This window comes from Phragmites australis, chromosome 1 (genome assembly GCF_958298935.1).
Source record: "Phragmites australis chromosome 1, lpPhrAust1.1, whole genome shotgun sequence".
In the NCBI taxonomy this organism is placed as follows: Eukaryota; Viridiplantae; Streptophyta; class Magnoliopsida; order Poales; family Poaceae; genus Phragmites; species Phragmites australis.
In genome coordinates, this window is record NC_084921.1 from 39671067 (window position 1) to 39742912 (window position 71846).

At 44.7% G+C, this 71846-nt stretch overlaps 4 protein-coding genes and 1 non-coding gene across 9 annotated transcripts; 4 read left to right on the plus strand and 1 right to left on the minus strand.

Annotated features, from left to right (window-relative positions):
- Window positions 1-9396: 9396 nt before the first annotated feature.
- On the minus strand, window positions 9397-10474 carry LOC133918661 (uncharacterized). Its single transcript, XM_062362641.1, has one exon. It carries the CDS (start codon window positions 10459-10461, stop codon window positions 9667-9669), a length of 795 nt encoding a protein of 264 aa, XP_062218625.1. The 5' UTR covers window positions 10462-10474; the 3' UTR covers window positions 9397-9666.
- A 14093-nt stretch (window positions 10475-24567) lies between these two features.
- On the plus strand, window positions 24568-30152 carry LOC133918665 (uncharacterized). 5 transcript variants are annotated; one of them, XM_062362662.1, is made up of 5 exons: window positions 25139-25914; window positions 26038-26180; window positions 26276-26417; window positions 26595-27389; window positions 28597-30152. In XM_062362662.1, the coding sequence occupies exons 3-5, from the start codon at window positions 26391-26393 to the stop codon at window positions 29998-30000; spliced, it is 2226 nt and encodes a 741-aa protein (XP_062218646.1). In that variant the 5' UTR covers window positions 25139-25914; window positions 26038-26180; window positions 26276-26390; the 3' UTR covers window positions 30001-30152. The 5 variants fall into 5 exon arrangements, with proteins under 5 accessions (XP_062218638.1, XP_062218646.1, XP_062218660.1 ...); XM_062362676.1 differs by having other exon boundaries at window positions 26285-26417; XM_062362686.1 differs by having other exon boundaries at window positions 26338-26417.
- Window positions 27989-28052, plus strand: LOC133891507 (small nucleolar RNA snoR101). The gene has a single exon (XR_009904234.1). It is a non-coding gene; the product is annotated as a small nucleolar RNA snoR101 (small nucleolar RNA).
- Window positions 30153-31540: 1388 nt separating the features above from the next.
- Window positions 31541-36245, plus strand: LOC133918695 (zinc finger BED domain-containing protein RICESLEEPER 2-like). Its single transcript, XM_062362697.1, has 4 exons — window positions 31541-31817; window positions 32530-34581; window positions 34665-34735; window positions 35977-36245. Exons 2-3 carry the CDS (start codon window positions 32553-32555, stop codon window positions 34733-34735), a joined length of 2100 nt encoding a protein of 699 aa, XP_062218681.1. The 5' UTR covers window positions 31541-31817; window positions 32530-32552; the 3' UTR covers window positions 35977-36245.
- A 33376-nt stretch (window positions 36246-69621) lies between these two features.
- LOC133884763 (mitogen-activated protein kinase kinase kinase 18-like) lies at window positions 69622-71167 on the plus strand. Its single transcript, XM_062324314.1, has one exon. The coding sequence runs from the start codon at window positions 69776-69778 to the stop codon at window positions 71165-71167; it is 1392 nt and encodes a 463-aa protein (XP_062180298.1). The 5' UTR covers window positions 69622-69775.
- Window positions 71168-71846: the final 679 nt, after the last annotated feature.

Genomic DNA, 71846 nt, shown 5'->3' on the forward strand with positions numbered 1-71846 from the left:
CCAGAACCGAGAGAATTGAACCCAGTGACCCTCTCACCGAGCTGTCGCTCAATTTCTATTCGATGCCAAAACCCATCGCTCCCATCCAAACCACATTCTTTTTCGATCATTGTCCGCCGCCCGTTCAGGCGATACCCGTTGTAATAATTGTGGAGACGAGACAACTGGGTATCGAGGTTCAAAATAGCCTCCAAAATAAATAAATAGCCTGCATTGATGGGTCACGCTCTGAAATACACCTACCAGTTTTTGGTTACGCGCAATGAACACGTTTAAAATTTGACTATTAATATCTTTTTAAATATTTTGATTGAAATTTGAAAATAGCACATCTAGATTAGTCTAAAAAATAGTTTTATAATATTATATATTTTTATATTTTACATATATTTTATACTAGTAAAAAGTAGCCAATATTTAACATAAGTTTCGGTTTTTTATTGAAGGAAAGAATAAACATAAGTAGTAGGTTAATGGGACCGCCTTTCTGTCGGGTGTCCGATTTTGTAGCTTCGGCACAGGTCCGCCCATGTGGCCCGTGCTCACCAACAAGGTAAGTTTTTTATTTTCGTTTCTTGGTTTTGTTTTTCTAATATTTCTTACTAATTTATTTTTTGTTGATTTGTGATTTGTGCTTATTATATGCATTCAACATTTTTAAAACCTTGGTTCAGCATTTTGAATGCACTAGTTCAACATTTTTAAAAACTTGATTCAATATTTTGTAAAACTTGATTCAACATTTTAAAAATCTTGGTTCAACATTTTGAATGCAATAGTTCTACATTTTGAAAGACTTGATTTGACAATTGTTAAAACCTAGTTCACCAATTTTGAAACAATAGTTCAACATTTTATGTAAAAATTTTGAAATGGTATATTCAAAATGTTGAAGTAGTAAGTTCAAAATGGTGAATTAAAATAACAAAAAACAAAAAAATATTTATATTAGATCTCATTGTGCTGCATTAATTTTAAACAACGTGGTGGTCCAAATGGATTAAAAACAGACCCACGTTTTGAGAGAGAAACACATTTAAAGTTTGAAAATCATTTCAACATCTCATCCTACCCATCCCAGCCAACTAGCGACCAAGTACCTTAACCCGCTCTGCCTCCACAAGACCACAACCGCACCTGCTATCGTGCGCGCCCGCTCCGCTCCGCTCCCGCAGCCCATCCTTACTGCTGGCTTGTTCTCTGCACAAATCTAAAAGTGGCCTACGCCGAAACTGAGTCCAGTGAATCGAGCCTACCTGACACAGTGGCACATCATGAATTAGCAGCCCATATGCTAGGCCGGATTCACGGTTGGCGAGCTTTTTATAGTCTTATATTTAAAAAATTAAATTATTGTAAAATTAGGCATGTGCTTGAAAAAATTGCAAAAAAATAGAGTATTGCCACCCGTTGGAATAGCGACATGTTCATGTCACCCTTCCAATAGACGATAGGTTTAAAAAATATAAAACAATGTGTTCCATTACTCTAAAATTCAAAACAATATTGAAATGATTATGAAAAATTCTGAAAAAATTGGTGGTGTATAGATACTATGATCTACCTATCAAACAAATTCAGCCAAAATATAATATGTACAATGAGAAGCATTTTGAGAGCTAGATTATAGCATCATCTAAATGTACTTTTTAAAAAAAATTAGTGACCATTTCAATATTGTTTTTAATTTTGAGAGCAATGGACATTATGTTTTTTATTTTTTAATATGTTGCCCATTGGGCGGGTGACATGTTTATTTTTTAAATCTGCCGCCCGTTAGAAGGGTGATAGTACTTATTTTTACAATTTTTTCAAACAGATGCATAGTTTTGCAAATTTTTTATTTTCGAAATCTAAAAATAAGAAATTCCACGGTTGGCAACGGCACAGCCCGGACGTCGGGGGTGGATAGCCTCTCGGCCCGACAACAGTATGATTACTATTCAGCCCACCATAGGAGCCACATTGCGTTGCATGCGTTTCTGTTTCCCACTTCACATTCATCAGAGGATAAGCGTTTGGAGCATCTGTAGTTCTGCGGACCAACAAGCAAATTAAAAGGTGCCACTGATATTTGTTCAAAAGGAAATTAATTGCACCAACAGAGTGACGCAAGGAAAAATAATCCAATGAGATCTGACCTTATATATTTAAAGTCTGGATCTAATTCATGGCATGAGTCGTGAGACGTGAGACGTCAATTTATTTTCTTTCTTATTTCCCCATATATTTCTTTTAACACCATAAATTTTATAATAATTTTTATCATATATTACACTATAAATTGGGATTATATCTCACAGGATTATTTTCCATAACTCAAGTACCGAGCACTCAAAACACACCGAATATACTTTTTTGCAAACACAAAATACACAAAATAATTTTGAAAACACAAAAGGTATAATATAATAGCAAGGCCGACCACAATAGCAAATTCATGAAACATCAACAACCAAGAGCCTGCAATGTATCGTACAAGGAACTGGAAGGACAAGGATAAAAGGAAGATCACACTGAGTTTCTCTGGTCAGCAATTATCATGTCCAACGTAAGCATCAAAATAAGCTTACAAGAAGATGAGCAAATGCATGATGAACTTAAGAACAAACAGTGGTTAAACGAAAATCACATTTCCCAAGGTCATCACAACTTCCTCAAAGCTACATTTTCTATGAACGGAGTACGCATGTCAACAACTATCGTGTACGTCTCAAATGACCATATCAGCAGCAGACCGTGTATCAACAAACACGACGATCAGCAGATGAACTTAACGAAACAGCGATCAAACGAATTGGAAACAACATTTCTCAGGGTCCTGTATTGCTTTCATAGGCCAAATCACCCAGCACCGGGACCCCGAAGAGGAAACACAGCACCAGGACGGAGATCCTCAGGAGGCTCGCGCACCTGGCACCACGGTGCCCCCCGACGCGGCGTACGCGATCACGTACGCGGAGGCGGCTGTGAGGAGCACGCCGGGGAAGAGATGGGCGCGGGCCACGGCGAAGGCGGTGGCCCGTGCCAGGACGAGGAACGCGAGGGCCTGGAACAGAAGCAGGTCGTGCTGCCGGACGCGCTCCAAGTGGACCGCGACCTCCAGGTAGACTGCCGCGCGCGCGGCCACCTCCGGATCCTCCAGCACCTCCAACTCCTCCAACTCCGCGAGGCGCCTGCGAGCCTGCGCGAGCTGGGTCGCCGCCTCGGCGTACATCGCGGCGTTCTCGGCGATTGCGGTGCGGACGAGGTCGAGGAGGCCCTGGATGGCGTCGATGTCGTCGAGGCGGTCGTGGAGCTCGTCGATCACCGCCACAATTATGGGGTTATCGTGGATGGGGTTCGCCGTGGGAGCGGCGGCACTGCGCTCTAGGCTGGAGTGTATGCTGGGTTTTTTGTGGGTTTTTGCCTTTTAGGATGGGAAAGTAAAAGTACGAAGGTTGTTGGAGAATGGGATAGTGGGGCCGGGTGTCAGAGAGTCGGTATTGTGCCAGGCAGGACTTGGGCGGGAAGTTAGATTAGCAAGGGTGTTAGGAACTATTTTCATGACCAGTATCAAAGGGGCTCCTTCTAGATAAAGAGAGAGGAGTGAAAATAGGAGGAATTAGTCTCTCTCTTGATCTTTTGGATTTTTTTATATAGGTGAGAGAGAGGTAAAATTTTCTCTCTAATTTTTTGAGTACAAATATTACAAGTAAACTCTTATGCTTTTACATGAGCTGGTATGTTACATGAGCTTTTTTAAGTTTAGATCTTTCCACTAACAGTAGCTTATGGGCTATAAGTTTTAATGGGATAGCTGGGCGAACAACTATAACTAAGAAAGGGCTCAGTTTTATTGCTGACATGTATGACTCACTAAAAAACCGATCCTAAAAACCCAGTGAGAAAAAAAGCATAAAGAAAAGATCAAGTACATGACATAGATTCTTTGTTTTACATGTTTTATGTGGCTAGTACACTCTTATAACTACGGTTCATACTGCCTAGTACAAGAGTCTTCGGTGAAGGCTGAAGACTACAATGCTTGGCAAAGGCACTTCATCCATAGCCGAAGTCAAAGGCACACCATCATCATGCTCAGCGTAGGGGTCTTCGGTGAAGTAATCGGTGAAGGCTATTGCTAAAGCTTCGCAGGCTTCGTCATGCGTAGTCGACGTAGCAAAGGTTGAAGGTGTCGTTGTGGCTCATCGAAGAAAATGATGTCTCTGTCTCTGCTTATGTGCATCGGTCAAACTCTTGGGACCTAGGACAGGATTTTTACCTGGGTACCCCCTAGCCCCTCTTGATCGGTGTTCGTGAGTGGGGAATGATGCCACATGTTCAACACAGTCGAAGTCGGTGCTTGCGAAGTCATAGTCGACGGCGGTGTAGTTGTCACAGCCGAAGCCCCTCTGATCAACGTAAGTAAGCAGAAATGTAAGCAGAAATGAAATGAATTGGCATATGAGAAAAGATTCATTCATACGAAGGGTAGTCACCAGAGGCGGATCCAGACAAAAGAATTGTTGGTGTCACCACCACTGCATATGATGTGATCTTATCTAATGAACACCAATAAACATGTGTTTTCTATGGAGATTACCAAATTCCATTGGTGTCCTCTGACACCATGGAACCACCCTGGATCCGCCCCTGGTAGTCACTCTTTATTTTAAGGAACAAACCCCCTTACGAAAGGTGACAGTCTAAATTTTAGGGATAGCCTTTCTAAAGCGAAAGATAAAGAGCTGCATACAAGCAATAGATGCTTTTGTAAAGGTTAAAAAACCTGCATATGCATATTCAGAAAAATAAGTACTCTGGTGCGCATGTGACAGATGACCACCTCGGTGCGTAGACGCGATGCACACGTGCAAAAACCAATATGCCGACTCGCATGTGAAGATAAGGACTTCAGCATGAGACTACCAGCGAAAAAAATATGAGGGAAATTATCTTGGCATGCGAATGCAATGCACACACCACTCAAGCACTGAAGAGTGGAGGAAAATGAGGGGCCACTAGACGTGTAGCCCATTAACCGGATGAGCCATTGTGTCACCAGTACACGCACAGATGCATGTTTTTGAAACAAAAGTCAAAAGGAAAAATGCACCTAGAAAGACGTAAAAGAACGCCTGTGTCCTGGCGGTAGTATCGTGGCTTGCAACAGAGCAGACACGGGTCTGACTCCCGGCTGGAGCATTCCTTTTTGCAGACTTTGCACAAAAATAGCTGGTTGGCTTACCTCATGGGTCTTGCCCTTCTCCAGCCGTCGAAAGTAGGTCGCGCCCCTGGCCAACCGAAGCCAAGTGAAACCTTCGCCAACCGAAGGCCGGACGACCTTGAGCACCGAAGGTTGGATGGGCCTCGCGAGAGCTAGATGTTCGGATGGGCCTCGTGAGCCGAAGCCTGGATGGGCCTGAGCTAGCCAAAGGCCGACTGGCCTCGCGATGTATGTAGACGGTAACGAGACTGGAGGATGGAGCACGAGGATAGACAATAACATTAAGTAAATTATTCAAATTTTATGATTTTTTATTAGATAGGAGAAGAATAAGAAAAAAAGATAACATGAAAACTAACTCGTATTTTATAAAATAGAAATAACTGAATTACGCAAAGGTGGCACTGTCGAATCCTACTCACTAACACGGTAAGACCCCGTGTTATCTTCTTGTACTTTTCATAATTTAGGCCGAGAAAGAGTCAGCAAAAGGGTGCAGCTCGCATTGACAGCTCGAGAAAGTCCACAACATCCTCTCGAGACACACCTTGTAACAAATGGTGAAATTCATTTCAACAATAGTTACAGGAGCCGATCGAGCTCACGAGAAGAGGAATTCGAAGTAGACCGTCGGCCAATTGGGTGCCAGCCTGGCCCCGGAGCCTCAAATAGCGTACGGTACCAGACCACCCTATGGTCGTGTTGCTCACTGTCTACCGTTGACACAGCAACCATCTTCTCTCTCACTTGCAATTCATCTCCGTCTTCTTTCCAACTGTAGCTCCACTACTCCAGAGTCCAGACTTCTCCGGTGCCCCCTCGAGTTGCCAGAATCCATCGCCCCCACCCACATTCTTTACCGACCACTGCTGCCGCGGTTCAGGAGATACCCGTTTCTACTAATTATGGAGATGAGAGTACCAAAAAGCTGGAAAATAATCCTACCAGATCTGGTCTTGTGTATTTAAAGGTTAGACTTAATTTAGTATGATACATGAGATTTTATTTTCTTCTTTATTTTCCTCGCCATGATTTTCTCTGATTCATCTATATGTTTTATAGCAACTTGTACCGCATGTCACATTCTAAATTAGATCTAACCCTTAAATGCACAAGATCATGTCTCATAGGATTATTAGAACGGAAATGACAATATAAGACATAGATGTAAAGTCACTGACCAACGATATGAACAAATTCATGAGAACGGAAATGATTGGACATGCAACATTGTTGTAAGACTTGGTGTTTCATCACATTCAACTAGTTACCATTCAGGGGAGGATCTTGCCCCTCACCCCCCCCCCCCCCCCAGGCCCCAGGCTCCAAGTCGGCCAACCCCTGCTGGGTGACGCCGGCGAGCAAATTCGACAGACTCCGTTAGCTACTGGTATTGGAGTCTCAAGTCCGAAGGAAGAAAGTGTTGCCATATGTCAACAGCCAACAGCCCAACACCAACTCATTTACTTCCAAGTGGCCCAAGTGCTGCCCAAAGCCCCATCCCCAATTTCCAATCGCACAAGGTAATAGGCACAATCAAATCCCTAAATCCCCAAATCGGCAAATCCTGACCTGCGATCGGAGCAGGAGGCAGAGAGCATGGCGGGCGCTGCGAGCATAGCAGGCACGCGGCGAGCAAGGGCACGGTGTGTTGAGTCGGTGAAGGGAGCAGGGGCGCGACACAGCTGTACAACTGTACTGAGTACTGACCACTCAAACTAAGAAGGTATAAAAATAAGAAATGTATGCTTCTGTGAATTGAATAGCCAAGACAAAGAAATGTATGCTTCTGTGAATTGAATAGCCAAGAAAATAGGAAATGTATGCTTCTATGAATTGAGTAGCCAAGAAATTTCATCTTCGGTTCTTTGTGACTTGTGAGCATGTGATGTGAATTGAAATATTAAATATATGCTACTATGCTAGATTATTAACACTAAATATGTTCATTTCTCCTACAGCTAATCTTGAAAAAAAAAATCAACATGAATAAAAGGACAGGATACGGCGCAGCAGTATGCTCTATTCACTTTTCTCTTCTAATTTTCATAATTATTTGAAACTAAAAGAAATTACTATATCACTAATTTACCATGTTTTGTGTATAAATCTCTCATAAAGATAGAAGAATATTAAGCTATTGTCACGATTGAAGAATACTGAGCTAAATTGGTGGTATGCTCTTTTCTTAATGTATTTTGCAAATTTTTTACCGTTATATTTGTGTCAGACATTATTTTCAAATTTGAACTAGAGGATTATTTGTTAAGTTCTTGAGCTTCCCCCTGGCTGGATCCGCCCCTGTTACCAATGAAGTACTCTCATCAAATTCAAAATTGTTATGGAATAGAAAGTAGCACTATTAAACTCAAACCATATGCTCTTACACCCACATTGGAAACCTACTAATCTGGATCGAAAGTGTGTCAAAGAAGTCCTTGTGAGCACGTCATTCCTAGCCAATCAACCATAATCTAACCCCACCTCTGACCATGGACTGTAAAAATGAACTCAACGATTAGCAGAAATGACCATTCGTTATGGAGAAGATGATAAAACACGACAAATACTCTTCAGAAATGACCAACTAGTGGGGTAATAATAACCAGAAATGGATCTAATTTCTACAGTTTACTTCTGTAGGTTCATAACATTCACAAGACTATAAGCATATGCATTTGTTAAATCTGTGATGGTAAGCATACCATGTCATGAACCCAAATATAAACTGCCAAGATTTCCACATTGCCACAACAAGCACCACGTCTCAAGCGTCAAATATGATGTGGACAGAGATCAGCATAAGAAACCGCACAATCACACAGTAAGGGCAGACCAATTATGAACCCAACAGAGACTGATTTGTAGCCATCAATCATAATGAGAATGTTGCTTTTGCCAAGCATGTTGCTCACAAAATTGAAGAATAAAACCAATACCTCTAAACTATGCCGACACAAGGGCAATGCGGAACCACAAGAGCATGATTACACAAATAGCACCCCAACTAAACAGTACGGCATCTAAGTTACCAGATTGTAGCTCTGCGGAGCAACTCAAGTGATTTGACAAAACAATATACTATATACATGATCAGAATCCACTAGCACTACAACGAATCATCAAGCAGCATAAAACGCTTATAGAGTCGACAAGAATAGCACAGTTAAAAATTGTATCACAAGCGAAAGATTGACCTCATTTCGTCAATACATTAAAAGGGGCAAAATCTCGAAATCATCAAGCAATTGAAAGTATAAGTATGCACAACCATCTTCCCATCTACAAACCACAAACAATTAAATTCAATCGGAAGCAGGGTCATAGCAGCAACATAAACGAGAAGATGACCAAACATACAACGTTCCTCAGTTGCACTTCATAGGATGTGTCCAAACAATTGTGTTACCACCAAAAGCATGTAGAATGATACTAGTGAAGGAAAAGCAAGGACAAAACATAGCCAGACTTCATATCCCTATGTTTTGTAGGATATTAAGCAACTAAGTCACAGAAGTCATACTTCACCTAGTTTAGTACTAGCAGCATCACCACGAAAAACTCATAAATGTGATACAGACAGAGAGCAGTGGTGTAAACGACACAATCACACAAGGACATGCCGTTTATGAAGGCAACTACGACATATCCATTAGTAGCCATCAATCACAACATTTCTTGTACCAAACATGTTGCTCTCCAAATCGAAGAAAATTATGACCTCTACAAAGGCACATAAAACCGCAAAAAAAACATGGATAAACAATATACCTCAGCTTGAACTGGCCAAAAAGAATACAAGAAAATACATTGCTTATCCATAAAAGGGAAAATACATGCACCATGTCACTTCATCTAAGTCATCAAACTGTATTTTCGCAGAGCAACACAACTGATTCAACAAAACACAAACAGAGATTATAATTGCAGCCAGAACCCATTAATACTGTAGCACTGCCTCCAACAAGCAATAACCAAAATGCATAAACAATCTCGCTAGAGTAGAACAGTAATTAGTTCAATAGATGTCAACTGCTGAACACATTTCATCAATAGACTATAAAGGGACAACATCACTAAACCATCAAGTAATTTCAAGTATATGTAAGTACACTCGTCAGCAGACCACAAACCATTAGATCGAAACAGAGATAATTCGATACAGAGACAGTGACGTCGCAGCAACATAAACGAGAAGATAACCAACCATATAGCATTCTTCAGTTGCACGTCATATGATGTGTCCAAACATTTTGTGTCACCACCAAAAGCACGTAGAATGATACTAGTAAAGGAAAAACAACGATGAAACATAACTAGTCTCCAAATCCCTATGTCTCTGTAGGCTATTAAGCAACTACTCATAGAAGTCATGTACTCCCAGTTCGTACTAGCAGCATCACTACGAAAACTTCCTGCGCAGCTGAGCAAAACTTCCTGCGCAACCGAGCAACAGATTACCTCTTAAGGCGGAGATAGATCAGCACGACGGCAGCCGTGGCGGCGGCGCCGGCAGCCGCGGCCGCCGCCATCCCCTGCCACGCGACCTCCACTTCCTTCGGGGCCTCAGCCGCCGGGGCAGCCTCCCTCTCCTTCGCAGTGGCTGCGGCGGCGGAAGCCTTCAGGGCCTTGATCTCCTCCTCGAGCTTGAGCTTCTCCTGGCGTACGGCCTCCACCTCCTTGGCGAGCTCCTTGTGGCGGCGCTTATCCATCTCATGCTCACCCTTCTCGATCTCGAGGAGATGCTGGAGGCGCTCAACCTCCGCGCGGAGCGAGGCGGCTTCCTTCTCGGCAGAGACGGCGGCGTCCTCGGCGATGATGACCTCCTCCCGGGCCTGCATGAATGTCCCCTCGATGCGGTGCGTCTCCGCGGCGATGGCCTTGTTCTCACGGCGGGCCTCGGCGAGCCTCTCCTGCAGGTCAAGCTTGGCGGCGCGGAGGTCCTCGATCTCGGCGTGGGCAGCGACGGCGGCGTAGGACTTGGTGGCGTGGGTCACGGGGCCCTGCTCGTCCTCCGCGACGCCGCCGTTGGGCGCGGAGTTATCGGCGGCGGCGGCGTAGGACTTGACGGCATGGGTCACGGGGGGCTGATCCGCCTCCGCGACGCCGCCGTTGGGCACCGCGTTCTCGGCGGCGGCGGCGGGGGAAGCGAGGGTTGCATCGCCGTTCTCCATCGGGAATTGATGGGTTTGGGGCTGTGGTTTCTGTGCGTGATTGTTGGAGCGGCGGGCGGGGATTGAGATCCTCTGCATTGAGAACGCAGAGAGGCTATAGTTCTCTGCATTAAGGTGAATGCACCGTCTGATTAAAAACGGAGAGCACAGATCTGTCGCTACAGTATCCTGTGAACAGTAAAGCGCGTTGCTACAGTACACCAAAGTACTGTTGCTGCAGTTTTGTTACAGTAATATTAATTAATGCAGCTACTGTAGTTGTCGACTCATTACACTATTTACACAGTGATTCACTGCATTAATCGCGATTAAGGCAGAGGATCCGGATCCGACGGGTGGGGTGAGGGATTTCCCCACTTCATCACTCCAAGGTGAGGCGTGGGTCACAGGTCAATAATGAGTATGTAAATAGTATTATTGTAATAATATCTGATGCTACGTTAGGATACTGTTTACCTTTAGAGGATTTAGATCCGGGTGTAGGATGAGAAAGGCGCTGTGGAAAAAGAGAGGCTTCTTTCTCCTTTCTTTCTCACTCAACTTTTTTCTTTGTAATTATTTTTAAAAAATTTATAACTTGTTTAATAACTTTTTATTGAGAAACTTTTAACTTAGACAAGTTTTTTTTTAAATCTAAAAATATTTAAGCTAAAAAAGTTTTTTTAAGAAAAAATTTCAAAAAAAGTTGCAAAGGGAAAAAATTTCTTAAAAAAGAAAAGAAATGGGCTGTGGGCCGCAGCCCACCAATCCAACCGCCCACACAAGAGAGCTGAATAGTCCAAATTGTGATAACTTTCTTTCAAAAGTTTTTAAGCTAAATTTTATCTTAAAAGTTTTGAGATAAATTTTTCTCAAAACTTTTTTCTTAAAGTTTTTGGCTAAACTTTTGTCTCAAACATTTTGACAGATATTTTTTTTTTCTAAAAAGTTTTTGAAAATGGAAAGTTGCGGTGAGAACAAAAATATTTAAAAAGTTTTGAGCTGTCGGGAGGAAGCGAGCGCTAAATAGCAGCTTCCGGAAGTTGGTGCCTGGGGACGAGGAGAAATGAACGGCGTTATGTCCGCTCCTGTGTGTCGCCTGGATAGCGTGCTGCATTATGGGCAAGGTATGGTCCTGCAACGCCGGTGGCATGTTGAAGTTGAACCATGGTAATAGTGTGATTTTTTTTAAAAAAAATAAAATATTGTAAGTATAGGAGTGCTTAGGACGGCTTAGCTCCTAACTCTATCTTGAATTGGATAAATCCTTCTAAACACCGTTGCTATATCGATTGTTAGAGATTATTGGAGCAGCCTGCTCTGTGGAGTAGCCATCTCCTAGCCTCCTCTCCCTAGGCAGCGTCGACCAGCGTGAGCGTGAAGGGGCACATGTCGGCACGGCGGAGGAGGAGGTCAGTGAGGGACAGGCTAGGGTTGGACGCGATGGGTGTGATCGGGCGCAGAGGTTCCATACAATTACGATGTTCTAACTTCCCCTTGATGTTTCTTCGGCAATTTGGTATTCTAGGGATTTTTGGTACGGGGATACAGAGGATGAGTTCCCTGATTCGTCGGTGACGGTGGTTTGCATATTGGGATTTGGGTGGTGGAATGGGGTATCGGGGGATGGGATTTTTTAAATTTCGTAAAGATGTTTCTGGTTTTTGTTGATGTTTTTAGTTTCGTAATAAAGATGGGATTTTTTTTGTCATCCTGTAGATTGGATGGTGGAACCGTGGCTTGTGTTACGATTTGATCAGGGATCATCTTGTTTCACTTCATTTTTTTCAGCTTATGCACCGTATTGTAGATGAACGAGTATAAAACCTCTTGGTGGGGACTGGTCTGCATCCATCTTGATTTGGTGATGCGATCTGTGTTCAATTGATGGATGCGTGTTTCCCCCCTTGTTCCTGTCATCCTGTATGTCTTGTGCTTCATTATTCTGCTGCTAATTTATTGGTCAAGTATTTGATTAGTGAACTCTTAAGGAACACTTTATGGGCTAAATTTATCACGTTTTAAAATGTTAATTATGTAATTAAATATGTATGATCATCATCGAATATTTATTTATCGAGTTGAGTCGAAATGTGTTTCAAGTATTTTAAAGATGGTTTAGAGTACTTTGAAGCAATCCCAAATGCTTAGAAAAAGGTGAAGAGTGAAGATAAAAAGACATTTAGAAAAATTCAGCAAAATCCACCCTCGCAGCCTAATCGGACTTACCTGTCAGGTGTGCAGTCACGTGACCTTGCCACGTGGACTTACCGCGGTCTGACCAGGAGCATTAGCGGCCTGATCGCCAGAGCGCAGAGGGTCAACTTAAGTGAATCGATCACTCTCTTGCTCTCTCTCACACACTCACTCCCTCACTCTCTTCCCTACTCCACCTTAGAGAGAGAAAGAGAGATCCACCTTGATGTCCACGACGACCGGAGATCGATGGTGGGAACCTCCCAAAGCTTCCGGAGGACTTCCCCGAGCTCCTCCCCTATTCTCCCTCTCCGGAGGCACGCTCATCCAACCTCAGGCCCGTACGTCACCCTGGATCTCCAAACTGGAGCTTATCCCGAGTGGATTAATCCGCTAGGAAGCTACCATACAATAAGATGAGGCATTCCCTACCTTTTTCTCGTTGTTTTCGAACTCGATTTGACCCTCATGTCATTTAGATCCAAGTTCAACCTAGCCTAGATCTAATCCATGAGGTAATTTGAGTTTAGCTCGGTGAATGTTGTCCAAATCACTTTAGAAGCACTTCACTAGTCCCATAGAGCATTTTGGTACCATTCGTCGTTGAAGGTTTCACGGAGTCCTCGCCCGTGACCCTGCAAAAGGCGCTGCTAGCAAGGTCTAGCGGTCTGACGCCAATAGGTCTGACCTAACCGCCAGTTAGGGCCAGAGAATACGCGTTGAAAACCATATACAAGGGTCAGACCGCTACTAGGGCCGGTCTGACCGCTATACAACAGTCTGACCATCAGCATGCCTGCGGTCTGGCCGCCAGAGACTAAAACCTTCTGCACGCAGGAGGTTGACCGCCAGTTCAATATCGGTCTAACCGCTAGCCTCTAAAAGCTAGATGGACTTAAGTTAGCTTATCCGGGGTTTCAAACTTCGAATCTCTAATCACTTAGCGGATTTTTGCAAATGTTTTTGAAGCACGACGCTCTAGTATTATTCAAGCATACATCATGTGCATACTTTTCAATCGTTTATTATTTATGCAATGCATTCTTATTCCAATTAGAGAGTATTGCACCGACAATCCCAGCGAGTGAAGGCGACGCCAACCTCCCGGAGTTTTATGAGTGTTGTACGGGAAGTATCAGACAAACCCCATAGCAGCATGGCAAGCATCTAAGCACATTGCACCCTTTGATTGAATTGTGGAGTCTAAATTGATAAGTTATGATTTATGTAAGTTTACATGTACAATGAGTCGATGTTGGGCGTCTATAGGTAGAACCTATGTTGATGGATTACCTCTACCTTGAATTATTGAATATCCATATCCTTGTAGCCTTGATAACATTATCGATGTCTAACTTAAGAGTCGTTCGAAATGCTTCACGATGCATAGGTTCTTGGTAGAAGTCAAGCAATAATTCAGCCGTTGTTCACGAGCTTAGGGCTTACTTATTGTTCACAAACATTAATTATGATATTGATGGTTGGATGAGTGGTGAGGTTGAGGCAAGATATGGATGGTGCTAGGGGTGTCTTCTACCCCGGAGGAGTTCCTTAGGGTAGTTCGAGAGAGGAGCTCGAGCCCCATAGACCGCTTGCACCTTTTAAGTACCGTCCGTCGGTGCAGTTTGCTCTAGCACTTTCCATACAAACCACATGTTGATCTAATGGTAAGGTAAGCCGAATATCATACGTCGTGCTGACACTTACCTTACGACCCTATGATGCGTAAGAGAAAAAGAAAAGAAGAAGTAAGGTGGCGGGGACCTGGAGGTGTCTGGGACACGCTCGTGGTAACCCCGGTGCCATATGGGCATTGCAAGTGGGTGGTTTTGGGTATGAGAAAGGTTGACACGGATACCCCTTGGGTGGACATGTGTGGTCACTCAAGCCGTATGATCATCGTGTCGTGTGGGTAAAGTTGTACCTCCTGTGAGATGTAAAAATAATTTGGATTGTTCTGCTTTCAGTCATGAGCATGCTCCTGTCGATGGTCATTGTTTACATGAGCTGGTTCCATTTACATTTACGTTCATGTTTTTAGAAAGGTTTGTTCGGTTAAGTATATGTGCTCACACATATGTCTTTAGATTGCTTACGTATATGAATTTACATAACCTTATGGCCTTTTCTTGGTAATAGCTCAATGCATAATCCTTGGAGTCGGGCTATTTATATGTGCTCTATATGGATTAAATCTTGCGAGTACCTTCGTACTCACGCTGTTTTTTCAGGTTTTGCTAGTGAGAAAGAGGTGGTGTTTGGCTACTTCACACCCGCCGAGTAGGCAACTACTCTCGAGTGGCGAAGCTTTTGGGGTGGAGCCTAAGGGCATGTGGCTCTACTCTTCTTTGGTTGTCTATAATTTTGTTTCCGATGCGTAGTTGATCTAATCTTTTATGTAAATTGTTGTAAATGGTTAAATGCTTAAGAACTTGTAATCTTATGTTAATTACTCACTCTTTCTTAAGCTTTGTTATGATGTTATATGTTGTAAAGTCATGCGTTCTAATTTTGAGCACAAAACACGTGTCGAGACTATCGGGATGGTATTCCTGTTAATCATTGAGGTTGTGATTAAGCAAATGATCCTCCTGATGATTAATTGAAATACTATTTGGATGGTTCCTCATAGCATGACATCAGAGCTTGGTTTAATCAAGTAGCCTAAACATGCTTAGGATGTGGGTTAGTAAATGTGTCAAAATCACTAAGCAACCTACTAAAGTTCTTTTTGTGCCCTTCTTGCTAATATGTATGAACTTGCTATATTATGCGTTGTTGTGTGTGACACTTATTTCGTTTAGTTTCATATTGTGATGTTCCTTTTCATGAATCATGTTGCATCGACGAGAAAGGTAAGAAACGCATCCCGATGGTGGTAAATCTCAAGGGCTCAACTAGTGCACAGCAGGGGCCTGGTGTATCCTGTACGATGATGGTACGGAAAGTGAATACGCTAACAATAACGTATGAACATCCATCATACGATAGTAGATATGATCGTCTACCCATATGGAGATTACATGAGATGTCTTGTAAGGCGACGGTACGAGAAGTGAATATGTTGGCAACAACATATGAAATGTTACTTGTGCGACGAGGTCCACAAGCATCGTTCGCACTACCTGTTCTTTTCTTAGCATGAAGGGTGATGATTGGTAATTGTTGTATATATGAATGCCTGTGATCTTGATGTTTATTATGGAGAGACACGTTCGAGAAAGAAATGTGTAGATAGGAATCGAGCATGCATTTATTTTTCTATCATCCATATGCATGTGTTTTTGCAAATATACGATTATGGGATCCAATCAAATGATATACGGCTAATACTGCTCTTGAGCAGAGAACACCCCTAACACCGCCCACATCTCACCTCGTACTCACTACTCATCCAACCATCTCAACATCATAAAAGGATTTGTAAACCAAAAGTGAGCCTTATGCTCGCGAACAATAGCATCACCGTTGCTCGACTTCTATCGAGGACCTATGCATTGCTAAGCATGTCGAACAACTCTTAAGCTAGACATCAACAACATTACCGAGGCGACAAGGATGAGGATAATCGACAATTCAAAGTAGAAGATATGCAATTCAACATAGGTTCTACCTGAATAAGCCTGACACTTGACTCGCTAAACATGCGACGTACATAAGCATAATTTATTAATTTTAGACTTCATTTAATTGAACAAAGGGTGCAATATGCTTAGATGCTTGCTTGGTGCTCTGTCGGTTGCCTGATACTACCCGCACAAAACTCACAGAAGTGTGGTAGATTGGCTTCGTCTTTGCTTGCTTGAACTGTCAAATTGACGCTCTCTAAAAGAAACACGGGTGCAATGCATAAATAAATGAACAATGCAAAAAGGATGCAATATGCATGCTCAAGTAATAATAGAGCGCTACGACTCGAAAACATTTGCAAAGGATCACTAAAGGATTAGGGTTTCAAAGTTTGAAACCCCGAATAAGCTAACCTAGCCTCACCTTGGCCTTCACAGGCTGACGATCAGATCGGCCTTGGGGTGATGATCAGACCGGCGGCTAGCAGAGAGTTTTGGCCTTTATTGGTCTGACCGTAGACATGGTGGCAGTCGGACCGCCCACCAACGGTCAGACCGGCCTAAATAGCGATTAGATTCCTGAATAAGTTTTCAACTCAAATTCTCTAGTCCCCAACTGCCGGTCAAACCAGCCCTAGCAGTGATCAAACCACCAGACCTTGTCGACAGCGCCTTTGCAGGATCATCGGCGAGGATTTCGGTGAGACCTTCGACAATGAAGGGTACCAAAATGATCTATGGGACTAGTGGAGTGTTCTAAAGTGATTTGGACACCCTTCATCGAGCTAAAAATCAAAATACCTCATGGATTGGATTTATTCTAGGTTGAACTTGGACCTAAACGACATGAGGGTCAAATCGAGCTCGGAAACAACAAAGAAACGGTAGGGGATAGCTCACCTCAGCTTATTGAAGCTTTCTATTGGATTGGAATGCTCCGGGGAGGCTTCGATTCGTGGATCAGCTCCTGGAGTGGTGGTGAAGCTTGCGATCGATGAACGGGTCTCCGGCGAGGGAGAAGAGGGGAAAAACTTAGGGAAGTCCTCCGGGAAGCTCGTGGAGTTCCCACCTCCGATCTCCGGCCTTCGACTGCGACGAGTAGAGCTCTCTTTCTCCCTATAGGGTAAGGTGGAGAGAGGGAGAGTGAGAGAAAAGTGAGATGGAGAGAGCAAAAGGAAGTGATCGATCCACTTAACCCGAGACTTTGTGTGCTAGTAGTCAGACCACAAGCTCGGGCGGTTCACGTGGCAGCGCACCTGGTGATCAGACTGTGGGTGACACCAGTCAAACCGCGAGGGGGTTCTTTTGCCGAAATTTTCCTAAGTCTCCCCTCATCATCCTCCTTCTATGCTTTTCCTCCTTCTTAAAGGCATAGAGGGATTCTCCAAAGTGCTCTAAACCATCGCTAAGGTGTTTGAGACCTGTTTAACTGGCTTCTGATAAATAAACATGTGCAAGCACATGCGATGACGATTATGCATGCCTAATTATGTAATTAGCATTTTGGGACGTGACATATTCTGTTTGATCAACTGACTGGTTCCCGTGTTTTCTCAAAGATTGACTTAAGATTGGGAAACCACCAAATAAAAGTATGACCGGAGGATATTCCAAAGACGGCTTTCTTCACCCACTACGGGCTTTACGAGTCCACCGTCATGTCTTTCGACTTGATGAATGCTCCAACGTTCTTCATTTATTTGATGAACACGGTGTTCATAGAGGAACTTGACAAGGTTATCATGGTTTTCATCGATGACATTCTTATATACTCCAACTCTATGCCAAATTCAGCAAATGTGAGTTCTGGCTTAAGGAAGTCGCTTTTCTAGGTCACGTGTTGTCTGAGAATGGAGTTACCGTTGACCCAAGCAAAGTGCAAGAGTTTCTCAATTAGGTTCAGCCTAAGAATGTCACTAACATACAGAGTTTTCTCGGACTTACGGGTTCTTACCTCTGGTTCATCGAGAACTTCATCAAGATTGCTAAGCCCATGACTGAGCTGTTGAAGCAAGGAAACAAGTTCGAGTGGTCGAGTGAATATGAGTCAGCTTTCAAAATTTTAAAGAAACTGCTCATGACCGCTCCCGTCTTCGCTCAGCCTAAAGTGGACAAGAGTTTCAATGTCTATAGTGGTGCTTCCCGCATAGGCCTCAAATGTGTCCTTATGCAAGAGAGCAGAGTTGTGGCTTATGCCTCATGCCAATTGAAGCACCACGAAGAGAACTACCCAACCCATGATTTAGAGCTTGCGGCAGTTGTGCATGGCTTGAAGATTTGCCATCATTATCTGCTAGAAAATTTGTGCCGTATCTATACGGATCACAAAAGTCTCAAATACATTTTCACTCAAGCCAATCTAAATATGAGACAAAGAAGGCAAAAGTTGATCAAAGATTATGAACTGGAAGTTCATTATCATCCCGGCAAGGCAAATATTGTTGCCGATGCACTGAGTAGAAAGGCTCGATGTAATTGCCTTATAGCTGAGCCCAAAAATACCACACTTTGTGATGAATTTCGGAGACTTGTGCTTGAAATGGCATCGAAGGGATTTTTTTGTAAATTTGGAGATCAAATCCACCCTCCTGGATGAAATCAAGGAAGCTCAGAGGGGTGATAAGGGCATGGCCCGAATCCAAGCAAAGATGAAGGAAGGCAGGGCCACATGTTTTTCTAAATATGGCCAAGGTGTTCTGTGGTTTGGGAATCGGCTAGTGGTTCCGAAGGTTGAGGCATTGAGAAAGAAAATTCTGGATGAAGCCCATGATTTATTGTTGTCCATTCATCTGGTAAGTACCAAAATGTACCAAGACCTCAAGCTCAGATTTTGGTGGACTCGCATGAAGCGAGAAATTGCTTGACATGTTGCTGAGTGTGATATCTGCCAAAGAGTGGAGGCCGAACACCTCAAACCGGCCGGTACGCTCTAAACTTTACCCATTCCTTCTTGGAAGTGGGAGGAGATCGGTATGTATTTCATTACCATGTTGCCGAAGACCTCACACGTATATAACTCGATTTGGGTCATTTTGGATCGATTGACAAAGTCCGCTCATTTCTTTCCTGTCAAGACTACATATTCGGTCAAGTAATATGCAGAGATGTACTTCGCTCGAATTTTTTGCCTTCATGGGATTCCAAAGAAGATCATTTATGATTGAGATACTCAGTTCACTTTTTATTTCTGAAGAAGCCTACATGAGGCTATGGGAACTGAGCTCTTTCACAGCACCGCATACTAACCCCAGATTGATGTTCAAATCGAGAGGGTGAATCAGATTCTAGAAGAAGACACGTTTCAAGCTTTTGCTCTCACGTATGAGAAGAAGTGGGAGATATGCTTTCCATTCACCGAGTTCTCTTACAACAACAGCTACCAAGCGAGTATTGAAATGTCGTCGTTTGAAGCTCTCTATGGCCGTAGATGCCGAACACTATTGAATTGATCCGAATACGGTGAAAGGGCTTTTCTAGGTCCGGATTTGATCAAAGAGGTAGAAGGGCGTGTTCTGACTATTCGGAAGTATATTCTCATGGCTCAATCATGACATATGAGTTATACGGATCGCTGCTGGAGAGAACTTGTGTTCAAGATTAGAGACTTTGTGTATCTCAAGGTTTCTCCACTCAAAGGAGTTCGACGCTTTCAAGTTAGAGGAAAGCTAATACCCCGATACGTGGGACCATTCTAATTTTTTGCTCAGTGTGGAGAGGTGGCCTATCAATTGGACTTACCTCCATCCCTCTTCACTATCAACAACGTGTTCCATATGTCGCAACTAAAGAAATACCTTCAGGTTCCAACCGAAGTGATCGAAGTTGCAAACCAAGAGTTGTAGCCAAATCTTTCATATTGTGAGTGACCAATCTGAATCTTGGATGAAGCGGAGCGCAGGCTAGACGACATTCCATAAAGTTCATCAAAGTACAATAGAGCAACAACACCGAAGGCGAGGCGACATGGGAGCGTGAGGATAAAATCCGCTCTGAGTATCCTGAGCTCTTTGAGAGCTTCTAAATGTCATTCTAATTTTGCAAACTTGGAGCACCTCACCTGTCTATGGTCATGGATATGTGAATGAAAATGTTGTTCCAAAGGATTGCACTTAGAAACTTTCAAACCGGGAGAACCCTGCTCCTAGCAATCTGACTGCAGTTAGTCTGCCGGTCTGACCGCCAGAAGCGTTGAAAATCTTAAACCCCTCTGTTGGCTCGCGGTCTGACCCATGCCTCTACCGGTCCGACCGTTGGTTAGCGATCTGACCGCCAAGAGACTTACAGTGTGACCGTTAGAGTCCAAAACTCTCTGTATAGATTTTGGTCTAACTGTCGTTTTCATGGTTCAATCGAGCCACGGTCTGAGCGAGCCTAGCTGTGATCTGACCGCTAAGTTCACAAGAAAGCCCAATGATTATCTTCTTTTTTCCGTCGATGAAAGTCAACATGATTCTTTCCAATCGAGGAGAAATCTTTCCCATTCCACCACCGTCACCTTCTCCCTAAGTCTACCGAATCTCAGGACGAGATTCTTCTTAAAGGGGAGGTTTGTCAAGTCCCAAAATGCTAATTACATAATTAAGCAGGCATGATCATCATCGCATGTAATTATACGCATTTCTTTATCGAGTTGAATCAAAATGTATTTTAAGTACTTTAGAGATGGTTTATAGCACTTCGGAGAACCCCCAAATGCTTAGAAAAAGGTGGAGAGTGAAGATAAGGGGACACTTAGAAAAATTTAGCAAAATTCACCCTCGCGGTCTGACTAGGTTTATCCGTAGTCTGACTGCTAGGTGTATAGCCACGTGGGCTTGCCACGTGACCAGGAGCATTGGTGATGTGACTGCCAGAGTGTAGAGACTCGGCTTAAGTGAATCGATCACTATCTCTTGCTCTCTCTCTCACACACTCACTCCCTCACTCTCTTCCTCACTCCACCTTAGAGAGAAGAAGAGCTCCACCTTATCATCCACGATGACCGAAGATCGACGGTGGGAACCTCCCCAAGCTTCCGAAGGACTTCCCCAAGCTCCTCCCCTCTTCTCCCTCGCTGGAGGCACACTCATCCAACCTCAAGTCCTCACGCCACCTCGGAGCCTGATCTCTAAACCGTATTTTATTCGGAGTGGATTAATCCGCTAGAAAGCTACCATATACTAAGATAAGGCACCCCCTAGTGTTTCCCCGTTGTTTCTGAGCTTGATTCTAGCCTCATGTAGTTTAGACCTAAGTTCAACCTAGCCTAGATCCAATCCATGGGTAACTTGAGTTTAACTCAGTGAATATTGTCCAAATCACTTTATAAGCACTCTACTAGTTTCGTAGAGCATTTTGGTACCCTTTGTTGTCAAAGGTTTCGCCAAAGTCCTTACCCGCGACCCTGAAAAGGCGCTGCCAACAAGGTCTGGCGGTCTAACCACCGATAGGTTCAGTTTGACTACCAGTTAGGGCTGGAGAATTCGAATTGAAAACCCTATATAGGGGTCAGACCGCCACTAGGGACGGTCTGATCGCCATACAACAGTCTAACTGCTAGTATGCCTGCGGTCAAACCGCTAGAGACCAAAACTTTCTGCACGTCGGTGGTTTGACCGCCAATTCAATATTGGTCTGATCGTCAGCCTCTGAAAGCTAGATGGATTTAGGTTAGCTTATCCGGGATTTCAAACTTCAAAACCCTAATCAGTTAGCAATCTTTTGCAAATGTTTTTGAAGCACAACGCTTTAGTATTATTCAAGCATGCATCATGTGCATATGTTTCCATTGTTTACTATATATACAATGCATTCTTATTCCGTTTAGAGAGCATTGCATTGAGAATCCAAGCAAGTGAAGGCGACACCAACTTTCCGGAGTTTTGCGAGTGTTGTGCGAGAAGTATCAAGCAAACTCCAGAGCAATAAGATAAGTATCTAAGCATATTACACTCTTTGATTGAATTGTAGAGTCTAAATTGATAAGTTATGCTTTATGTAAGTTTGCATGTATAGTGAGTCGATGTCGGACGTCTATGGGTAGAACCTATATCGATGCATTACCTCTACCTTGAGTTGTTGATTATTCATATCCTTGTAGATTTAATAACATTGTCGATGTCTAACTTAAGAGTCGTTCGAAATGCTTAGCGCTACATAGGTTCTCGGTAGAAGTCGAGCAATGGTTCATCCGTTGTTCACAAGCTTAGGGCTTACTTATTATTTACAAATATTGATTATGATATTAATGGTTGGATGAGTGATGAGGTTAAGGCAAGATGTGAGCGGTGTTAGGGGTGTTGCGGGGAATCGGAGATCGGGTCTCTATTGACATTCCTAAATGGGTGATTCCGGGTATGAGAAAGGTTGACATTGGTACCTCTTAGGTGGGTATGTGTGGTCACTCAAGCCGTATGATCCTCATGTTATGTAGGTAAAGTTATATCCCTGCAAGGTGTAAAAATAATTTGAATTGTTGCGCTCTCGGTCATAAGCATGCTTATATCTATTTGCATATGTTGTAGAGTCACGAATATGGAATGATTAGTATGGTTTTGTTGGGCATGGTTGTCAATAGTCATTCTTTACATGAGCTGGTTTCATTTACATTTACGTTCATGCTGTTTACAGGTTTGAAAAGATTTGTTTGGTTAAGTATAGGTACTTACACATATATCTCTAAGTTGCTTACGTATATGAATTTACATAAACTTATGGTCTTTTCTTACTAATAGCTCAATGTATAATCTTTGGAGTCGGACAATTATATATACTCTATATGAATTAAGTTTTGCGAGTATCTCGTACTTATGTTGCTTTTTCAAGTTTTGCTGGTAAGGAAGAGACGGTGTTTGACTATTTCACACCTGCCGATATTGGTGACGGACCTGAGTACGTAATTACTCTCAGTGGCAAAGCTTTTAAGGTAGAGGCTAAGGGCACGTGGCTCCATTCTTTTTTATTCTATAGTTTTATTTCTGCTACGTAGTTGATCTAATCTTTTATGTAAATTATTGTAAATAGTTGAATACTTAAGAACTTGTAATATAATGTTAATTACACGTTTTTAAGTTTTGTTATGATGTTATTGGTTAAAAAGATATGTGTTCCGATCTTGGTATAAAACACGTGCCGAGACTATCACGATAGTATTTCAATTAATTATTGAGGTTATGATTAAAAAATATTTTAATAATTAATTAAAATACTATTTAGATAGCTTCCGGAGGAGTTGCTGAATTGGGTGTCGAGTACTGAAATCTCCCGAGTTATAATTGGGTGTCTGTCTATTGTAAACAACAACTTTGAAGAATCGGAACTGTGAATGTGGTCTTCTAATTATTTGTTGTTGTAGATGTATTCCTTCCAGTTTGTGTAACTTCTTTTTGAACCTCCGTGCACTTTCACTTAACTGTGAAGTTGGTATGCTGCTCAATCTGATTCTCAAACGTGTCTAACTGTCTAGCTGCCATTTGTTTTTTGATCTGCACTGCAAGAATCATGCAGCGCCCGATGGACACCACTGCCAGTGGAACCTCACCAGTGATGCAATTTCATAGCATGGCTGATGAGTCGACACCCCATTTATCTCCGTTGAGAACAGTACTAGAATGTTCACAGCGTCATTACTATGGGGATGGAATCCCAAGTGAATTCCCCTTGCTCTGAACTGGGCGAGGTATCGGTGGCCAATGGGCTCCGTGAGTATCTATAAACGTTGTAATATTTGTAATCGACTGATCACTTATATTTTATGATTATAATTTTTGGGAAAAATAATATTTTTTACATTAAAATACTCACAAAAATTATATATATCGTATTTAGTACAATCAAGCAATCACAAATACTTATATATATGCAAAACAGTGTACATGTAACACTATAAGTATCATCGATGGTTCCTTCAAAAACGTAGTATTTCTAGATCTAAAACCACCATGCAGTTAAATATCTTTATTGTCAGCCTCAACTCTATAGTAAATCTGCGCTATCGTGAATTTCTATGCAGAACTGAAAAACCTAAATGAAACTGTATCAAACACGCCTATATAAGGCTATTTTGAAAAATTACAGTTCATGTCGCACATGGAAAGGCGACAGGGTTTAAAAATAAAAAATATTACATTTCAATACTTTTAAATAGTCATTAAAATTTTGAAAAAAAGCTCTATGATATCATCTAGCTCTCCAAAAAAATTTAAAAAAATATGACTTAGGAGGGCGACAGGAGTCTAACTCTGCAATATTTCAAAACCGATGTGTATATTAGCAATTTTTTATTTAAGAAATATAAAAATAAAAAATCGAAATGTTGTTGCCACGTGATAAGCCGCGCCTTCCTACGCATGTTTTGGGCTGGTTCGTGTGAACTGGGCCGGGCTGGCATACTTTTCTAATCCCCCGATGGGCCATTTACTATTCTTGGAAAACTACAGGGGGTCTCATGCAAAAAGGTTGGTGCCCGAACCTGGAATGCCCCAATCTCATCTTCCGCTTGTCAAAACCCTAGAAAGGAGCTCCGCCGAGCTCCCGACTCCCGAGCTCGCCGCCGAGCGGGAAACGACCGAACCGGAGGCGGATAGTTGAGGGCATCGCCTCAGCCATGGATCTGGAGGTCGTGGGGCGCCACGCCCTGCTGTTCGACGACGACGCGACGGCGGAGGTCGTCAACCCCGGCGGCTCCCTCGTCCGCTGGGTGGCTATCGGCGCGGCGGACCTCCTCCTCGACCGCTACGACGTCCGCCACCTCCTCGACCGCGTGCCCCCTCGCCCGCGCCGCGCCTACTCCGCGGCCCTCCTATCCGCCCCCTCCCCCGACGGCGTCTCCGAGGCCGAGCTCGATCGCGAGCGCTTCCTCGACCTCCCCGCCGACGACGGCGGCGGTGAAGACGAGGGCACCCAAGATGCGCCCTCCTCAGGTATAAATATTTTCTCCTTTGCGCCCGACTTTACTCTCATCATATTGTATTTTGCACCACTCTCTTACCCTTCGTTGTGTATTTGGCCGATTTGACCTCAAGTGTGCACTGTTCTAGCATTTCAAGTGTGGTTCTGCACGCTTAGAACTATCGCGCCTTGTAGAAGCTGGAGATCTTAAGTTTTCCATCTGTCCTTGATGCAATAAAATGGATTTTCTGTAGAATATCGAACTATATTGGTCGTGATTCAAGTAGGAACTGTGGTGGCACACATTGTGTTGTTGAGATTTCAGTTCAGGAATATCTGTAGAATCTTAAGAACGTGTATGACTCGTGATCTAGATAATCTTTACGTCCTAATTCTGTGATTTGATAATTAACTTTGACTTGGTTTATATTTTATTGTGGTTTCTGCGAGTTGAAATCCTACCATTACAACCCACCTGAATGAAGCCTCAAGAAGATTCAATATTTTATGGTTTGGAATAGTAGGTTCCAATCTGTGCCCTGTTGGTACAAAACATGAGGGTTAAACTGCAGTAGGAAGGTGTTAGCCTTAGGTGACCTACAAGTGTTGGATCTGTTCGTTCAGAGTTTTATTGTTCAATATGTTAAACATATCACGTGTATGGATCTCAGCTGCTTAAATCTTTCTGTTAGCTGCATATTCTAAATAATATCTGTAGAGTTCCTGTAGCAACTGTTTTCTTGCAAGCAAAAGGAGTTCGTAAAATGTGGAGTTTTACACTTTTACCTATAAAAAAACTGGCACAAGTATAAAAGTGCTAATTGAACCCATATATATATATATTTTTCCCATTATATTTTTGCAAGATTGCAGGAAGGATACTTTGATTTTAGTTGATGAGCATCTTTAATCAGTTCAAGTAAGAGACTTTCTTCTATTGCTCATAAGATGTAACTTTGCGCCTGCATGTTTTCTTCCCCATTCCTGAACATTGTTGCTTATTGTGTAACAATCCTTTCGCTGACATCTTTTGCTTATGCAGGAAACAGGACAGATACTGGACATGCTGATTATAATGCTGTCCATTTCTCATATGGGAGTTCTGCTGGTTCAGACGATCCAAATACTTTGAGCTCGTATTATCGCCCATCATTTCATGTGCCAGAAAGCTTGTTGAATAAGCTGGTTAGTATACAAGGCTTTGACTTCTCACTCAACTTATTCTTTTCCAGATATGGTAGAAGTTTATTTCTTTATACACTTCTATTGATCTTCTTCAGTTGATCCAGCAATAATTGTCCAAGGTGCATTTGTTCTTCTAAGGATTAAGTGCCTATTTCAGATGGTTGGAGCAGAGATGAGGTTCCTACTAGTGATGCACATTGTTTCCTTGCAATGCATCTTGACGTAAGGAACAGGCAGGTGGGATTAGAATGATTCAAATGCTACATATAACAAAATAAGCATTGAAATGGGATGGTTGTTCTACGATATACCAGTTTTTATATCAATTCTTCTGTTTAGACATAATCTTGTGCTTTTGTGCTCTCTGACCATTACTGAGACAGTGCTTTTCCCCCTATGTCTTTTAATTTGCAGCCTCCTTCTGAGAAGGTGCATCAGATAATTGCAAGAACAGCTTTATTTGTCAGTGAGCATGGGGGACAGTCAGAGATTGTGTTAAGGATTAAGCAGGGAAGTAATCCAACATTTGGATTCTTGATGCCTGATCATCATCTCCACAGCTACTTCCGGTACCTTGTTGATCATCCTCAACTGCTGAAAGATAGTGCAGATGCTGTTGACAGAAACAAAGGCAACAGAACTGTCAACAATGAAAGTGAGCATGCCTCAACTAGCGGGGCTTTATCATTGCTTGGGACCGCGTATGACTCAGGAGATGAGGATGAAGGCACTCTTTCGGCTAGTTCAAAAGGCATAGATCCTGGAAGTAACACATCCCCTGATGTGCAGGGCCATGGAAAATCTTCATCCAGTGTATGTGATGATAAAGTAGGGAAAGATGGGACAGTGACAGCAGGTGCTACTGCTGTTAAGGGCAAACCGACTTTGGCAAAGAAGAATCCAATGCTTACTGGGAACAATATTGTTTCTGCTCATCGGGAAAAGGTTAAACACACAATTACAGCATCAACTACTGACAAATCAGAAAACTCCAATTCATGCTTGTCTGAAATAAAAGAAATGATCCTGGAACCACCATCTTTCTTGAAGCGCACAATGGAGAAAATAGTTGAGTTCATTATCACAAATGGAAAGGAATTTGAAGAAAAACTCATAGAGCAAGACAGGACAACAGGGAGGTTTCCATTTCTTCTGTCATCAAATCCATATTACACGTATTATCTCAAGATTCTCCAGGAAACCCAAGAGGTAGCTTGAGTCACTTGTTTTTAAGCTTATAAGATTTTCTTTTTCTGTTACTATTTTGTAGAAGCCAAAAGAATTTAGTCTCTTAAAATAGACTGTGACATATATTCCATGCCTTTACCCTCACCTCTTTGATAGTTTTATTTTGCTAAATATTTGTCAGATCTTCACACCTTTCAATTGTTTATTGAACAGTTATTTAATCAGAAATATCTAAAACTGATTGAGCTTTCTACCACTAGATATGTTCACATAATTTATAGGAATTTTGTAATGACGAAATGATGGCTCTTCATTCATCGAGCTTCTTTCTTGTTGCTTAAGAATTGTCTTATCGCTTCAGTTACTATTTTTTTCTAAGCTGAGTCTTTTTATATCCTTCTTGAGGACTCCAAATGTGGTTTTAAAATTCACAATAGTTGTGCTTTACAGCTTTTATTCTAGTGTTGCTCCTTTTGTCCAGCAACTGGCTGTCATTTTTCCTCCGGGATGCTTAAAAAATTGAAATCTTTAAATGTGAGATGTGTTTCTCTTCTGTTGTTCCAAATGCTGTCGACTTTAATTATGCCGCTTGTGTTTTTTTGTTCTGAAATGCACATGATGTCTTACACTTGATCTCTGAACTTCAGGTAAGTTCGTATGTGGAAATTATCAATCACTGATGCACTTCTTACCTTTTCTCCTTCTGTTTCTGGTGATATTCCCAGTCACTACTAAAAGTATTTCCTTCTTATTTTGGAAAGGTTCTTGATCTTCTTGCACTTGATTTACTGATAGCATTTTGTATGTTACTTGAATCAGTTCTTTTGTTTAATTGTTGCTTTTGTACATCTATTTGTTATATGCATTTCTTATCCTAAATTATAGTATCCATTTTTAATGATTTTTTTTTAGCTCGTATTAGGTGCTTCTCTTGTGGAGAATGGCCTGAATACACAGAGCATGATTTGTTCCGAATTGTTAGTGCCTCTCTTTCATGCCCTGGGAAATGCTAGATTGTGCCGCTTGTAAAGTTGGGCTCCGTTTGGAATGCAGAAAATTTACTAGAAATGGTTCAGTTCACGCAGGATTAAAAAAAAATCCTTTGTTCCAAATACAAACACTGAATTTTACAAGACTGTTTATTTAGGGAGTATTTTGGTCCCCTTTTGGCTAGTATTCCATGGTAAATTTTAACTGCACACTGTCAAAAAATTTATTGATTTTGCAGTCCAAGTTTCGCGGCAGAAGTTCTGAGCGCAAGGACAGAAGTTCTTCCATGTGCAAGGACAGAAGAAGCTCATTGGAGCGGAAGGATAGAAGAAGCTTGTTGGAGCACCAAGACAGCAGTCGTAGCAAGGAAGGAACCATAAGCAAGGCATGGCCAACTGCTGGCATGGACTCCACTGTTTCTGAGAGAAGCTTAGCAAAGCCATCAGAGAAGCAGCTGTATGACCAGCAAGGCAAGGGTAAGTTCCAGATGGTTGTTGGTGGGGTCAAGAAGGAACCTCCTCGGAAGGTCACTGCAGATGAAGCTGCTGCTATTGTAATGGCAGCTACACGTGGACTGGGTCCTGCCAATGACTCACGTAACACCCTAAAAAAAATGAGAGACGATGTTCACACCCGAGGGAGTAATGATCATAGTTCCAGCTTTGGAAGTTTCTCATCTTTACAGGACCAAGATGCAAAGCCCGAACACACTTCAAATAGTGAGGCAGATACTTCACTTACAAGTAGTGGACAGCTAAAAAAGGAAGGTACTGGAATTATTGATGATGATTGGATCACAAACACTATTGCAAAAGCTGCTGCTGTTGCGGCCTCCAAAGAGGCAGATTCTTCTGAAGCTTCAATGACGAAGGAGCAGAAGCTGAAAGCTGAGAGGCTTCGGCGTGCGAAGATGTTTGCTGCAATTATTAAGAGTGGAGGCAACAAGATGAACGATTTGGCTATAGGAACTGATCCAACCAATGAACCTACCAAGGCCTCTCCTGCTGATATGAATGTCTCTTCACCTTATCTGCAACCTGCGGCTAAGGAACGTGAAGATAGCTCTGCGCCGTTTGAACAGGAAGGTTCAATTGCAACAAAGCAGGAGAAAGACTCTGATAATGAACTGAACAGGGTGAGGAAGTACAGAAAGCATCACCCAGAGTCCGATGAGAAGGATGATTCAGAGGAAAGCTACAAGCACTTGAGGAAGAGGCACCGATCAGAGCATTCAAGAAGCCATAGTAAGGATGTACACAAGCATAAGCATAAGAGTCACTCCAGTGACCTGGAATCCAGGCATTATAGGCGCCGACATGGCTCTTCAGAAGATGAACATGAGCATCGGAGTTCCAAGTCGAGGCATCGGCATAGGGACGACGAACAATACTCTGATGATGACAAGCATAGGAGGTCACGGAGGCACCGGAGGGATCATCGCTCCACGGAAAGGAAGCATGAGTATGACCGAGATCAGAGTGAACAAACTCTAGGTCGCTCAGCAGCTTCCCCAAGCACATCAAATATTAAGTTTGTATCAGAGAGGCCTCCTGGTGACACCGCCCAATCTTCAGAGGCGACAACTGAAGTGCCGAGTGAGCTGAGAGCAAAAATCCGAGCGATGTTATTAGAGACACTGTAATAACTTGTGCACAACAATGTAATGTTTGTAACGCAGTGCTCTGTTTGGTAACCAATTGGTACTGTCCACTTATGTATTATTCAAATTCGTTCCTACTATTTTTTAGTGGAAAAATGATCCTACTATGCGCTGAAACGGCCATTTTATTTGAATCTGTGATCTGCTTGCTTATTCGCGTCCCCTATTTTCACACGCTGATATTTCAGCTGCAAGCGTAAGCTAGTATGATTCTGCTACTTTTTTTCGACTGTGGCCTGGTAGCTGAGTTTTATCAAGCTGAGCATCACGGGCATGGATTCAGTAGTTGCGTACGTAAACTTTTGTTCACTGGAGTTTTATCAAGCCTTTAGCTGAGACCGCGATGTTTATCAGTCATTCAGCTGCGAATTCAGTAGTTTCAGGTTTGGACTTCCACGTATCAGGAAATTGACGAGTGCATCTTTTTACAAAAACTGTCGAGTTTTGCTACTCCCTCCATTTAACCAAAGATTGCGCGTATATATGCGTATACACACGCATATATCTGGAAAGGATATAAAGATATGCATGCACGTATGCACTAATCTAGAGATGGTCAAATAGATCATTCGGGTCGGTTCGGCACGAGCCTGACTCGACACGGTCCGGCTACGGTATTTTTCGAACGGCCCAGCTACTGTAACGGGTCGTACCGTGCCGACCCGCGTGCCTCCTACTCGGTCCACGGCACGGTCCGTCGGTCACCGTGTCGTGCCGAACTGGTCCGGGCACGATGCCACAGGCGACCTGTTGGCACAGTCAGTCAGAAAACGTAAAAAAATAACTACAAAATTAGAAATATATATAAAAAATAGATAATAAATAACTATAAATTAAAAATATATAAAAAATAGATAATAAATAACTATAAATTAAAAATATATAAAAAAATAGAAAATAACTGGACTTATGCATGCCGAGCCAGATCGTGCTGGGCCCGTGTCGACCTGGGCTGGGCCGTGCCCGTGCCGGCCCGACTCGGTCGAGTCGTGCCGCGCGCTCGGCCTAGGCACGGTCCGTGGCCTCGTGCTGTGCCGATCCGGTCCGTCTCAACTCGGACTGTGCCGTATCTGAACCGTGCCTATAATATCATACCTCAGACTAACCCAATAAATACGACTAATTTTGATATCTTTACACTGACCAATAAAGGTAGTTAGTTTGCTAGTTCGAAACGAAACAATGGGCAGCTAGTTTGGGGTATTATCCAGATGTACCATGTCTCTTTAACATAGTTTTGCATTTTATTTTAATTTTTTTTCTTCTGTACGCAATGGTACACACCAACAAGTATAGCGAAATGGGGGAATAGTCGATATCAAATCCGCCAATTTAAACAAACACGTTTGTTTGCTTGCTTTTTTAGGGAACACTGTCTCTATTTAGGATGCGGGGTAGCGTATCCCGAAATTGTTAGTGCGCGAATAAACTCAATTAACTACACAAAGAAAAGCAAGTTAAGACATCCGATCCAATGAGACGCATCCATCTGGATCCGATCCAACCAGACGCATCCACCACGGGCGTGGATTCCGTTTTCTTCACCTCCGCCTCACCCTCCTACCACCGACCCCTATTCCCGTCCCCCGCACCGCATCGCAGCCGTCCATCTTGCAGGCGCGGACCCGAAACCCACCGCGGCGACAAAACCACGACCCCTCACGCGCAAATGGGTCGCAACTCGCAACCCACGCGTCGCGCCCCGGCTCCGATCTGCTAAGCCCCCGCCGGATCGGGTTGCGGGTCCCTTCCCCACGGCCCCGGCCCACCACCGCTCGCCGCCGGCCGCCGCGGACGAGGTCAGTCTCCCGCGCCCCGTCTGTCCCCTCCTCCCTCCTGTCCCTCCTTATCGGATCCGCTTACCCGGGCCATAAACCATAACTAAAAGGCGCGTTTGAGGAGCTATCCCATGCCCGATTCCGGAGGTTTGCCTGTTCCAGCGTGGGGGATTGGACCCCGCTGGGCTCAGATTCGGCGGGGGTTTTGCGAGATCGTTTGCTTGTTGCAGCTGATTGTATCGTAGTTTCGAGGGATTGGGGATCTGCGCAGGATTTGTAAGGGAGATTTGGTGAAGGTTCTCTTGTATGTCTCTTCTACCGAGCTTCACGGCAGCTTGCATTTCTCGCCAAATTTTAGTGGTATCTCTGCGATGTCAGAGACGTTCAGTAGTGTGTGTGCTTGCTTAGCACATGAGCAGTTCCTGCGAACTTGTTGCGCATGCATTGAAGTTACCTTTGTAGTCTTTAAGCTAGGAGAGACCTTGGCGAGATTTTTGTCTGATTATGGGTGAAAGTTTATCAATCGCTTTTCAGTTTCTGAGACGAAGGTATAGTTGAATATATGCAGATAGTATTTAGTTTTTGTGTTTGTTACCCTTTTGTTTCTGGAAATGGGAGAAGATTGAAAGCCTTTTCCTCCCCCCTCCCCCCCACTCCTATGGCTGTATTGTTGTTATCTAATATTATTACCAGCGTTATATGATGCACTATTGCACTTGTTGATGTGCTGCAGTGCGTGATCAATTACGCGATAGCATGCTTGAGCCAACAGCAATGGAACTGCCTATTGCCGGCTCAGTGAGCAATGCAATGGTGCCTGTGCCCGTGGTTCACAATCCCCGGGCGCGCAAATTGCGGTCTGCGGTTTGGCAGGACTTCACGAAGGAGCGACGTGCCGATGGCAACTGCATCGCTGTCTGTAACCACTGCAAGAAGCAGCTCACAGCAACTAGCCGGTCAGGCACCACTCACCTGCGCAACCACCTTGCAATCTGCACCACCACCTCCACACGCCGTGCTGGTAAGCGCCGGAAGCTTGTTGTGCGCCGTATTCTCCACAACAAAACTTCCACTGATGGGCGGTCTGGTGATGGCCACGCCTCGGGCGAGGACCCTGACAACGAGGGCACACACTTCGATCAAGAACTCAGTCGCCGAGACCTTGTGCGCATGATTGTCCAGCATGGCTACCGGTTTTCAATAGTGGATGATGTGGGCTTCCAAAAGTTTGTCAAGAACCTCCAGCCTCAGTTTAGGATGGTGTCGTATGACACAGTGAGGGCTGATAGCATGGAAATATATGAAGGTGAGAGGCTTAAGCTACAGGATGCGCTCTTGAAGACCCCGTGCCGGGTTAGCATCTCAGTTGATATGTGGCGATCAAATACACAGATGGACTACTTGTGCTTGACCTGCCACTACATTGACCATGCCAATGACGAGTGGAAAGTTTGGAAGAAAATTCTCAACTTTGTGCATACGGAGGCACCTTTTACAGCTGATCAGATTGCTAGTCTCATTCTAGAGAAGTTGCACAATTGGGGTATTGACAGAAAGCTAGCTTCTGTTGTACTAGACAACTGCGATGGTGGTGAAATTGTGGTCAGAGAACTTCTCAGAGTTCTGCAGCCTAGGAGACTTCTATTAAATGGAGATTTGTTCCACGTACGCTCTTGTGCGCATATTCTAAATCTCACTGTCAAAGAAAGCTGGGAACAGGCATCCGATATATCTGATAGAGTCCGCAAGATGATTAACTATGTCAAGTTTGAATGGTTCCAAAAGTTTCAGGATATTGTGAAGCTGCTGCATATGGATCAAAAGCTGTTAGTTGTTGATTCTCCTAATAATTGGCCATCCACTTACTTAATGTTTGAGTCTGCATGCTACTATCATGATGTGCTTGTGCGCCTGGCAGAACAGGAAGGGCACTATGATTCTTTTCTGGCTGCTAATGACTGGGCTGATGTGAAAGCCCTCACTGAAATACTGGATGTAGTCTATCATGCTATGGAGAAGTTTCCGGTGGAAAACCCCACTGCAAACCTCTATTTTAACGAGATGTGTGAGATCCATGTTCTTTTGAGAACCTGGCGCAATAGTCCATCTCCTGTTGTTGCCAAAGTGGCTGGCCAAATGCTTTCTAAATTTGAGGGCTACTGGGATCTTACTAGGCCTGTAATGGCATTTGCATCTATTCTTGATCCTCGTTACAAGATGAAGTCCGTGGAATACTTTTTTAGGCTCATTTATGCTGATGAGCAATTTACAGCAAAGACAATGATAGATGTCATTCAGAATACCTTTCATAGTCTGTATAGTGATTACAAGCATCAATCATCAGATGCATGGAAGAATCCATCTGTTCTCTGTTACTCTAGAAACAGTAGCTCTTGCATGGGTTCTGTGTACAGCAATGGAGATGATTCTAAGACCTTCTCTCGTATCACATTATCTGATGCTCGACGGGGACTCGATCAGTATATACAGGAGACATCATCAGGCCAATCCTTGAAGTCTGACTTGGAGATGTATCTCGAGGAAGCAGTCTATCGTCAAAAAGAAGGAAATCAGGATAATTTCGACATCCTTGGATGGTGGAAGTCCTTTGCTGCCAAGTATCCTGTACTTTCTCAAATGGCTTGTGATATTTTAGCTATCCCTGTATCTATTGTCCCTCTGGACAGTGAAGCCCGTGTACTAAATGAGTATCTCAGTACTATGGACCCTTCAACAGTTCAGGGATTAGTGTGCGCACAAGATTGGTTACGGGAGGACACCAAAGGTATCACCGAGTCTTACCGGATGCTTACTTAGTGAAGATTGATGTTTACTTAGTAGTGATTGCTTTCCCCTGTGCTTCTGCAGTTGCTGGTTCTGGTGGTCATGCAGATGACAAAGCACCGTGTGGTGACAAACTTATTGTGGTGCAAAAATAGGTGAATACATTAGAAGCACTATACCGCTTTCAGTTTATTTTGAATATCCTTTTATCTTAGCCCTTGTTGAAAATGTGCATGAACGAGATGTTCTGGCAAGAAAAAGTTGACAGAAGCTGGTTATTCTATACTTTCTTGCCATTTGTTTGTCTGCGTGAAAAAAACTATAGAAGGCATTAAAGCACAAATCCATTAGGTGCAGTAATGTGTTAAATAATATGGTAGTTCTACAATCTACAGTGCTGTTATTGAGCGATACTTAGCTTATGTTCTCAACAGATGAGAATAAAATGCCAACAACCTAGAAATCGTATGCATTGGCAGTTCGAGTCACTTGACAGGTTTTACCAGGAAATTATGTATAAATAAAGTTATATGATTATAACAGCAGTTGCCACAGTAAAACTGCTTATGGATGTCTATTATACAGTTAAACTCATGTTTGTACTGCATGGTCACTAATGGTGGAGGCGGCATGAAAAATACCAATGATTTTATTAGCTGTTTGAATTTGGAAGCACCATTTGCAGGAACCGAGACCTGTAGACCATAGTTATTGATGTCTTGTAGCCAACTAGTTTTACTATGTCTTCAGTCTCATCAGGACTAGTCATTTCAGTCAATTGTTTTGATGCCAACTTTGTTTACCCTCCTTGAGTTACTTTACTATCTGTCTCTTTCAGCATACCAGTAAAAAATCAGGTTAAACGATCTATTATGTTTTTCATTACAAGGATTATCCTTGTAATGACATTATTTAATTAGCAGTGTATTTTACACTGTTGAATCTGCCCTCTTGTTCTCAGTAGTGAATCTTGAATCGATACAATGATAGTGTTGTCGGGACTCTAGATACTTTGTGCTGTGCATTTGAACCAACTTAATGTAATGTATCAGGGCCTGTAAAATTATATTAGGGTGCTAATTGTAGATTATTTAAGAATGAAAACTGTACAGATGCACACATGAAAACACACATGCACACTATACATTTCTGTACATTTTCATCTACCAGAGTGCAAACCTTTTGTGTCTAGAACTATTTAGCACCATGGTAGTAATGCTTTAGATATGTGTGTTTTACCTTGTCAATGGAGTGTCAGTGTTATTCTTTGTGGCTCTACTCTCCTAGTGCCTTTACATTACCCAAATTATCAAATAATTAACTTCTTTTCCTGCCTTTTTTTTCACTTCCCGTTGGATTATGAGTTCATCACATCTAACCAATTTAACATGTCCAGGCTAGGCTTTTCTGAAAGAAGGCTTCTGGGAAGACCGAAGGCGTGAAAGCTACATAATTTATGTCCAAGAACCAGCAGTTCTCTCCTGTAAATGCATCGTTCTAGTTCTAGATGTTGATTTGTACATTGAATTCCTAGAGTCACCTCCAAGAAGAAGGCTAACATTATCCAGCTGTCTACTACCATTCAAAACAGTATGCCTTGTATTCATGACTTAATGTGTATTATGCTGCTCAGCTAAGCTATTTGCATGAGGTTTCACAAGATCATTGTAGTTATCCTAAGTGCTATCCTGGATGAACCTTGCATGCCCAGGATGGCTGGAGCGCTTCCACTGGACACTTGGACAATATTGGGTTGAATACATGAAAGATGGCACCAGATTTCTCTTATCCAAGTCTATGAGGAACCTGAGGTGGGCATACATTTAACTGGGTATTCCACATGATCACATCGAAGTAGCATTGTAGCTTACCTGTCAGGAGAGGATGCAGTATGTCTCAACTGAGCTTGGCATAAACCTACAGCAACGAACTAGGGAGAGAACAACACCTGTGGAAACATGTAAAAAACACATGTGGAAAGGGCATGGCGAGAGGGCGCAAGAGAACCTAGAACTCTCGTACCGTATCTTCTCAGAATTTGTATGGTTTGAACCAAATCCGTGCCGTTTGTTGCTGGTGGCGAATTAAACAAACCAAGTCACAGCTCGCGGTGCGACAGCGTCTGCACACCCCCGCCCCTTAGCTGAACCGAGGCAGTGTTCGTTCTGCAGACCCATGAACACGAAACATGCGCTGCATACCGCATAATTTTCAGCCGCGCTTACGGCATACGCGCGTGCTTCCTCCCAAGGCCGGGCACCGGCCAACGCCGACCTCCCTGCTGCCTGACGCAAGTATTAGTTCGAGCCGCGCCTGCCCACGGCGCCCATACCGGCCCGGCTGCCGTCACCCCGCGGTCCACGGCGCCGGCAGGCGCGTCGAAGCACGCCACGGCAGGGGCCGACAGACTCGCTCCCGCTGGAGTGAACCAAGGATGCGATTGGGATAGGAAAGAACCAACACGTTCTCAATGGTGTCCATCACGGAGAGACTGCGGCACAGTCGCCATTGAAAGAATTTGCCTAGCTACGTACTGCTAGCTACTAAGCTGACTGAAAAACTGAAACTATCATCTCGCATGTTGTCGATGTGACACGCAACAACAAAAAAAATGCTATGTATACCCTCCCGGACCAAGATGCTTCATTCCCTCCTCCAGCAATTTCCTGCTCCTCCGCGTGTGCGCGAGCAGGCGTCACGATTGGCGATCACCAGGCTGCTCAGGCTGCTCTGAACATATCAGCATGGTCTTGGGACCTGCAAGTGAGCAAACACCGCTGTCAGGGTTGATCACAATTGTTTGCTTGCTTTAATATAGCAAGATAACCAAAGGACTGAAACTAGCGTAGAGGAAATAATCCATCAACAACCAACAGCCTCAAGAGGGCAGCTCAGAACTCAGAAGTTGTACTGCTACACCATTACTGGGAAACAAACACATGCATAAGAACAAGGAGATCAGGCCAACTACATGTACATGGTAAAGGCATGGATGTGGGTAATCTGGTCACCTACAGGGTTACATGTTTTTGTCAGACACAACTTAAACATGGCAATAAGACATCCTAACCGTGGTGCTTGCATGTCTGTCTGAGAAAGAATTATTTGGGCTGAAACTGATTGAGTTATTAGTGATAACTAAAAGATGGTTTTTCTAATTACAGCAAAACTTTTTTTGATGGAAATTACCACAAAAAATAGAAAGGAAATGCACAAAAGAACCTAAAGAAAATTTTGTAGACCTTAGCATGTTCACATGTAAAACAACGAACATGGATCCTCTACAGTACCCATCACTAACACATGGATCTGGTCCCACATGTTAGTGACGCTGCAGTACTGCAGAGGATCCCTCTCCTAAAACAACAGATGTTAGCAAACCATAAAAAAGATCGGTGGTCAGACAGCTGATATACTTCCGCCATTTTTTATTTGACAATTTTTACTTTTCCACGTCTTTTGAGTTGAAACCTTAAAAGTTTGTCAATCAAATTTTAGAAAGTTCGATGGCATGGACCGTAGGACGTCAAATTAAAAAAAGGAGGGAGTACAGCAAAATATTGGTACAACAAGTTCCTTTTGTATAACCCCTTAAAGTGAGCAATTAAGGCAACGCTTTTAGGAACAGTTTGTTAGGACGCTCATGAAAAGATACGAACATAGAGCAAACATTGATTGCTCTTAAAGTTTTAAGGAAGGTGGTGGCTCATGTCCTAACAAGGAGGCCCATAAGTAGAGCGTGCAGATCATGTACACGAAAAAGGCAAAGACAATTGGTTCAAATAAGGATCTTCGGGGCCCACAAAAATCTATTAAGTCTGTACACTATCTGATGTGCAATTCAATGCTATATCAAATCATGAATCAAAATGACAGAAGCAAAGGCAGCTTAGGGGGAATAGTTCACTTGAACCGTTTGCTGCACTGAAAGCACATTTTCTGACTTTGTATTGGGAAGACAAGCTTTTTTAGTGGTTTACTGGGCTGTAAACATGAGAATGCAAACTGCAACTACTTTTATCTACTTATGTTTTGTTAACTGTAGGCACGAGCAGTGCCCTTTCTATTAAGAAGAAATCTACTTATATTTTGAAGGGGGTGATTATAGGCTTTATCTTGTCATTTTTTGTTTAAATAAAATCACAGATGCAAGTCTCAAAAGGAAAAGGTACAATGATCACTGACAAGAAGGCATCTAGAGAACAGGTGAAATTTTAATCCTGCTGAGTGCTGACCATAAGGCAATGCACATCAGGCAGAGCATGTAAATTTCGTTGTGCATTGAACTCCACAAAAGCTTAAATTATCAAGATACATTGGCTATTGATTTTTTTAACAGGAAAAAAACTAAACTTAGGAGTACAATTCAGTCATGATTCGTACCCAACCGTGTAACCTTTTGGGAGAAAAATAAACCACAACCTCAGACCGTATATATTGGTGAAAGCAGTAGAAAATACTCTTATGTTAGAATCACAATCTACGACCTAACAGCTAACGCTCCTCGGTTCTTTCATCATCTATGTGAAGCCAATGCGGAATTAGGACACAAGGGGCACCCCTGTGGCTATGCAATGGCTGCAAACCAGGCACACCACCATCCACATCCAGTGCTAAACTACCATTCACCAATAAAATCTACGAAGTATACCAAGCATGTGATCACCAATCTGCAAGAAGATGCTGTTGGAGGTTGACAAAGAAAAAAGAACCAACCTAGTTACTAATAGTCAACTTGTACTGGTAGCTCATATTGTCATTAAAGTTGTCCTTAGCTATTCCTCCCATCACAAAACCAACCAGTAGCCATGAGTCTCTCGTTTAGTGTTTCTTGAAAGTTGAAACCATGCTGGAAACAAAACAAAAAAAAGGGTCTCTGCATGGCTATGTACATAGAAATCAAATAGAGCGTTGGTTTTATTTTTGAAACGAAAATAGGGCGTTGGTTTTACATGCGTGTATATATATACCTTGCCGCTACCTTGTTCTAAAGAACCTATAGCTAGAAACAACAGCCAACAACGGCAATGTATCTCGAAGAAACATAAGGCATTATTCCCCTCTACTTCGAACTTCATCATGAACAAATCAGCAAGCTCAAGAACAGCAAAAGAGAAGAGGACTTTTACGGTATACCCAAAGCAATGAAAATGTGGAGCATGGGGACAAGACGCACCAAATCTAAATCTATTCTCTAGCTACAAGAGCTCACCTTCTCCACCTCGTGCTCTCGAGGCGGCCATGGCGTCTTGGGGGGCGCCGTGGGCCCCATCCGCGGCCATCTGCTGGTCCTCGACCTTTCACCGGCTCGGGCGAGCACAGCACTGCTGAGGAGTGAGGAACAAGGGAGCAAACAAGCTGGATGGGCAAGGGGAGGACCGTGTGTCTCCCAAAGAAGGGGAGCGGAGTTAAAAGTTAAAACCAAGCAACCGAAGGGCAGCGTGCTTCCTGTGGAGAGAGAAAGAGAGAGACGGGAGGGGAGGGAGGGATCCAATTCCTCAGCGTCAGAGGAGTGAAGGCAGAGGTTGTGTGGTGAGCTACAGTAATTTGGTGGTGGTACTGTAGTACTCCATAGAATTGTTGGTAAAGTTAATGAATCGACTTTACTATTCCAACGTTAATGTAGCGTTACAGCACTAAATCTGGTGCGTCTATTCGCGATCCAGCGAATTACTCTGATACATCTATTCGCGATTTAGTGATTAGGCTATCTCTAACTGATTCTTTTCACGATTCTTTTTGCTTTGTGAATGAATTTTAGTTTATTTCAGCGCTCTAATAGTTTTTATCACCAAGTGATTCTCACCTCTATTTTTTATTTTATGATTCTCTTTTACTTTCACGAATAAAAAAGCTATTAAAAATGAGTTGAAAATAAAGGGAAGAGAATTAGAAAAGAAAAATGAAAAGAAAATAGTTGGGACGGTATTACGGTGGAGTAAAGTCATATCTCCATGAAGAGCAAAACGAAAGGAGGGAGTGCTAGCTGCTCACTGCCACAGCAGCAGCGCGCGCCCACACACTGACACACGACACAAGCAGCGGCATCGGTGTACGCATGCGCGTGTAGCCCTGCCGTGCTCTATTTAAGCCAAACGGCCAATGAAAGCGGGGCCCCCTGGTTACACGCTTCATCCAGCTGTCCTGTCAGTCGCAAAAGCCCACACGAAGCATTTTCTGAATTTTTTTTCCCCGAGATGATTTAGACTGGCGATGGCTTCACCGCTCGGTTTCTTCCACTGCCCGCGGGTCCCACCGGACGCCTGGACCATTGTCAGCGGCGGAGAGACCTTCTTCCCTGCTGCTGCTGCTTCGGGATTTCTCGGCCTCCGATTGAGCCGTGGCGCCGCTACTGATCTCAGCTCTCAGAAAAAGCATCGGCGAATGCTGGGAGTGGGCCATGCTTGTGCATGCGAGAGAGAATTTTCTCCGTATGGCTTTGGCTTCCCGTGGCCCTCGGCGTCGCGATGTGCACGTTGCTTTAGAGCAGCAGTAGAGAGTAGGGACTACCAGACTAGGGAGTGAGTCTTTTCTTGCTTAGCTGCGTCTCTCTCTATCTCTCCTGTCTCCCTGTCTGCTGCAGCAGCAGCAGGTGGCCCCTGCTTTCCTCTGCTTTTATCGTGTCTCAGGAAACGGGAAAGCTCGAGGGGGAGAGAGGGGTGAAGGCGACGATGAACCCGAATCCCAAGAGATCGGGAAAGATTTTGGGGTGCTTTCTTTAATGCTGTTTTGAATCGCCTAGCCCTCGGGTAGCACGAGTAGGTTTCCACCCGTGGTTCCAGGACAATTTGCTAATTTTTTTTTCAAACGAAGACAATTAGCTCATTGGATCACAGATGTTAATCGTGTCCAGGCCATGCCATTACTTCGATCCAGCAGAGTATTTTTTGTTTTTGTTTTGCGAAGGTCACTCGACCTAAGTCATCCTACATCCGCCCCCGTTTGGGCCGTGGAGGCTCATATTGTACCAATGTGAGTATCGATTATTTGAACACTTCAACTGGTGCAACGGAGCAGCTGCGATTTGAAGCGCGCGCAGCCGGTTCCGCTCCGCGGCTCGTTCGAGGCAACAGAGCTGCCGGCCACGCGGAGAGCGCGCCTAGCCCCGAGCGGGCGCTGTTCGGTTGCTATGGCGCAGCTCGCGTTTATTAGCGTTTGGGTCTGGTGCCATGCGGCATGCCGGTGGAACCCGCCACGTATGTGCAGTCCACTGCCCCGCTGGTGTAGCCGCTCCCGCCATCTCGTGGCTCGGAAGGCCGTAACAACCAGTGCCAGCACACTGACACGCTATGCAACGATGGATGGGGCCATAGTACTCCCCTTCCGTGTACCGTCGGTGCACGAGCACATCACAAGGCTTGTAACAAGTGGCACCGTTTTTAGGAGCCGAAACATGACCGACGTTGCGTCTACATGCTCTATATTTTGATGGTAGTACTACACAGATCGTATGCAATGCTGCTCCACAATTGGGTTATAGGCACGTATGCCAGCAGCCGCTAGGCGCTCGATCGCGAAGCAAGTAAATGACGAAAAAGCTAAGAATGCATGCACAACTTATATTACTCAGTCCTCTCTTGGCTACCACACACCTTGAACGGTCGGTTTCGGTTTGGCCAACTTCGACCGCCCTAGAGCTGCCCTGGCCTATCACCTTGTCCAACACACGAAGAATCACGTCCAACACATCGACCAGCCTCGGGCCCGGCTGTTCACTTGACCGGCACCGATGCGGCGGCCTGCATCCAGTCGGTGCCGGGGGAGCAGGCCGCCTGCGCGACCCACCCACACCGCTAGGAGCCGAGCGCCCCGCGCCACTCCCGGGCTACCGGTAGTGCGGCGGAGGTGACGGCAGCGAGCACGGTGGCCGCTGCAGCGCGTCTCATCCGGCAACGGGAAGCCTGATGAGGTGACTAATCCGTCCTCGCTATTGCTGTATCGTTCAGGTTCTTCTACGTAGCCAAGCAGAGCTTCGTCTGATGCTTTCTTGGTTGTGCATTGCTAGAAATGGCAATGTTCCCTACAGCTAAAATTACTAAAAAGTTGGTGAAAAGGATCCTACCAGCAAGTCTAGTTTAGGTTGGTGAAGTCCATACACACCCTCCAATTATTGTTGACCTTCTTTACCCTCACAAAATTGGCTAACCACTCAGGGGTGAATGATTTCTCGTATAAAACCCGACTTCAAGAGCTTGTTGATTTCCTTCGGAATAGCTTCTCGACAATCGTTAGCAAAATGATGGAGTTTCTGCACACGCCTTCAAGAGCTTGCTGATTTCCTCCAGAATAGCTTCTCGACAATCGCTAGCAAAACAATGGAGTTTCTGCCAAACAGGTTTTGATCCAGGCTTAATAGCTAGCTTGTGCTTGATCACCTCCTTAGAAATTTCGGACATATCAGATGGTTTTCATACGAACACATCTGCATTCGCTCGGAGAAATATGACAAGCTCGAGTTCCTATTTAAAATCCAATACGGAGCCTATTCAAACATAGTTGGATGGCTCTACCGGGTCGAATGGAATAGTCTTGATGTTATCATTGGACTTAGGAGCTATCTTAAGCCTAGAGTGATTGGATTACATCTACACAAAATTAGCATCATGCAAAGGCAACGATTCAACTAGCTCGAAGCTTTTCTTATCGCACTTCAGAGCCATACGCTTATCTCTCTGTGTTGTAATGGCTCCTTTTGATCCTAGCAATTTCACACACCGGTACACGTAGTAGGCATCATCCATGAACTTAGCTAGAGTTGGCCTACCGAGAATAGCATTGTATGCCGTCTCAAAATCCACCACATCAAACATAATTTTTTCTATTAAAAAATTCTTAAGTGTCCCGAAAGTGATCAGGAGCAAGACTTGGATGATAGACGCAACCGAAGAACCTGAGATTATGCCGTGGAAGACATGCTTCACATGCTCAATCTTTGCTCTAGGTACACGCATAGCATCCAAATTACCAAGGAACAAGATATTCAAAGAACTTACACCATAGACAAAACTCAATTTAACTTGCAATTGTTGATGGTGGGCTCGACCATGATCGGATAATGACCGAAGTGACTTATCGAGTCGTGACAATCGTTCTTGTTAAGCGTAATAGGAATTTCTAACCACTTGAGGGCATTTGGCATTGAAGGAATTGTGGCACATATTTTCCGTTCAATGTGCTTGTATTGTCGCTTTGACTTGTAGGTGGCAAATCCCCCAAATATATGATTGATAGTATGTTCACTACTCTGAAACAACATATATTCATCCTCATCATCTTCTTCGCACTGTTGGGGTTTAGAGTTAGAAGGCCTACTGGAGAACTTCGTTCCAAAGTTATTTTATATATGTTTAAGCATGACATGACAAGTAGCTAAGTAATTTGTATATAGTATAGCACCTTCTACTCGTGGTCTCCTCTAATGAGGGTTTCTTACCCTTGTTAGGAAAAGAACGGGACTTGAAATCCCTGTTTGGTGTCTCAACCTTCTTTTTCTTGGTCTTATCAACTTTCTTTTTAAGCTTGCACTTGTTGGACGACCTGGAGGTCTCACCTATGAGGTCAAGTTGATGCAACTTATTCACCTTATTGAGGGTATGGCTCCACTTAACCGCTTCTATAGTTCTAGCATAGCGGCTAGCCATCTCGAATAGCTCCTTAACACTTAGCTTTGTTTTTAGCCTTGCTTAAAAACGAGCTATGGTAACTCAAATTGCAATAAGTTTGATCAAATTGCTACTTAATTTATATGCCATTATTATTACATATTTTTGCAACTCTTATATTCTAATCATGAAATTTTCCATTAATGAACACATCTAGGATATTAGTACTGCATCAACATGTGCTAGTTAGTGTTTAACTGATGGTTCGGTAATGGATGGCTCAGCATGCCGTTTGTGGTCTGAAAGATGTCTTTACCCTTTGTAAGATGTTGGTTGCAGTAGCTACTTCCACTGTGATTTTTTCCCTATTTTTTCAAAAACTTTTGCACTTGTAGTATGAACTACTATCAACAAAACAGCTGGTTTTGCTCCCTATGTCTGCCTATGCAAGGTAGCAAATAAACTTTCGTTGTTTTCTATTCTCAATAGGGCTTACTCGGTTTGATCGAGTACGAGATCCCTGGGACAACCAAACAAATGGCCAAGTTGGTTGACTGTCTATTTATCAACCTGATTCGCACAAACCATGTTTTCCATTGTGAAATTTAGGCATTTCTTATCTCTGACAGTGTTTACTCATGCCAGATTCAGGTTAGTTGCTTCTTTCTACGAAGAACATGCATATTGTTCTGAGAACACTGTGGTCCAGGTTTTGAGCTTTTTTTTTTGTGCGGGTTAATTTGGTTTGTGGATGTGCAACTACGAGAGCACCTAATACTAGTTGTTCAGATATCTGAAAATTTTAGTTCACATGTTCAGTGTATGGTTCTTGTTCTAAAAGTATCTGCAGCTACTCTCCTTTTCTCTTCTTGTTTTTCTTCCTCCTGTCCAGCGATTTCCCTTTTATGTGGTTGTGTTCGATCTCTTTCTCTTCGTTGCTCTGATTCACATCTGTGCTAGGGGTATACAAGTAATTTCAATCGAGACCCTTAATAATTTGTGTAATATTTTTCATGTTAAATAACTAGGCCTACTTTATCTTTTATTTTTTCGAAGGGGCGATCGTGTCAAATTTGTTTTGGGCCATAGGCTTGTCTATTATGGCCCATATTGTTATTGGATTCAACTTGCCGGCCCTTTAAACAACTGAAACAGGCTAACGGGTTCGATAAGCACGCCCGTTAACAACCTTAGACAGTAACCGGGTACACATTACGGGCCCGTGAACCAATCTGAGACAAAATGAACTAAGACAGATTCTCGCAGTTTGATTCAAATCTAATGTCTGACATCGTCGACTGTAAACGAAGCTAATTTCAGTCACCTGAGCAACAGTCTCCCCTTTTATCCATGATTTTCTAATTTGTATGGTGCGTTCATGGGATAGTTACGCTGGGTAGATAAAGAAGTCTGGTTCTAAGCAACTTCGTTTTATTTATTTTCTATTTTGATTATAGTTTCTAATTCTGAAAGCAAAAATAACAGGTCATAATTTCAAAATTGATTCTCACGATTCATTACCCATATTGTAATATAAAATCTCACAATCTATAATTCAGAGAGAAACAATTTTTCTATAAAATCTAAATTATGACAATCGACTTAAAAAACAAACGGGATCTCAACCATTTTCAGTTCAACACTCGGATGTGTCGTTGAATCGAACTGCAGCATGGGATGTGTCGTTGAATCGAACTGTCGCGTGCTGCACCACCCACGTACTGCAGCTAAAGGAATCGAGAACGTGTGCCTTTTGTTTCCTTTCCGTTATAAGAGTCTCCACCAGACCTGCTTATAACGCACGAGTCGAATGCATACCTAAACAAAGATTGCCTTTTGGGAGGAAAATGTGTGAAATACCGATGGGCACCTATACATCGGTTGACGGCGTCAGCCCACGGTTCATCTCTCCGACGTATCGTCCCCGACTCTCTCCGTCTCTCCTAACCTGCGCCTTCTTCCTCAACTCCGAGGAATCTTTCACCGTGCTCTCACCCCCTGCGTCTACGACAGGCCGTCGTTAGCCACCTCCACTCTGACCCTACCTAACACCGATCCTAGGCCACTGCAGAGGCTCGGGAGACGTGATGCAAGGAGGAGAGGTCGGAAGGAAGAGATAATTACGGTGCATCTACCACCACTAAAAGGATTGCAACTCTTTCAGAGAGCGGTAAGTATGCACGGTGACAGTGCCACCCCTTATCATCCTCTTAGAGGGCGAGTAGGGTCCTCCCCCGCGCCCGCGGCCATACCGCCCCTTACTGCCCTCTGAGAGGACAGTTAGCCCTCTTGCCACCCTCTCAATGGACAGTTAACCTCGGACCCTCACCTCCCTCTACCAATATAAAAGGCTGAAAATCAGTCAAAATAGCCATTTAAATCTAGAAAAAAAGAAAGAGAGGGGGAGGAGAGGAGAGGAGGTAGCGTGGTGAAGCTCAGCTGTTTTTATCTGCGGATTTTAGATCTCGGTTTCCGGTAATTTTTTAGACTTATATTTTTATTAGTAATTAAAGTACCATTAGATCTAGAGTTTAGTGATAATAACATTAGTTATATTATATTAGACTAGGATTTAGAAAGGTAGGATATGCTATCTTTTGTAGTATATTGTAAAGATTAATTTTGATATGATAAGATAGTCATCAGATGTATAATAGTATTTAGAATATGGTAGTTTCGATTATCTAGATTTATAGAATAATGATGTAAGTAATAATTATAGCTAATTATAAACTTTATTAAAAAGATGAATAGTTAATTAGTTTAAATTGGTTAGTTTACTTAGAAGCAATATTAAATAAACGTATTGATATGTGATCATCGGTGTTGGTAATTTTGTTAGAGTTTTGATAATCAGAAGTATAGTTTTTTGGTATTAACATTGGATATATTATCGGATATTTTCAGGGATATCCAATTGTCGGTGTATCGAGAACCAGGGGTCCCTGAGTCCCGAGACCAGGCTGGCCGTTCGCCACGTGTCACCATCCCGCAAGGTCCCCCCTGCAGGATGAGGAAAATCTAAGTTCCGGGAGAAGGTGCTCGGGGCCACAGCCTCTGGTTTCCGAGCACCCCAGTTCCCCGATGACCCACAGAGTCCAAGTACCGGGAGGAAAGTGCTCGGAAGGATCCCCCCTCGCCCCCAAGTACCACAGTCCCCCGATGGGCCGAACAACCAAGTGCTCGGGAGATAGTGCTCGGGGCTGCACGTGGCAGTCCCCGAGGACTCAGTTCCCCAAAGGGTCTAAAGGAGTGCTCGGGAGAGAGTGCTCGGGGCTGCACGTGGCAGCCCCCGAGGACTCGGTTCCCCGAGAGGTCCTACAGAAGTGCTCGGGAGAGAGTGCTCGGGGCTGCACGTGGCAGCCCCCGAGCACTCGGTTCCCCGAAGGGTCCTACAGGAGTGCTCAGGAGAGAGTGCTCGGGGCTGCACGTGGCAGCCCCCGAGCACTCGGTTCCCCGAAGGTTCGCGCAAGATCGCCTGACACCCCGACGACCCGAAGGAACCCGTCGGCGGGGTGTCAGCCAGTCAAAGGTCCAATGCCGCATTTAATGGGCACGCGCGGCCTGACATCCTGACATTCTCAGCTACCCATGCCATGGTGTCAGTCCCTGCCATGCTTTGGCAGGGGGGCGTGGGTCCATTAATTGCACGGGTCCCGTCTCGTATCATCCGGGGTACCTCGGAATAACGTTGTCAGGATCAAAGCGTTCCGCCTGCCACCGTGCCCTGACAGAAGAACAAGACAGGGTGGACGCATCGGGCGCCTCTGTGGTCGCCCGGTGGGCCCTCTCAACGGCGCCGGAGGACGTCCGCAGTTGCGGGTGGTCGGATGCGCACCGCATTTTTCCACCGCCCCTGTCACTTCGCCGAGACGGAATGATGACACCTTTCTCCTTGGTGCCTTGGCACTCGCGCCCCCTCTTTCCCATTTGGGGTAAGCCGAGGTCGGCATGTGTATAAAAGGAAAGGATAGAGAACACATGAAAGCAGCGAAGCCAAGAAACAATTAAGCCAGACAAAACGAGATCAAGAGAATAGACCACAAGAGACGAAGAACATCACAAGCAAGCTCGAGCAGAGCTAGAGCACGGGAGCCTCAAGCTCTCTGTAGACAATACACCCTTGTAACCAGACACATCCTTGAAGAATTCCCTTCAAGGAAAGATATTGCACTCACATAGGAGTAGGGTATTACGCCCCCGTGCGGCCCGAACCTGTCTAAACCCCGGTGCATTTATCTCTTTTTTGCACTAGGTCGATCATCCCCCACCACCGGTCGTTGCATTTCTTTCCGTTTCCATTTATTTCCCCGACGAGCTCGTTTAGGATCATCCCCCCCGGCCGAATCTTTAAAAAGGGGTCTCTCGGGATCCCTGCGACAAGAGTTCATCCTCCGACAGCTGGCGCGCCAGGTAGGGGGGAATATCCCTGGATTTGTTCGTTTGCTTTTTTCCACAGGCAAAGATGGCTAGTGGGCACCGTCTCCAGCGTTCCGGCTCCACTTCCAGTGACGAAGTGCTGCCCGACGCCCAGGAAAGCCCAGTCGCTGCTGCGTTCCAGCAGCAGCCGCTATCCACGTGTGCGGTTTTTCCCTCCCAAGGGGAGCAAGGCGCTGGGCCCAGCAGGGCCGCCGCCGCCGCCGCTGATACACTTTCCGACCCCCAGCAGGAGGTCGAGACCCCGGCCGCTAGGTCCACCTCTGGACGGCGTCGGGTGCCACTGCAGCGCAGACTCGCGTTCAGCGAGGCCAGCCCGGGGAGCGCGCTGCTTGCAGCGCATGCTCTCCTCAGGCACCCGCCCGTTCAGGCCACACCGAACACTCCGGAAGGCCGGTGGATCCAAGATGTCGTCGCCTTGGTTGGCACTACTCGCCGTCAGGTGTAGGCCGGGAGTCCTCGCACCACCACTCAGCGTGGCGCCGCCAGAACTGGCTCTTCAACGGGCAACGTCCGCACGGGCCGAGGGGCCTCCAGGCGGAGCGCCGTCCCCCTAGCCGTGTCCGAAGCCCGGGACCTCCGCTTGCGTCTTAACAAGCGGAGGGGCCACGAGGACGCCCGGGTCACTCTCGAGCGCCAGCGGGAAACCCGGCAGGAGGCCGGAGCAGAGGACCAAGCTTCCTCCTTCCCGGCCCATGATCACCAGGAATCCCCGGCTCGCCAGCATTCACCACCGAGGACCCCCGCTCACGCTGTGGGGTACGGCACCGGTTGCCGTGCCTTCACCGCTAAGCTCCGTCGGGTCAGGTGGCCTTCCAAGTTCCGCCCCGAGCTGCCGGAGAAGTACGACGGGTCCATCGACCCCGTCGAGTTCCTCCAAATCTACACAACGGCCGTTCAAGCGGCCGGAGGCAGCGAAAAGGTGATGGCAAATTATTTTCATGTTGCCTTGAGGGGCTCTGCCCGCTCTTGGCTTATGAACTTACCTCCAGGATCTATTAGCTCCTGGGATGACCTCTGCCACCAGTTTGTGGTCAACTTTCAGGGCACATTCACGCGTCCCGGCTTGGAGTGCGACCTCCATGTCGTCAAACAGCAGGAAGGGGAGACGCTACGGCGCTTTATACAGCGTTCCAGCCAGGTCCGCAACACCATCCCGCGAGTGGCCCCCATGCTGTTATCGTTGCTTTCCGGCAAGGCGTCCGCAACGAGCGGATGCTCGAAAAGCTAGGTACGCACGAGATCGAGACCACTGCGGAGCTCTTCGCACTGGCCGATAAGTGCGCCAAGGCTGCGGAGGCCAGGGCGTGGCATGCTCCCCGCCCCGCCGCCGACCAGCCAAGTTCTTCCCGCTCCGACAAGCGGGAAAATAAGAAGAGAAGGAAGTGCGAGGCCGCTCCTATCGAGCCGGCCCAGGGCCCCGCCCATAGGCCGGCTCAAGAGCCCGACCGCCAGCAAGAGCGCCGGGCGGGCGCCGACAGACGGCCCGCACCTGCAAGGACCCCTGCCATGGCCCCTCCTCGGGCCCCCGTGCCCACAAGGGCCCCGGCACCAGCTAGGGCACCGGCTCCCGCAAGAGCCCCGGTCCCCGACCGGGCTCCTGCTCTAGCGAGGGTACCCGCTCCCGCGGGGCCCGAGCCAGGCAAATGGTGCCCCATACACCAGACCAGATGGCACGACCTCACAGAGTGTCGTACGGTCAAAGGACTCGTCGAGCAGCGCCAAAGGGAGCGCGACGAGTCCCACGAGGGAGGGGATGCTGAGGTCGCCCTCGACAACGCCGAGCTCGGTTTCCAGGAGCCCGAGCATGCCGTCGCCTTCATCGACGGAGGCGCCTACACGCCTTCCTCGCGCCGTGGCATCAAGGTCATGAGACGCGAGGTGTGCTCGGCAACCCCGAGCGAGGAGGCCGCTAGGCCCCTGAGGTGGTCGGACGCTCCGATCACATTCAGCATGGCCGATCACCCCGCAAGTACTGCAGCCGTGGGGCGACTACCCCTGGTGGTGTCCCCCACTGTCTGCAATGTTAAGGTCGACAGAGTGCTGATCGACGGTGGTGCAAGTCTCAACCTCCTCTCCAAGGAGGCTTTTGAGAAGCTGCAAGTGTCCTCTAGGCGCCTAAAGCCGTCGCTCCCCTTCTGCGGAGTGAACCCGGGCACTCCCTGCCCCTCGGACAGGTCGAGTTACCCGTGACCTTCGGGAGCTGGGACAACTTCCGCACGGAGTGCGTCCTCTTCGACGTCGCGGAGCTCCCTCTCCCCTACAACGCCATCCTAGGGCGTCCGGAGCTCGCCAAGTTCATGATGGCCGTGCACTACGCATACCTCACGGTTAAGATGCCGGGCCCCGCGGACCCCACCTCCATGATCGCCGACTCCGGCGGCGCCGTCTCCTGCGCTGAGCAGTCATACATGGCTCTGGTTTCAGCGCAGACCGAGGTCGATGGCTCTACAGGGGGCCCGGGACCCTCTTCATCCAAACCCCGACTCGCCGCCGACGCCTCTGTTCCGACGAAGGAGGTCGTGGTGGGCGAAGGCGCTACCCAGGTCGTCCGGATCGGTGGTGACCTGGGCAGAAAATAGGAAAGCGCGCTCGTCGCCTTCCTCCGAGCTAACGTAGACGTGTTTGCCTGACAACCGTCCGACATGCCCGGGATCCCTAAGGAGGTGATCGAGCATCACTTGGCGGTGCGTCCGGAAGCCCGCCCGGTGAAGCAGAAGGTCCGGCGGCAGGCGCCTGAGCGCCAGGAGTTTATCCGCGAGCAGGTCAGCAAGCTCCTCGACGCCGGATTTATCCGAGAAGTCCTCCACCCCGACTGGCTGGCAAACCCAGTCATCGTCCCGAAGGCCAACGGCAAGCTCCGCATGTGCGTAGACTACACCGACCTGAATAAGGCTTGCCCTAAAGATCCCTTCCCCTTACCTCGCATTGATCAAATTGTAGATGCAACTACGGGATGCGATCTTTTATGCTTTTTAGATGCAAACTCTGGGTATCACCAGATCCGCATGGCCGTAGGGGACGAGGAAAAAACTGTTTTTACCACTCCGGTGGGGACTTATTGCTATATGTCAATGCCTTTTGGCCTGCGCAACGCTGGATCCTCCTTCCAGCGCGCTATTCGTATTACCCTTGATTCACAGGTTGGCCGCAACGTCGAAGCTTACATCGACGATCTCGTGATCGAAACAGAAGGCTATTGAGATGAGGTTTGGAATATACAAAGATTCGTATGACAACCTACCACGTCAACTAGTCACAATATGTGCGAGAAACCCTGAAAGTTACTTTGACATCAAGTATTACCCCTCGACTGATGTGAAGTATAGTGGGAAGCGAGTATTGTAGCATGATTTCTTTACATTTGCAGCAACCATCAAGGTATTTAGGCATTGTCGACCCATCATTTGTTTGGACGGGACATTCCTCACTGGGAAGTATAAATGACATATATTGTCTGCAATTGGGGTAGACGGGAACAAATAAGTCCTGCCACTGGGGTTTGCCTTCATAGAGAGTGAGAACGGGGAGAGCTAGTATTGGTTCCTTGAGCGGATGAAGCATGTTATTGTTCTAGACTGGCCTGATGTATGTTTGATTTATGATAGACATGCAGGGTTGTTGCAAGCTTTGTTGGATATGCAATACGACAGTGTTCGACGGTGTGTAAGAGCAAAGTGGCCTGACTTGAAGAGCAGGTGGTGCATGAGGCATATGGGTGCAAACTTTTGCAGACAATTCAAAAACAAGGACTTGATTAATCTTTTAAAGAAATTGTGCAGCCAAAAACCAGCAGAGAAAATTCAACGCCCTATGAGCAAGACTAGACTAACTAAACACGAAGCAGATAACTGAGCTAGGAGACACAGGAGATGATCCGATTGCTCTTGGACCCATCCTAACAGATACTCTCTGGATTGTAAGGAGGTCAGGGTCAGCTATTAGAACTTTTTGCAGTGGATACAAAATGAGCCAAGAGAGAAATAGACATTCATGTACAATATTGGAGGGGCAAGGTATGGGATAATAACAACTAATCTTGCTGAGATCTACAACTGGGTCATGTGGGGTATGAGGTCCCTCCCACTTGTTGAAATTGTTGAAGATATTATGCATGAGACTTGCATATAATTTATTAATCGTAGCTGCTTCAAAGACAATGAAGATAATCATATGTTGTATGTATCAATGCTATGTGAGCACATAGAGAAGGCCACAAAGAAGGCACATATGCACCGCGCCAATCAGGAGGGAACTGCGGAGCATAGATTTAGTGTCTTGTGCGGTGATAAGGGTCGTAGGGGTGGCAGACGTGAGCGCCATGTGCAAGAGTGTGTGATTAGGATTGAAACATGCATATGTACGTGCCAGAAACCACAATTGCTACATAGGCCGTATACACACGTCATAGTTGCATGTGGGGAGCATAATATGCTACCCAAACAATATGGTTCTCACTACTTTACGAAGGAACATATACTGAACATATGGAACTATGATCTTTATGGCTACGACATTGTTGATACGTTTACAAGTAATCCAAGTCCTCACGAATTTATGTGCCAGACTTTGAGAGGATGATGTACACATCGGGACGTCGACAAACTTGGCGGATTCAAAATGATATGGATGAATCTGAAGCAGGTCCAAGGGTGAAGCAATGCAACAAGTGCGTTGAAACAGGTTACACATACAAGTACTATCCAAAAAATACACCTGATGTGTAGATGGGGTCATGACGGCGGCCAAGTGTGACTGTATTTAGCATATCTCGATGTTATATTGTAAGGTTTTCGCCTTACATATGTATGTTGCATTTAAACCTTACATTTGTATTTGATTGTTTACCAATATGTTGTTATATGTTCGTGTAACTTTGTGTACGTGTATATTATATGCTGTTCATGTAAGTGTGTGTATATTTTCATGTAACAGACTGTTTATGTTTGGTTTCAATACAGATATGATGCACCCACCGACCCCCGAGCTTCTTGACCCCACAGTGGATAAGAAGCACCGCAACTTCTTGTCTGCCGTTCACCAAACAGAGTTAGGAGTTTTCGACCACGTGGTCTTGGGGAGCTATTTACGATCGACGATCGTTGGAAGCACCGGTATGTCGCTAATTAGCTACGTATGTGTCTGTTTGTTTATTTATTTATTGGATGCTCTTCATTCACTTTATATTCCAAATGGTTCGGGTTGGCAACATATTGACTCCTACCGTTGTATTGTTTGGTAGAGGCCCGAGCGACAGAGAATCCTGAGGCAACGGCGAGGCGATTCTATTTCGACTGCTCGCTGCTCACTGAACCGGTCGACCGGTTGAGGCCTGAGACCCACACTTTCCACCTCCCCTACGTCGAGATGGCTTCGACGTTGCAGAACGTAGCCTACATGTTAGTATTACCTTGCGCTAGAGCCGTCGTTGGAGTCATCGACGTGGATGCAGACTGGATGAACATCATGCACCAGTGGTTTGCCCCTGTTCAGCGGACGAACGACGCACCCGCCTACGTGCTTGAGTTCCTATCGAATCCGCAAGGGCCCACAAAGAAGTGGATCCTTCAGTTTCAGGTACATTGCAATTTACCTTCCAATTTACCTTACGATTTCAAAGATATTTTACTCATCATTTTCAAGTATCTTGTTTTATTTGTCTAGTCTCCTCCACCTATCTGTGACTTCATTGAATAGCTCAACATGGAGTAAAATGAAGACCAGAAGTGATGGGTCGACATGAGCATACGGTGGATGAGGGAAGCGTACGAACACCGAGAGTACGAGCAACAGTAGGAGGAACTACGACTGAAGCAGCAAGAGGAGGAGCACATGAGGAAGACAACGCAAGAGCTCACCACGGCTCAAGAACGCGAAGTAGGGAGGGCAAAGAAGCGGGAGAGGGACCGTCATGCTAAGGCGGGTGACCCTGATACCCTGAGAAATGACAAATATCCTATGTGCACTCAGTAGAGAGCATCTACTATAACCCAATATATTTTCATTCACTAAGGTATGTTAGGATTAGCAGTGGCATGCTGTTAGGTTGGTCTTCAGGCAAACCGTACATACCAACGTTTATTGTCATCATATCTTTATAGTTAGGATCCATTCGCGCAACAATGACAAACCCCATGTCCCATATAATGCTTGTCACCGTATGTAACCTCCATGCTGGGGATTATGCTAATAGTACTTTACAACTACAATTGTTCAAAAAATTATCCTCACAACATTACTCATACAATTTTACATCAAATAAATAAACAAATTGATAATTTTACATCGATCCAAAATTTTCAAAAAGTAACTACTCCGTGATGCCGTTTTGACCACTTTTTACACAACCAACATTTTTCACCGAAGAATGTGCAATATTTTTCAAATTGACGTATACAAAAGTTAAATTAAAAAAATAAATTTCCAAACAGTGGGGCTAACCGCCCTATTAGAGGACGGTAAGGGGCGGTACGGCCGCGGGCGCGGGGGAGGACCCTACATATCCCCTTACCGCCCTCTAAAAGTGTTATAGCCCTTTCAGGGTGGTAGACGCTTAATTTTATAAATCTTGCTATTAGAAGTCTATTTATTTAAATATTAGATATAAAATATATAAAAAAAGTGACCGATGTGGCCTCTGGACTCAGTTGACCCACAGATAAGAATCTGGGAAATACCAGGTCAGGCCCAAGAAAAAACTTATGTTGGGCTGGTTGCCTGCACATGTTATATGCCGAGAGCAAACGCCAAGAAACTTATGTTAGTCTGGCTGGCCCATTTGTTTGAGCAATCACAACCACTAGCGATCCTTTGCGAAATTTCTTTTCCCCGAGCGCACAATCTGTTGCGTGAGGCTTGTAAAGTTAATCTTAATTCAAATTTTTTTTGGTAAATTTTCTCAAATTTTATGAAGAAAAAAATAATTTTGGCTTCAAAATTTTGAAAATTTTAGAATTTTTTTCTCAAAACTTTTAAGCTAAACTTTTTTCGTTAATTTTTTTTCAAAATTTTGAAGCCAAAATTTTCTTATGCAAACTTTTGCCACCTGCGGGGTGAGATCACGACACTCCTGCATGGATTAGCGGGTCCGATGCTTTGCTTACTCAGTGTGACGTTTTCTGGAATTCTGGGAGCATTTTGAGACGGGCGTCTACTAGCGACTTGAGCCAACCGCCGCCGGCCAATCTTAAAAGGTTTTGCAGCTTGCTGATGGTCTATGCGGCTGAATGCACGGTTAAAAAACCGAAGGTAACCGCTCAAAAATCGTGATAACTGATCTTCTCAGTACGGTTCGGTTTCAGAAACTGAACGGTAACTATTTTTTAATTCAATTTTTTTAAAAAAAATAAAATAATTCAAAAAAAATCTTTAAAAAAACTAGACATAATTCTAAGACTTTATGTGAATTTTTGTTTTCAAAAATAATATCGTTTGCATCATATTCTATAGGGAGGAAGTTTGAAAAAAATGAAAAAAATTGAAGCGTGCGGCTCAGTTATTAACTCATGTTAAGGAAAAATTTAATATGCAAATACATATTTTTCTTGTGTAAAACGTATTTTAAGAGAATCTTTAAATTTGATTTCACTTTATTTAGAGTTTTATTAATTTCTCTATGATTTTTACAAAGTTCACAAGCATAAAATGAATATGTTAAGAAACAACACTGTAATTAACTTTTTCATATCTACTATTATTTTTCCTACGTAAATTATAGTATAAATAAGCTAATGAAAGTGGTTTCACTAATTTTTGAGGAGTGATGGGTCAGTTATGAATTAATCTTGTCGCAACACATTTACACAATCATGCATGTTACAATAACTAATTCATGAGTTCATGTATTTTTAAAAGACAGAGGATCATGTAAGAAGACTAACAAAATTAGTTTTATGATTTTTTGATTAGCAAAGAGTAAACTATGCATTTAACTTGGTTTAACAAATACAAATTTTCACAGAAAATTTTGAACTTTTTTATGAGTATAAATACTTTTATCATGTTACAAGAAAACAAAAAAAAATTCACTTGATTTGAAGCTCAGATAAATTAGTTATTGATTTTACAAGATTGAGATAATTTTTGGATTTTTTGTTCAACTTCGCTGAAAATCGAAAAAACCACTCGATAAATCGAGAAAACCGAGCGGTTACCAACAATGCGGAAAATTCGAGAAAACTGTTCGATAAATCGCAAAAACCGCTCGGTAACCGGTCCAAACCGACCGGTTACCAAACGGCTAAAATCGCGATTTTTTTTTCCAAATTTCAAATTTTGCCAAATGATTTTTGTCTGAATTTTTTTGAATTTTTGACCAGTTATCGCGATAACCGCGAATTTTCGGTTACCGCCGGAGCTCGGTAACCAAGCTCCGGTCAGTAAGGTGAATCTTGGCTGAATGCTGATGTTCAACATCAAAACTCGAGGTTCGTTAAGAAAGAGGGGGAAATGGACATGCGAGGAAGGAATACTTAGGCTATTTACGAGCATCGCTACAAATCCAAATACATCCATATGAAAATTATCTACGGAATAGAATTCCTTTGGAAATCCTTTGCTCCAAACAAACCCTAAGAAGTTAAGAAAATATAGAATGAGTTCACGAGGTTAGACCTCATGAAAACATCTTTCAATTCGCCAGCTATCCAAATGGCTTTGCTCGAACAATAGTTACGTTCGACATTTCTGGATTCCTTCGATTCGAAAAGGCGCTAAGGCTTTGACGGAAGAAGTAAAAGTGTAGCGAAAATAGCTATATTAAATTATGATTGTGATTTTAGTGATTAATAACAATATAATCATTAGAACTAATATATTTGTTAAGAATATATATTAGTACGTTTTATGGTGGTAATACATCAAGAAGTCACTGCAGCCGGGATAAAGTTTGATTAAATTAGAAAAGTCTCAGAAAAATTTGGCTCACCGGATGTGGTCGGAGGATGAACTCCTCTAGCGGGGATCCTGGGGGACCCCCTTTGAGATTCGGCCGGGAGGATGATTCTGAATCTACCTCGTATGTGAATTAAATGCGAGTATATGAGATGTAGGCGGGGCGGATGATCGACTGCTAGTGGGAGTAAATGCTCGAGAGATTTTAGACAGGTTCGGGCCGCACGGAGCGTAATACACTACTCCTGTGTGTATGCTATTAATGCTCTGAGAATGTCTCTCTGTGGATCTCTTGTGTTACAAGATTTTCTGTTTGAGTCTAGAGCTTCGATCTTCAAGTGCCGATCCCTTTAAGCTTCTCAGAGTTGTGCGCCGTATGCTTCTTCACCTCTCTCTAAGACTTCATTTCTCTTCTTCGGGGTGCACCCCCCTCTTATACTACTGGGGAGGCTCGACGTGCCCAGAAAGGAGGGTACGAGTTTCCATGAGTCATAAATGGAAAACAACCATCATGGGGCTGCAGCGTGATGTTACGGGGGTGGAAAATCTGCCCTCGGCCGGTCTTATCGCCCATTACACCTACTTTCAGCCGGTGCAGTGGGGGGCCCATCGGGCAGCCGTCGAACAACCTCGCATGCCCGCTCGGTCAGAGCTTGTCTAACATAGCAAGGGGACAGGCGATATGCCTCAAGCCCAGCGATAACATCTCCTAGCCGTTTCCTTCATTGATCCCGCAGGGTGACGTGCGATGGGACCCGTCGCATTAAATGACCCCACGCCCCTGTCAGACGGTGGCAGGGGCTGGCGTACTAAGTACGACAGACATGGGGGGAGTGGTTGGAAGTGACAGGCCACACTCTCTCTTAAATGTAGCATCGGGCCTTCCACCGATTGACACCTCACCGTTGAACCCTTGTGGGGTCCACCGGCAAGGGGCTTCTTAGGTCCTCGGGGAACTGTGGGTGCTCGGGGACCACAGTTCATGGCCCCGAGCGCCCTCTCCTGGATATGTCTCTGCTCGAATCCTCATGGAACTGTGGATAGTCCGGTGAATAGGACATGAGACCATCGAAGTATTTTTGATAAATGGGGAGAAAACTAAGGATCTCACAGGATAGTTTGATGATCTGCACTTAGTAACACCAGATTATTTTTTGTAGAGAAAAATACAAGTGTACAAGACTAAAGATCAACCTACCGGATGGTCCGATGTTTAGTTTGTACACACCGGATTATAGCACCAAAGTATTTCTTGCGCAGGCGACTGCAAGCGTTGAAGAATGAAGAACAACCCACCGAAAAGTTTGGTGCTTTGAGGATGAATGTACCAAAGTATTTTACAAAGAAAGACTACAAAGACTCAAATGGTTCAAGATAGCTTACCGGAAGGTCCGGTGATAGATTCGAAGATACACCAGAGTGTCTGGCGTTCAAAGAGGTATTGAGTGAAATTGCACCTGCTAGTTTCTGAAGTTGTATTCACCGGATGATCCGGTGTTAGTACTACTGTTCTTATCAGATCATCCGGTGTTAATAGCTTTTTTGAGCCGTTGGAAAAACGACTAGTTGGTGGATTTGAGGCTATAAATACCGCTACACTTGGTCATTTGAAAGTGTGGTATGCTGCTGGAGTCTAGAGTAAGCTCATACACACTTCATAATACATCCAAGCCATTAAAGTACTTAAAGTGATCATACAAAGCAATTAAGTATAAGATTAATGAGCGATTAGTGCTTATAGACCTAGAGAGAGTGTTATTAGGTGATTGCTGCTTATAGAGTGAATCAAGGAGTGATTCTAACTTGTAACAAGAGGTACGTCGGCACCTTGGAATCTTGTTGACTCGTCGACAAGCTTGTTGACACTCTAACTTGGTATGAAGCGGCAGCAAGACACGTGTACGGGGACGCGAAAACCCTTGACTTGGTAGCTCAAGCTTCGAAATAATCACAGCGGAAAGTGACTCGAAGAGAGACTAGTGGTGAAACCTTGCTTTGGTGGCTCATCCAGTTTGAGGCCTTGTATTGGTGGCTTGGTGGCTCAAAAGTTATGATCGAGTGCCAACCGGAAGCATATTCTTGGTAGAGTTCCAATATGAATTAGGGATGACATTCCTATCATCGATACCATATGATAAAAATCTCTTGTACCGAGTTTGTCACTCTACTTTATTTACGTTTCCGTATTTACGTATTTGTAATTTACCTTACTAGAGTATGTTATAATTCTCTTGAGCGGTAGAGTAGATACATTAGATAAATTTTAAATATATTTAGATAGAAATTAGAATAGATTTATCTTATAAAATTAGTTTTTAAGTGTTATAATTTATTCTGTTTTAAGATGTTACCGTTCCTTAAAAAAGATAGGTGTTTATTGTGATCATCATGTAAACTGAGAGATTCTTCCTACTAGCGTTTTTTTTAATAAAAAAAAGCCTAAAACCTTTTGCAGAAGAATTATACCCACCTAAGCTGACTCGCTGTATGATATTCGTTGGAGAGGCTTAAACTAAGCTAAACAAATCGTGAAACAATCTGGAAGGCATCCTCCATGTCCAAGCACACCAACAACCATACTCCGAAGAAAGAAACTTTAGAGAAAGTCCAACAACTGATCCGTACCCCATACCTTCCTCACCTCAGAGAAAGAAAAACTTGATGCTATCAAGATTAGGCACTGGTTACGGATACGTTTGGTTACTTTGTTTATTCTTACCAACCCTGCAAAGCTAGAGAACAAATAAGCATGTTTAGTTCTTTTATTTAATTTGAATTTGGACAAGGAATTCCTTGCTTATGAGAGAGAGCCAAATTAGCTCTCCTCTTCTAATAAGGTTTGTTTTACCTAATCTTATCGAGTAAGATGAGATACTAAATTGAAATATGTATTAGTTTATTTATGATGAATGATTGATAAGATCGTTGATTTTTTGTGATGAGTGATTTGTGGGATTATATAAACATGTATATGTATTGCAATTATGGTTATGACTAACCAAAGTTACAGAGAAAATAGAGTTGGCGTTTTATCTCTAAATACAGAAAAATTGTACACACTGGATGATCCGGCGTTAGGATATTTGAACACGCCAGAATGTCCGGCATCCACAAAGTTTTTACACCGGAGCATTTCAAACCAAAGGCAAAAATGAAGTGAATATCGGAAGGTCCAGTGATGGAGTGATGTGAACTTCGAAGCTTTTCTTGCAGAGAGGTTGCAAACTGGCTCTGATGGACTTATACTCACTGGATGATTTGGCACTCAAAGGGATAAACACCGGATGCTTCGGCGGAGTATTTCTTTAAAAAAGTTACAAGATGGCTGTTTCGGAGAAAAAATACATGTCGGATGGTCTGGCGATGAGATGATAAACACGCCAGAGCATTTCTTACAGAGAGGTAGCAAGATGACCGATATGCTGGATTGAACATGCCGGATGATCCAGCATCGATGAGGTAACAACGCTGAAATATCTGACGATCACATTTTCTGTGCAATATCTCTTTCAACAGAGATTTTGATTTCTTCTAACTAGCAATGGAGTTGGAGATATATGTTTGCTGATCTCATATTGTGCAGGTGATGGATGCGACTTGACCATTGATAATGGGATGATCAAGGCTAAGCGGCGTGCTTGGTGCTGCATGATCAAGGAGGCCGGACAGAGTCAAGGGTGATCTTAGCTATGCAAATAGAGGTCAAGCAAAACATGAGAAGGTGGACGGAAACGATGTGTTGACAAAGTCAAAAGAAGAGGATGCATATGTAAGTGACAAGATGGCTTTGATGGATTGGGAGCGGGAGAGACTTACCGGTGGTCAAGATTGCAAGACGGAGTACACGTGTTGATATCGGGATGCTTGCTTGAGGTGAAAGCAAGTGGTAGTGAGTCACGTTTTGAGAAGCGTGCAAGACAGTTTCGCAATTTGGTATCAAAACCGTGAAAGGATGGAGTGCACGTGATGTCATCGTGAAGTGTGAGGAACCGTCCAGATAATATTCTAATTAATCATTAAGTCGATTATTTGTGTAATCAAGACTACAATGATTAATCAGAATATCACGCTGACAGTTCCGGCACATGTTTTGTGCCCAAGATCGGATCACATTCCTTCCAACGTATACATCATAACAAAGCTTAAGAAAGAGCTAGTAATTAACATTATATTACGAGTTTTTAAGCATTCAATCATTTACATATTTTACAACAAAAGGGATAAACTATGCAGCGAAAGAATTAAAACTTAACAAAAAAAAAAGACTGGTAGAGCCATATACCCTTAATCTCCATCCAAACCTAGCCACATGAGTAGACGACACTACTCATGCCCATAATTGCTTTGGCTTAGTTAATGTTTCTATTAAGGCTAGTTTGATGAATATCTCGCTCTAAACTTCTTGGTCCAAAATAGTGGATTGAGAAATATGGTACTATGTTTTCTTTTTTTTTTTCAAATATTTAGCTCATGATAGAATATTAAGGGAACATGTGTTACTTGTGTCATAAAGACACTATTTGACTTGATCATATGAAAAACTCGATAAATTGTGCAAATTGAATAATCTTGAATAATCAAATTTTTTTGGCTAAAATGTGATCCAATATGGTTATCTTGATGTTTCATGTGGTTTGCCAAAGAAGTGAATCTATGGTAGTTCAAGTTAACTTGAGGATAAAGTGAATTATAAAGAAATGCGCATAAATGATCAATTTTTCTTTAATCATTTGATCTAACTAAGTCTTGGTTTCATATATAGATATTTGCAAAGTCTACTATTATGAATGCTGGCTTGCCTGTTTAGTTTAAGATTGAAGCTTGCTAGCCCTTAATGCTTGTCTTACCTCAGCATGAGTGGATGCTTATACGATGTTCATTTCTACCATGATTCGGCTATATAAACTTAAATGAGCCAACAATTCTTCTGGTTTATCTTGTGTAGCTTCATGTTCTTGTGACACTGTATCTTTTTTAGCGTTGGTGCAATTGTGAGCTTCACTTTCTAGTCTTTATAGCCCTTTGATGTTTCTAGCTTTTGCAAATGTTTTGTGATATGTTTGTGAAAGCTTATTAGGATTGCATGTTCATGCATTGAATTGTGTATTATCCTTGATGTTTGCATTGCTAAAAGGAGAGAAAATATGAACTAATCACAAAAAAGAATCTTGCATAATGAAATTGTGCATTCATCAAGGGAAGCATTGCATTGAGCTTTTCTTTGTCTCTCTTCGGATTTTTGCAATCCTTCTAATGTCAAGTGACATTTTCTGCTCTTTGTTAAGTTTTTGGTTATTTGGATGAGCTTTTTTTTTAGATTTTTTCAAACCAAAACCTTTGTACTTTGAGTGTTGTCAATGCACTCATCGAGGGGAAGATTGAGAAACCAAGTTAGAATGTATTTTGGTTTATTTGTGATGAGTGATTGATAAGATTATGGATTTATTTGTGACGAGTGATTTGTGGGATTATATAAACATGTATATATGTGTTGCAATTATGATCATAACTAACTAAAGTTGTAGAAAAAAAATAGAGTTAGCATTTTTGTTTCTGAGTCCAGAAAAATTGTACACGCCAGATGATCTGACGCTGGGATATTTGAACTCGCTGAATAGTCCGGCGCTCAGGAGCTGGAGTATTTCAAGCTAGAGGCAAAAATTGAAGTAAATACTGAAAGGTTCGGCGATTGAGTGATGTGAACGTCGGAGCTTTTCTTGCAGAGAGGTTGCAAACTAGCTCTTGTTGACTTGTACTCGTCGGAGAGGGGTAGGACTATTAGGAGAGTTTGAGCAAACCATTTGAGTTTGAATGCTAGGATTTTAGAGGAGAGAGAGTGTGGCTTAGCTTGTGTAATATGTGAGAATTTTTTGTGAGTAAAATACTTTATAATATGCTAAAAATAGGGCTGACTTATGCAAGTAATGAAGATTAAGTTTACTCTCATGCTTGTGTTAATCTCCTTCTATTGGCTCCGTTTTTTGTTACGAGTTTTTCGGTTTTCATTGTAATTTTCGTTTTTGTTTAAGTGCTGAAATTTTGTCACTTGTTGAAGTTGTTTTTTTTTGTTGTTAGAGGCATAAAATTCATGTATACAAATGTATACAAGTGAGTCTTAATTTTTCTTGCCTCTAAATCATCAACTTGAAGAGTTTCTTCACCGGAGTCTATATGTTTTATTTAAGTGTTCATTTTTCATGTTGCAAGCTTTTAAGAGCGATGACACGTGTATTAGTTTTCAATGGAATCTAGTGTTCAATTTTAATCATGAGAGTCTTTTTTTTTATTTCTATAGCAACTTGTTTCTCTTTAGCTTTTAAGTGTGTTAGGTGATAGAAGAAGATCATTAATTTCAAAAGAAAATTATAACGCGCATATTTATTTTTCTCTAGTCATCATTCTCAATCATAATAAAACTAGTGGGTAAGACTAGAAAAAAAAACCCAACCATGTCTACGTTACTAGCTTTTGAAATTTCAAAAGGCAAGCATGCAGTGCTTGTCTGAAACCATTTGCTGAACTGCGTAGCTTCACCGGCAGTGGACAACAACAACAAACTGACGCAGCCTAGCTAGTTAGCGTGTAGGCACGGGTGGGCGGGCCTCTTGCGGCAGGCTTTGGACAGTGCCATATTGACTCAGGGGGCAATACCTGCCTGTGCTCCAGCCAAAAGCGGCCGGCTGCTGAACTGCCGGATCCTGAAGGGTTCAGCCAAGCTGCCTTATCCAGTTGCCCGCCAGGTGATGACTCTCGAGCCAGTTGAGCTTAATTATAAACGCTATGGAATGTGATGGAGTTAGGCCAAGAGATATTTCAAAAGCAATCAGGATCGATCGTACTATCAGAACTCAGAAGACATAACCATAACTTCATCTCTCTACCAAGTTGTCAATTCCTTTGCTGAGGTCCGAAAAAGTAGCTTGCCGCCGTCGCCCATCGCTAATGTCCATGTCGTCGCCCATCGCTAATGGATACCTGTCAATGTCCATTGGGGAATTGACTAAAGTTAATACCACTATCCTTTTCTCAACGTTGACTCCACAACATTAAGTAAAGATCAGCCATGCTGCCGTGTCAACGCCTGGTTGACGTTTCAGGAAGTTCAAGGCCATCTGAGTCTTTTAGGAATCTGAAAAAAAAAATCTGCAAGTGATGAAGCTACATACACTGTTGCTTTAGGGGTTTCTTTTCTTTTGACATGCCTCGGAGTGAAAGTGTTAGAGTTGCCTTTAGCTCTAACTAAAGGGAAACATAATTTATCCTCGCCGGAGGATAAGAAAGTAAACTAGTCATTTGTAATTGATCTTCTGTGTTCAAAGTTCAAAAAGAACCAGAACTCGTTGTTTCACCTTTTCCTTTTAAAACTGAACTGAAACTGGCTCATATTCAAACCCGAAAACGAAGATATTTGTTTTTTGATAACTCATATATATTACTCAGTGAAACCAGATTACATAGTTTAGGGATTTTATCCCTAAATTACATTGGCGTAGCTGCTTAGCTACTGAAATGGAGTCACAGGGTAGGTATCGGTGACTCAAGGGTGTAGATCCTAAGACTGCCCGAAAACGAAGATCCTATTTGGGCCTAGTTATCGCTCTACAGCTCAACTCGTAGCTAAGCCGGTAAACATCGGCGCTTGACATTTGAATTGAAGCACAAGAAAAAAATAGTACAATTAGAAAACAGCACATACTGTATTGAATTTATCGAAGTCAGTTTACTGTTGAATCTCCATTGTCTCTTTACAGCTGCAGACAACCATTGCGACTTGTTAGATGGTGGGTGCAACGTCATTCCCACACAGATGGGTTGTTTAGTGCGACACTCTCCTAGCATGGTACTTCAGATAGACTTCCAGCTGCCTCCTCAAATCCTTGCTCGTCAGCAAGGCATGGTTCAGACTTCAGAGCATCTGTCCCCTTATCAGCTTAAAATAAAATCACGCTTCGTACCGGTCTGATTGATCAAACCAGCGACATGGTCGACCTTACATCTCGTGCATTGTTCGTTAACCACCTCATGTCTATGTTCAATTGTTCATTGACATCAACATTAGTCGAACAGCCCAAAATTCACCAATTCTCTCTTCTTATAAGGATACGACCAAGTGAAGTAACAGAGATGTCAAAACGGTTGACCTACTCCAAACTCGGGAGCTGGTTCAACCAAAAGGAGATCCGTTCTCACATTTCTGGCTCACTTCCAACTAGCTAGCACAGAGCTTAACAAATGCCCAATGGAATAGTCAGCCTTGGGATTCTGGAAGAACATGTTAATGTAATCATGGGAAGATAGTGTGATCATAGGATGGTGAGGCTACTAAAAGCATATACTGTACTCCGTACCGAACAAGTTGACTCGCACACCGGGGAGGCCGCCGTGAGGCTTTGAACCCAACGACGAGTTCGGCGCAGCAAGGCGAGATCTCTCGGATCTCAAGGTGTTCGTTCCATGTGCATCTGCCTCATGAGGAACGCCGCTTGCCTCCCTCGGCGTCACCAGATCTAACGCGTTCGCAACGTCCAGGCAGGGAGGCAGCCACACCGACAGGTGTGGTCCGGGGCCAAACCGCGGCCGATCTGTTGAAAGCTCCCAGCTGCCGAACGAAATCCGGCGTCTCATTGGTTCCGGCTGGATTGGCCTCGTCCGTCAGCTGTCCCACTCCAGTTTAGCTCCTGCGCGTTGCGGCCTTATGATTCAGCCGGTGCGCACGCGCCGTTCTGCCAAGTTTGCTCGCTCGCGCTGGGACGCACGCCCGGCGTGACCCGCCTCCATTATTTGGAGCAAAAACAAGCAAGGGACCAACAGAGCGGCAGCACGGCAAAGTATATCGTGCTCGACGCAGAATAGAAACCAGCGCACGCGTCTGACACATATCCGAAGTGCCAGTCGTGGGAGTAGTACAGTTGCTTGGTCTGGCCATTTGGCCGGCCGCCGCAAGGTACATGCGTCCATTATTGCACGAGCTGTGATTTCCTTTCGGGTGGGGGCAAGGCAATAACGCCGATGATTGGCTGCGTATGATACGACCAGTCTGAACCTCGCGGACGAACTAGCGAAAACCGGATAACGGACGTCCAACTCTGCACGGCCTGAAAGAGCAAGACTGGTGGCACCAGCAGACACTAGGTTAATGCGTTGCGTAGCCTGAAACTGCCGCTGGTGGAGACAGGATGTGAACATGCATACTACTATTGTAGTACAATTAGCACAGGCAGTTTGTTAGCAGTTGAGTTTACGCACCTATACTCTTAAAAGAACCGGCCACTTCAACGAAGTTGATCTCTCATCTTTCTCTTGACCCCAACAATTTGATTTCTTCAGTCTTTCCGTAGTTCCTCAAGATGATGTTGGGGTATGACCGTGGAACGGGACAAGTCTAGTACCTACCTGCTCGATCGCCGGGTGGGTTCGGTGGAGTAAACGCTGCTTACACCTACCCTATATATCATAATATTCTGTTGCAGACTAAAGAGCCACAATGTCAACGCCGCAAGCAACCATGTCACCCCAAAGCCTAGAGTGCCCAACCCCCTTTTAGGCGCACGCGTTGACCTCGACGTCTGGCACGTATATTATACACGGAGGTCGTTTGATCCGATCGTCTGTGACCGAGAAGCAGCCACGACGCGCGGGCGTAGTTGCAGTTGGGTTGTTCGGGCTGCCGTTGTACGTCCAATCTTGACCGGCGCCGCGCTACCGGTCCCGATTTAAACAACCCGGTCCGGTGCTTCCGCTGATTAATTAGCACAACTGACCGGAATTAAACACGCTCGTGCTTCATCAACCGTTGACCATCGGCATATAGGTGGTGTTTCGTTCAAGGTTTGTTAATGCAAACGTAAACGTAATTGCATTACAGGGTTTTTAGGGGTGCAGTGCATGATCACCTGATTTGTTTGGTTTCATTTAAGAATAGTATGAGATACCAATACAGCGTTTGGTTAAATCTCAGTGCGCTGCGACTTGATTAGTGTCACTGTATCTCGATTAATGAAGAGAACGAGGTGAAGATAGAAAATGATGTGCTCCGGTCCACGTCAAGACCTTATTTGGACGAAGATCATTGACTGTTGCGACAACAGCAACACGCGAAGCTACTCCTAGGCTTGTGCAAAGAAGCAGAGTCGCCAACATGATGTCGTGGAAGATGCCATCACATCTGCAACACTCCACGCTAATAAGGAGATGGAGGATGGTACCAAATCTAGAAAGCTCTTACAGTCTAGCCACCGTCAGCTACCCATGGCCGTCATCCCACATCGCGCCAGCCCTCACGTGCTCGTCGAACCAAGTCGACACGCGATCATCGAACCAAGCCGCCGCCTCCTTGCCTCGCCGACAGCCAGGCGCGTGTGCGCGTTAGGCCACGCCGCCTCGCCCTCGCCAGATTGAATGCCACCTCCGTGCCACATCCTCCCCTCCCCACGCTACCACCATCAATTTGGAGAGAGAGGATAGGGAGATAGACCTTGCGTTTAGAGGTTGCTGATATCACGGTAACGAGATTTGAATCCACTTGTTGGAGAGTGTAATCAGAGCTATACTAGACTGTAATCCGTTTACATGATATCGGATTGCAAGCATCTAAACCAAACTGGAACTAACGGGATCCTTTCACACCGTAATCGAATCACAGTATAAAAAGACCGAACCAAACAGCTTAATAGTAGTGCCTCAAGATTCTCGTTATCAGGTTTCTGAGAACACTTCGTCGAAAATTAAAAGGTTTATGAAGCATGAGACATTCAGGAAACATAGCATGTTTAACTATAAAATCAGGAGATGCATGTACCGTCAGGTGGATGCAGGCAGAAAGAACCGACTCTGGTTGTGGCAAGCGAGGGAGGGAGGCGCAGTCGCTCACCCGCAAGAACACATCGGCACACGACCCACATGCCATCCAATTGCTGTGCGTGGCTGGGACGCACGACCCGTGCCGTCCCCCTTGCTGTTTTCCTAATTGATTTTTTTTTGCCACGGCAAGAAATCGTTTATTTGCTATTCTGATCTGTCGTTATTGACTTAGATATATTTACATTTTAATAACATAAGTAGCATCAAAATTAAATAATTAATATTTTAAATGACAAATCATCAATTTTTCGCCTCATCCAACTTGTTTGACGCACACCAATTCCAAACCTCCTTCCTAGCATCTCCAAGAGATTCTCTAAAACTCACTTCCTATATCCCTATATAGGGAGTCTTCCTAATAAATTTCACTCCCTATATTGCTACCCTCTTCAGCAGACTCTCTATACTCCAATCCCTATATTTCAATAGCTCCCTGTACTATCTCACTGACAGGTGAACCCTGACCGTCAGCTCCATCTCTCCCGAACTGTTCATCTGCGCTGCCATCTGATTCGCCGGTCCGTCTGGGATTGCATCGAATCTTCGGCTGCGCCGCCGCTCACCGTTCACACAGTGGCTCACCTTCGCGAACACGAACGTGTTGAGCAGCCACAGCAGCGCGCAGGCGATCAATCAGATGACCGACGCGAGCACAAATGCCGACGACGGGGTGTGTACACGCAGGAGCTGCACCAGAGCTTCCCGCTCTACATCTTCCTGGGCGGTGACATCAGCGGTATGTCCTCGCAGCGGCTGATGCGGCACGTGGAGATCACGTTCGACGAGCGCGCGGTCCCGTGGAGGCGCCGCGATGAGCACGCTGCGGAACGAGCAGGCGGCGGCGGAGGAGGTCACGCTCCGGGACGGCGCAGTGGTGGGCGCGTCATGGTGGATGCACCAGACATACGCGTATGGCGCCAATGACGACGGCTGCTACTTGAGGAACGTGAGTAGTATCGGTTACGACGTGCTTTTCGCCAGCACACTGACGTCGACATCTTCCTAGGCGGCGACGGGAGGAGGACGACGAGGTGGGGGTGGGCCCAGGGGCAGGAGAGCGTTTTGGAAACCGGATGCGTTTCCCAAAAATGAAGAGCGAGAGATGTGTTTTTGGACTCCCTAAAGATAAGGAGTGAGATAGTATACTGTTGGAGATGAATTTTGGATCAAAATTCTTATATTTAGCTATAGAGAATTATTTAAAGAACCTCTTAGAGATGCTCTTAACTAATCTAATCCCAACCCGATTAAACTCCAAGTCGTCTCCCCCTCCTCCTCTATATAAACGCTTCCAAGTAACCCACACCGAGGCTCGCAAGGCCAGTTGAGACCAAACGAAAATACCACCAGTTCACAGCCACCACATTGCAGAACAGCAAGCAACCACAAGAAACAGAGGAAACCATGGCAGCGGTTGCCGTCAGCGGGCACTGGAGGAAGCTACAGACGTTGGGCCGCGGCGCGTCGGGCGCCGTTGTGTCTCTCGTGGCGGACGGCGGGTCCGGCGGGCTGTTCGCGGTCAAGTCGGCTGCCGCGGCGGACGCGGCGCTGCTGAGGAGGGAGCACGGGATACTGGCCGGGCTGTGCTCGCCGCACGTCGTGCGCTGCATCGGCTGCGGCGAGGGGTTGGATGGGTCGTACCATCTCTTCCTCGAGTATGCTCCCGGCGGGTCGCTCGCTGACGAGGTCGCCAGGAATGGGGGCCACCTCGAGGAGCGCGCCGTCTGGGCGTACGCGGCGGACGTGCTGCGCGGCTTGGCGTACCTCCACGGGAAGTCGATCGTGCACGGGGACGTCAAGGCGAGGAACGTGGTGATCGGCGCCGACGGGCGCGCCAGGCTCGCCGACTTCGGGTGCGCGAGGACGGTGGGTTCCGCGAGGCCGATCGGCGGTACGCCGGCGTTCATGGCGCCCGAGGTGGCCCGCGGCGAGGAGCAGGGGCCGGCGGCAGACGTGTGGGCGCTCGGCTGCACGGTCATCGAGATGGCCACCGGCCGCGCCCCGTGGAGCGACATGGATGACGTCCTTTCCGCCGTTCACAGGATCGGATACACGGACGCCGTGCCGGAGGTGTCGTTCTGGCTGTCGGCTGAGGCAAAGGACTTCCTGGCCAGGTGCTTCGTAAGAAACGCCCGAGATCGGAGCACCGCGGCGCAGCTCTTGGAGCATCCGTTCGTGACATTAGCATGCCATGACGAGAAGTCTCAGTGGGTGTCTCCCAAGAGCACGCTGGACGCCGCATTCGGGGAGTTAGAGACCGACGACGAGGCAGACGAAATGGCAGAGAGCCCGGCCGAGAGGATAAAGTCATTGGCCGGCTACGTGTCGACCTTGCCGGACTGGGATTGCGAGGAAGGATGGATCGATGTGCTCGGCGAGGACAACGTGGTCTGCGGCGTGGTCCATGTGGCGCGCAGCGCGCCAAGCAAAGTGTCCAGCGCCGCGGCGGTGCCAGCTGGAGAGATGGCTGTCGGCGGTGGGCACTCCAGTGATGAACTGGAAACAGATGATGTGTCGTTCGGTGGCGACGTTCTAGAAACTTACCCTTCAGTTGAGTGTCAGACTAAACGCTGTTTGAGTTCAGACTGTGATGTACTCTCATTTGAATTAGTACTTTGTAACGGAGTTAATGCAATAAAGTTATGGTTTCCCACAAAATTTGATGTGCTGCTCTGCTTAAATCCCCCTGTTTATACTCTGTTCTCGCCTAATTTTCATCAGTCTGCAAGACAAACCACTTTCTGTTCCATGCTTAACACTCGCACTCACAAATATGGAATTAATCTACCACAGTAGCCGCGCCGTATAGAACTGACACCACGGCATGAAACCAAAACATTCGAGGTCTCCTGCGTTTATTCCATTCTCTGTGCATTTTGTTGAAAAATGATCAATTTCATAATTATCTATGACAGTTATTCGTTCATATCCATTAGAGAAATAACTCTCTCAAAACACCTCTTTGTTATATGTTGGGAGAGAGAGGTAACTCCCTATGACATCCTTGGATATAGTATTTATATGTATATGTAACAAATGGCAATGCAATGGATCAAAAGTTCACTCTATTATCGAATTCTAGCGTGTTACATTTGCACTTCAATACGTTTGTTCCAATCCGAAAGGGTATCAGCAGTGCGGCATGTGGCCCTTTCGATAGGGAACGGGCAAACGGGATTCGCCTAACGAGTGCCTGCCGCCGGGGGGGCCCCGCGAAATCCATTTCGTTGCGCGGCGCCTCACCACGTAGGACGTGCGCACGGCTCTCGGGCGCTGATGGGTTGGGCGTGCGGTGGCGGCCGCGTCTGTGCGCGCTTGAGGTCACGCATGGGGCCGGCGGCACCGGCTGACGCGACCCCCGCATCATAGGTTCCATCACGGCGCACTATTTGGGTCAGGGGCCTCATCCGGTTCCCGCCTATTAGACGCGCGCGGTCAAAGCTTGGGTCGGCACAATAATTAGGCTCGCCGCGGT

Excerpts from the sequence above, each read along its gene's own strand:
- LOC133918695 (XM_062362697.1), top strand. The coding sequence starts at position 32,553 with ATGCTTGAGCCAACAGCAATGGAACTGCCTATTGCCGGCTCAGTGAGC. Across the intron at positions 34,582-34,664 it reads GTTACGGGAGGACACCAAAG|TTGCTGGTTCTGGTGGTCAT; the intron begins GTATCACCGAGT and ends GTGCTTCTGCAG.
- LOC133918661 (XM_062362641.1), bottom strand. The coding sequence starts at position 10,461 with ATGCAGAGGATCTCAATCCCCGCCCGCCGCTCCAACAATCACGCACAG.
- LOC133918665 (XM_062362654.1), top strand. The coding sequence starts at position 24,712 with ATGGATCTGGAGGTCGTGGGGCGCCACGCCCTGCTGTTCGACGACGAC. Across the intron at positions 26,181-26,594 it reads AAAGCTTGTTGAATAAGCTG|CCTCCTTCTGAGAAGGTGCA; the intron begins GTTAGTATACAA and ends TTTAATTTGCAG. Across the intron at positions 27,390-28,596 it reads TTCTCCAGGAAACCCAAGAG|TCCAAGTTTCGCGGCAGAAG; the intron begins GTAGCTTGAGTC and ends TTGATTTTGCAG.
- LOC133884763 (XM_062324314.1), top strand. The coding sequence starts at position 69,776 with ATGGCAGCGGTTGCCGTCAGCGGGCACTGGAGGAAGCTACAGACGTTG.